This window comes from Sorex fumeus, unplaced genomic scaffold (assembly GCF_029834395.1).
Source record: "Sorex fumeus unplaced genomic scaffold, SorFum_2.1 ptg000072l, whole genome shotgun sequence".
Lineage (NCBI taxonomy): Eukaryota > Metazoa > Chordata > Mammalia > Eulipotyphla > Soricidae > Sorex > Sorex fumeus.
In genome coordinates this window covers 47,833,747-47,904,549 of record NW_026606129.1, presented here as the reverse complement: position 1 = coordinate 47,904,549, position 70,803 = coordinate 47,833,747, and the positions used below count along the sequence as shown (strand labels likewise).

The window sequence follows — 70,803 nt, the reverse complement described above, 5'->3', positions numbered from 1 at the left end:
GACAAGGACCTGACTCAGAATAAAGGCTCTCTGAGGATAATTTGACCCAAGGAACCCCTCTGTGAAGGAATCAGGAAGCCTGATCTTACACAGATCTACCAGGCAGGTCTGAGGAGGCCACATGCCTCCCCCTCCCCCCAACACTGGGCTCAGTGATCCCATTTGTAAAATGTGTCAATGGAAAAAGTCACTTCTAGGGATGTCTGATTTTTCAGGTCAACTTGTTTCATCAGAGCAACCTTGGACCAAAATGATTCCAAATACCTTGGAAATAGCTCACTCTTCTCACTCTTCCCTCAGTTTACTAATAGCCATCAGCTCCTGTTTCTTCTATTGCATCCCCAGCCTTTGCCTACCAGTTCTTCATTCTTTGAGTTATCTTTGTACTCAGCGGTTACTCCTGGTAGTGTTCAGGACTGAAAGTGATGCTGGAGAGCAAACTCAGGTGGGCCACATGCAAAGCAAGCACCTTAACTCCTGTCCTCTCTTCCCTGTCCCACACGTACAGGACGTCTGTGTTCAACACCAAAGTTCTAGTGTTATCTTATCGTCAAAATGACCCATTCTTCCCACTCTACCTTTCCTGTTACCTCTGGTTACCACTGTTGGGAAATTACTGGAAATCACCAGTTGTTACCAACTCTAAGAGTTTTGTTGTTTTTGTCAGTTCATTTGCTTTAGTAATTCATGATGAGGAGCTACAACTCAAATTTTGGGGCTAAGGGGTGACACAGTAATATGCTTTGTTTTCAGGCATAAGCAGAATACTGGAAGCCAGCACGAGACCCACGAGAAGGTGAAAGCCATAAATCTCTCAGACAACCACAACAGAGAAATAAGCCCCCACCCCCGCCTTTGCTCCTCCAGAGCATTTCAGCAGATTTTTGTTCCTATGAATAAAGGGCCCAGATCAAAATTATGAATTCATTGCCACTCAGCAAAATGCTTATCAGTAGGATACAGCTTGCATCTGAGGACTAAGAGACTGTCCTGGGAGTGGAGAGTTAGGAGTACTGCACTGTAGCATTGTCCTCCCGTTGTTGATAGATTTGCTTGAGCGGGCACCAATAACGTCTCCATTGTGAGACTTGTTACTGTTTTTGGCATATCGAATACACCACAGGGAGCTTGCCAGGATCTGCTGTGCAGGCAGAATACTCTCGGTAGCTTGCCGGACTCTCTGAGAGGGGCAGAGGAATCAAACCTGTGTTGGCCGTGCGCAAGGCAAACACCCTACCCGCTGTGCTATCGCTCCAGCCCCAAGACCCCTTTTCTTTTTTTTTTTTTTTTTTTATGGATTAAATCATTTATTTTGCATATAGGAGACCTGGGTTCAATTCCTGATACAATGTGGCCACAAGTACCACTGGGAGTAATCCCTGAACAGTGATCTGGAAGTAATACCTGAACACTGTTGAGTGTGACCCCAGAACAACAACAAAAGCATTGAATAAAAATCTCAAGTTTCCCCTAACTTAATCTCACTTCCCTTTAATTATAGTTTAACAGAGCCAAAGCTCCCTCAAAATCTAGCTTGGTTACAACATCATATGGGGAAGTGTAACTGAATGAGTCCCCACAAAAATCTTAAAAAGTTAAGACCCCTTTTCTTAATGAATCAACATTCCCTTTTCTTCCTTCCTCCCTTCCTTCCTTCCTTCCTTCCTTCCTTCCTTCCTTCCTTCCTTCCTTCCTTCTTTCCTTCTTTCCTTCCTTCTTTTTTTCCTTTCTTTCTGGCTTACTCCGGGCTCTGTGCTCAGAGATCACTCTTAGCAGTGCTCAGGGGACTATATGTATAAGGTGACAGAGATCAAACTCGGGTAGGCCATGTGCAAAGCAGATGCTTTAACTCCTGTAGTATTTATTTCTCTGACCCCTAGAATTTTCTTATGTCTGCAATTCTCTCAGTTAATTCTTTCACAAACCCATGTACCTACCAAGTATGACCAACAATTTATATTCAGATATGACTGAAACAAATGGTGTTTCACTCCCTTATTTTACTTAGCCTACTCACTTCAAATGCCATTCATTTTGTCCCTAAAGTCATTGTCCATTGCACTTAAAAAAATTTAAAAAAAAGTTTTTTTGGCTTTTGGATTACAGTTGATGGTGCTCAGGGCTCCCTCCTGGCTCTCCACTCAGGTATCACATCTAGTGGACTCAGAGGACCATATGAAATGCTGGAGTTTGAAACCTGGGTGGCAATGTGCAAGGCAAGCAGCCTGCCCACTGAACCATTGCTCCAGTCTTTCTATTGTTTTTATTCATTTTAGTTTTGTTGGTTTTTTTCCCCATTCCCAGTGATGTTCAGGGGCTACTGATGTCTCTGTGCTCAAGAATTACTCCTGGACATGCTCAGGGGACCATGTAGGTTTTTGGGGATCAAACCTGGGTGGCCTGCATGCAAGGCAAATATCCTACTCATACTATAGCTCCAATCCCTCCTCCCAGTAATTGTTTTTAATAGCAGAGTAGTGTTCATGGCATCTAGAACAAGACATCTTCTGGTGTGTTGGTGGCACTTCAGTTGGGTCTATGGTTGGACTACTGTGAATAGTCCTATTCTGAGCCTTCAGATAAATGCCCAAGAATAGTATTGTTGGATGGTATCATATTCCCATTTTCACTTTTAAAAGGCATCATTCCACCTTGTTTGATAGGGGTTGCAACAATTTACATTCCCACAAACAGTGTTACAGATTCCATTAAAAAAAAAGTCTCTTCATTTGTTATCTCTAGCATTTTAGACTTGCTTAGCTGGGATAAGAAGAGTTGTATTGAATTCATTTTGACTCAGAACTGAGAGCTGGAAAGCTATTTTGAGAGGCTCATAGACTTCTTGGCTGAGTTCCGTTGTTTATGATGAAGAATACATCTTATAGAATAGATGTGAGACCTGGAGTGGACAATACCATTCTGGGAATTTTTAGCATAGAGAAGGAACTGCACATCAAAGAAGGAGAAAGATAAAGTTCCTCAGCGGTAGGGTATAGGAAAAAGAGAGGCGGGTCAAGAAAAGAGAGTCTCAGAAACTTTTTCAGTTCTGGGGTTTTGGAGATGGGTTGCAGTGGGGGAAGGTGGGAGGGTGGGAGAGTGGTAGGAACTGAAGTGGAAGCCCAAAGGTATCTCAGGATGCTGAGATGGAAAGGATCCCCTGGGTACCTGAGAATATTGGAAGGCTTTCGTGCGCTTGGGCACAGACCACACACAGTGAGGGAAAGAGGAGCAGATGAAACACATAAGCACTGACCACGAGAGACTTAGTGTGTTAGTCTAGATTGGCCAGACAGGCTTAAGGAGACAGAAGGAAGGCAGGTGCTAGACAAAGTGCAGGGCATGGAGAAAGGCAGGAAGGGCTGCTCCAAGCAGAAAGAAACTCTTTGATTGCTGAGTTTCCTTTTCATTGGGCAACCTTGGGCAACTTCATTATTAGTTCAGAGCCATTGCTTTCCTGTACCTCAACCTCCACTCTTCAGCTGCTTCCTAATACCCTCAAATAACACAGAATACAGAGACTCAACATTTGTTCGAGAAGGTCAACCCAGTGGCTAAATTCTTTAAATATTCTCCCAACGGATTGATCTGAAAATTAATATGCTCTGTAGGAAGATTCTGCTGAGGATCAAGAAAAGGGTGGAGCTGTGCTCCTCTTCTCTTTCTCTCCTCCCACTCTGCAAAGAACACAGGGGAGGTTAAGGGTATGGTCACAGGAGGACTTTCAGGCCAGTGCTCCCATGCTGGGAGTATCTGCCATAATGCAAACTGGAGGGTCAGCGCCATCGCTCACCTGCAAGCATTTCCTGAGGAACCCAGGAATCATGACTTGTGCTCCTTTAACTACTATTTTCAGCTGATTGAGAGCATTGGGAGTAAATGGAGGAAGGAATCTCTAGCTGGAATGGAGTGGGGGCAATGGCCCTGGAAAAGACCTAGAGTTTGAGTTTTTAAACTTGCCAAGAACTTGTCTGGAAATTCCAACAAATTTTGACTTACTCTAATCAGCTAAGATGAAAAGGGGATGCCGGAAAGTTTGGGGGGTCTTTTGGCTCCAGCATCCATGGTTCTTCCAGTGCAATACTGCTATTCCTTAGATTATTAATTTTATTTTGAGGGCAGTGACATGGATTGAATCCAGGGATTACACACATGCAAGGCAGGTACTCTATCACTAAGCCATGCTTTTGTCCCTGCTTGGAGAATTCTGTTTTTTTTTTTTTAAACTTTAAACACCATGGCTTACAAAGTTTTTCATAATACAGTTGTTTCAGGCATTCAGTGTTCCAGTACCAATCCCAACCCCAGTGTGGTCTTCCACCATTGTCCTCAGTTTCCCATCCAACTTCAAGCCTGGCCACTTAGCAGACACAAGATAATTTATGTGATTAATTACTATAACAAAATGGCTAATGGAATTACTGAAAAACATTTAAGTAAAAGAAAATTTGTGTAAATTGTTTTATCTCACAATGGGGTTATTTAAGTCCTTGTCTGAGAATTTACTGAACTGTTTGTTGCTATGCTTTCTGTGTTTTTGTTTTTGTTTACTGAGTTTAGCTGACTTTTATGCTACTTTTCTGTCTTTTTTTGCTGTGCTAGTACTGGGCTGTTGGTGTTGCGGGATTTCGAGGTGCCGTGCAGTCACATACGAAGCCACCCAATCCAGGAGCTCCAGGATTTGTAGACCTGGGACAATTCTTGGATGGACCTCTCCCAAGGGAGCCCCAGAGTTTTCAGGCCTGTGTATCTGTGAGTCTCAGGAGCTTGGCTTGCATCTCTTCTGAGATTAGTTGTGAAGCTGGGCAGTTGTGTACATGGCTGAGGCTGTGGGATTTGGTTGCAGATGCCAGGGTTTTAGCAGGGTGGAGACTCAGTTTGGCCCTTTCCTTAGAGTATTCCTGACGGCCTCTCGCCATATCCTGAGAAGCTGAAGGACTTGTAGAGGGAGGAAAAGTTAAAAAGTTAAAAGTTTAGTTGAAGGATTTTTTTTTTTGGGTCACACCTGGCGATGCACAGGGGTTACTCCTGGCTCTGCCTGCACTCAGGAGTTACTCCTGGCGGTGCTCAAGAGACCATATGGGATGCTGGGAATTGAACCCAGGTTGGCCACGTGCAAGGCAAACACCCTACCTGCTGTATTTTCTCTCCAGCCCCTAGTTGAAGGAATTTTGACTTCCACAGATTCTGGGGGTGATGATGGCTTCTCCTTTCCACCACCTCCCATTTCTCCACAGCTTTGTCTTTGTACCAACTGTCCTCAGGAGCCCAGATAGGTGGGCCTGCCCAGGGCAGGGATCTTCTAAACCTTCCCTGTGCTTCCATATGAGCTGTTCCATTCAAGGTGGACTTCAGTTCTGCTCAGCATAGATGTTTCTGCCCAGGGTCAAGGGTGGGGACAGACACATCTATTGGGAGTTCTCTGCAGAGAGCAGACTGGGGAAAGGAAAGATGGGCTGGGCCACCACCTAGCCTATGCTCTCTGCTGCATCTAGCACGGTGTGGGGGTGGGAGATAGGTCAGTCATTGCAAGTCTGTGATAGAAAGATACTAGACTTGCTTAGAGCAAGCCCAGTGGAGGGAAATCCAGAAAAAATGTGGTGGGGATGGAGGGAAGGGGAGAGAAATCTCTACAAGGAGAAGGAAGCCAAGGAGAGAGACATAAAGAGAAAAGGAGAGTGGAGAAGGCAGAGACATGGAGAAAGCACTGGGGAGCAGACAGGATAGCTGAGTCCTCCTGCAAATGGGGACTGGGAGAACAGCTGTGTGCCAAGGAAAAAGAGTAGTAGGACTAACCCTGGGGACTGACATGACCCCTGGGATGAACTGATCCCTTCAGTAATGCTGCCGTGAGCCAGCCCCCCACCCCACATGATACTCAGCATACAACCCCTCCATGGAACAGGTACCCCCCAGAGATCCCAGTTGCTTCCTGCTCCTCATGATTTGGGCACTGGTGGGGGCTCTGGTGGGGGCTCTGATTGTCTGTCAGTATTCCCAAAGTTTGTCTATAGCGGTTGTCAGATATCAGCTCCCACTCCACTGCCTGCAAGGTGGGCTTTCTTTGTGATCAGTTTGTTCCCGGGGAAACTGAGGCTTCATCTGCTTTAGAATGAGCCCCGTTCCATCCATCAAGGTGACTGTTTCAGGTGGCACAGGTTGAAACTCCTGTGCTCTTCCATTTCTCACACTTTTTACCACCCTGTCCAGCCATCCCAGTTTCCAAGGCCACCCGGGCGAGAAAATAAATGGACAGATGAATGTCTGGTCAGGGGCTGGGTCCTGACCTGAAACTGCTGGAGTAGAGGGACAGTGGACAGATCCGGGAAGATGAGGGAAAATGGCAGCCTCCCCCTTCCCTAGTCCTCACTTTCCCAAAGCGGGCAGGGGGCAGGCAGACAGCAGACATGGAGGCCACCAGCCCACTGAATGCTGAAAGCCCAGAGAATAAAAAGGGACGCCAGTTGGGGGCATGGTACCGCCAGCAGGTCTATCTGTACCTGTGAGGTGAGTGTACTAGCAACCTGATGATGCCTTCAGACTTCTAGATACCCCCAAATTGCTGCTGTGCCTTTGGCCAGACCCCAACAACTTGGGGCCAAGCTTACCAAGAAAGTAAACAGCCAAAAGTTAGGTACGTGGGAGACAGGTTGTTCCCCTGACTGGAGACCTGACACCTGACACCTAGGGACACCTGGAATGCCTTGGACCCTGGGGTGGGGGGGTGTCTCACCTCCGGCTCAGCTATATAATTGGAGGCAAGGCCTTCTGTTCCTGATCAAACTGCTTAACAGCCATGATCCCAGAAACAAATCTCGGAACCCAGCAGCTTTTGGAAGAATGTGTCCGGTCCCCGTAATAGGTTACTGGCACCAGGTCACCTCAGAGGGGAAAGGGTGCTGTCCCTCTGCCTGCTCCCTCTTGGCGGCTTGGTGCCACCATCCTCCAAAGGCCATTGGACAGTCAGGTTTGGGCCCGCAGTGAAGAGTCAGTGACTCTTCACTGCGGGCCCTCATGGGATGGTGGTGGAGCTGGCCCTTTCCTCCAGGCCCCAACGAGACCCCGAGTCACTGCTATGAAGAGCCTCTCTGGCTCCTGATCAAGCTGCTTAACGGCCATGATCCCAGAGACTCAGGAACAAATCTCAAAACCCAGCAGATTTTGGCAGAAATCCCTCCAGATTTAATTGTTAAAATTTCAGAAATCCCTCCAGATTTAATTGTTAAAATTTCAAAATTCCAAAATTGTGCGGCTACTACTGCAGCTGCGCAACATCAGATGTTATTCATAACCAGCAATAGAAAACAAATTGTCTACGGTTGCCTTTTCAGCAGATCTGGGTGTTGGGGTAAAATCCTAAATAATAATGGTGGGTCTGGGGTCGAAATATTGAATTTAATCAAAGTAATGAGAGAGTAATGTGGAAATCATCTGCCCCACAGGTAAAGGGAGGGTGTGGGATGGGGCGTATACTGGAGTTTTTGGTGGTGGAAAATGGGCACTGGTGAAGGGACTGGTGAAGGTGTTTCATCATTGTATGACTGAGACTTAAACCTGAAAGCTTTGCAACTGTTCTCACGGTGATTCAATAAATAAATTTATAAAAAAGAAAAAGAAAAGTAAGGTGGAGTTCATGCCCAATTCAATCAGCTTAATCAGTGGCTAAATAAAGAGCAATACTCCTACATTAAAAAAAATAGGGGGACGCCAGGATCAGGAACTTCCTGCTCAAGTTTCTGTGGCCTTCATCCTTCTGGGAAGAAATTTGCATGGGTCACCACTGACCCCCCTCCAGTGGCCCTTGGCTGGCACCTGCCCAAACTCTTTTCTGGGAACTGCCTGTGTCATATTCTCAGTGAGTGATTTCTGACAGGGGCAAGGGGGTTTTCCCCTGGCTGGAGAGCTGACACCTGACACCTAGGGACACCTGGAATGCCTTGGACCCTGCGGAGGGGTGTGGGGTCTCAAAACTGGTCTGGAGATGCTTGTCTCACTCTGGGAAGGTCTGGCTCTGTGAGGGGAGGATCTAGAGGTCCTGAGAAGGAGGAAGGGGAGGAGGAGGAAATGGAGGTGGAGGAAGAGGACTTATCCAAGGAGATAGAGGCTCTTTGTCTCTGTGGTTCTTTGTAAACTGGGCACATTTGGCAACAAGACCTATGGGTTAATAAAGCCGCAGTTTCCTTGCCGCTGTCCCTGGGGGCCGAGCCCCCCTCCTGGTGGGAGCTCCATCACCCACAGATGCCAGTCAGGTGTCTTCTGACTGTGGGCTCTATAAAGCAAGTTGAATTGGGCCCATGTGAACCCCTTTATCAGAAAGTCATTGTCGCTATGATGGGTTCTGGTGAGGACTGGGTCGGGGGTGGTGAAACAGGGAGCACTTTGTCTATCTCGTCTTCATTCTTGCCCACTCTGCTCATTACTTAGGGGTTCATTATTTAGAATTTAGCACAAGAACATCCGTCCACACCAAGAGGGGTCCCTGGATGGGGCAGCAGGCAAGTTGCCCTCTGGGTGACTGGGGATACTGGTTTGCCAGTGTTCTTCTCCCGGAGGTGCTTCCAGGGGATACAAACATGGTGTGGGGGAGGGCTGGGCAGAGGATCTGCAGAAGGGGTGTTTAGTACCTGCTGTTCTCCCTCCTGATGAGATCTATGAGAGCCGGGACTGCCCTGGCCCCTGGTTCCTGCCTCCTGAGCTCTCTGAGTGTTCTGGGCCCCAGCTGTGAACCTAATGGAACCCTCAGGGCCATGACAGGCAAGTTTCAGCTCACCCGTTTAGAGACTGGGGGTAGTGGCTTTCTTAACTCACAGAACTGAGGCTAGATAGCTCTGCTGGAGTTGCAAATCCATCCAAGCATTAAGGCTTCTGATCTCTTTCCTGAGACGGCTCATCTCCCACATCAATACTGCCGGACCCCGAATGAGTCTAAACAATGACAAACAGGCAGGGCATACATTAGCATTTCCAAATTTCCATGGTGTTCCTGCTTCCACCATAACTGATTTCAAGTCAGTTGTGGTCTTATAACTCATCAGTTATGGTCTTATAACTGGTCACAAATCCCCTATTTAACCAATGGCTCTACTAGTCCAGTCACTAGGTACCACTGGCAGAAGGCAATAAGGCCTGGGGTTTCCTGCTGGCCTGGCTGGAGTCCATATGTGAATCCCTTTTCCTTTTATGTATGTGTTATGTATGTATATATGATTTCCTTTTATTCCTTTTCCTTTTCCATATGCAGTGTTCCTTTTCCTTTTAGTCCACCTGGATCTGGTGCCCAGATCTTACTTCCTTACCAACACTCCCCTTAGGATTTGAAGCTAGAGGACACTGCAAGGGGGCAGGGTGTGAGGTTTATTGCCTTATTAGGTAAAGGCCAGTGTGAAAGGTCTGTTAATTCCTGAGGTGGAAAGGGCATAAGGCTGGGGAACAGTTAACATCCTTCACCTGTCTGACATGCTAACACCAGTGGTTTCTACCTCAGCCACCTTCTTTATGCCACTAACATTCAAACCATTGTCTCAGCGTTTGAAAAGCTGCATCCTACTTCCTACAAGTGCCTGGAGTTCTGGCCCAGTGACTGCACATTGGAGGCATGCCATTGGTCATGCTGAATTAATGGGTAAATGAATGGTTTGCATATGCAGGCTTGGGTGGTGAAGTCTCTTTCAGTCTCTTTCAGACCGGACACATTTCTGGCAGGATGCTTCACCTACTCCCAGCCTGTTCTTCCTCTTCTTCCTCCTTCTCATGCCTTCATTTCTTCAACAAATATTGATGAGGTGACTATCACATGCACAGGGCTCGCTGGCCAGAGGGCTGGAGGCTGCTCTGAGCCTCTTTGCTTAATGAACTTGGTGATAAATAGGAGGGAATGATTGGAGGGAGCAGACAAGTTGCTCAGACGTACTGAATTTAGGAGGGTTCAGATGTGCTGTCCTGAGGCAGTTGGAAAACTGATGTGGAGGTGGAGAGAGGAGATGGTTTTGCTAACTTTTATCATTAGCTCCAGGCCAGAAAGCCTCCAGTGACCTCTATCTTCCTTCCGACTCAGGTAATTGTTCTCTGACTAGGAAGAACAACAAAGACTCTTTATTTGGCATCCCTCTAATTGGAACACTTCACTTACTGAAATCCTACCCTTCAGTTAGTTACCCACGTCAAATGCTCTTCCTCACACTCCTAGAGATCCCTCCTGGTGGGAACTGAGCATCCTCCCTCCTCTGTCTCCCATGAGCACCTTCTCTTGATCTCAGATGACCTGAGATCCCTCCTGCTCACTGTGCCATGAATTTCTGAAGGAAAGATTCCCTCGACCCTCTGCCCCACTTGCACCCTGTCCCATGCATAGCATCCCTCATGGTGCCTCATGCACCAGCACTGGCATAAATAAGTGAATGAATGAATTGAACAAATATTGATTGAACTTTGACTTTCTAAATAGACCTACTCCCTGATCAAAGTCTTTCTTAGTGGCCCCAGAGGATTGTTCTTTCTGTCTCAGAGCAGCTGAGCACATTTCTGTCTGGGACCAGGTTGTTCTTAGCAGAGACAGAGAGAAAGCATCTACTCTTATGCCTCCTGGGCACCCCTTAAGCTCAGTCTTCAGTTTGTGGCCTCAGATACTTTGTGTTCCTGCAAATACCATAATAAACATAATAAACAGGAGGCATGTGATCTTCTAACTTTATTTCTCCTTATCAGCATGCTGAGATAGAGATATGGTTGTAAAGCATCTCCATTCTTTTATAATCAAGGAAAAGCAACATCAGATTGCTAATTTGGGTACAAAGATGATTCAGGGCTCCTGGGAGTTGGTCAATTTCATATTTCCTCACCTTTTTTTTGAAATAGCCTTTTGCAATTATTGATGAAAGCAGCTTTTAACATTGCGAGATTGTGTTTCCAAGCAACAAGAGACCCTGATTCCTCTCACTTCAGAGCCCACCTGGTTATTCTGGTGCTGGACCCTGAAGCTCACCCTGGTGCCCAGCAAGCAGAAGCCTTGCTCAAACCCCACTCTTGTGACACAGCAGCATCCAGCCTGGAATAGAGGGGTCCCAAAGCCCCTCGTAGGGTATCAGACTTGAGCTGGGCCTTCTGTGTGATCAAGGACCTGATGTATCCTCTCTTGGGTGTTAGACAGTACCCCAGTACCCAGTGATGCCTATTTGGGAATTGCTTTAGGAAACAATTTTTGTTTCAAATAGTTAAAGCAGAGTTGACCAACTTTCCAGGACAAGTAGACTTTTGAATAATGACTTGCCAGATTCTTCTACTAGGAGGTAATGTTCAGTGATCTGCAATTTTCCTCTCTTTGGTTCCTGCTTTCCCACTGAGTATCTCTTGGAACTCAGACCACCAGGATAGCCTGTCCTTTCTGAGGCCACCGTAGTAGCACTGCTATGTGTGCCTAACCTCAGCTCCAGTTGGAGGTTTCCTCTATGTGCATCTGGCTTGTGGAACACACACCACTGCCCTGCAGACCCTTGCATATCACCCATAAGCATTGACAAGATGTATTCCTAGAAGCAGAAGACTAGTTTTTAAATTTTAAAACAGCTTCCGTGCATGCAGAAGGCCTTAGTTCAATCCCTAGCATTGCAAAGTCCCCAGAGCACCACCAGGAGTGACCCAGGCGCAGAGCGGCCCCTAGTACAATCAGGTGTGGCTCACTCTTAATAAAATACAAAGAGCTTTCAGACCAGGGATGGTCAACGCTGGTTAGATCCCCAGTACCACAGTCCCCTTCCTCCAGTCCCCCAGTATCTCTAGGTGTAGCCCTGGAGGACAAGAGCTCAGTGAGTTTGGGTCCCTCACTTCACAGGGCAGAGCATGCTCTAGTCAGCACTGAATTGAAGCACCCCTCGTGGACTGAGTACTGCAGGGAGGTGACCCTGAGCATTGCTTGGGAGGACACCTCCCAAATCCCAGCTTTTGGAAACAGGTCTGTGTATTGATTATTTATATCAAAATGAGGCCCCCATCTCCCAGTCCATACTGCTACAAAACAGCAACAAAACTAGCGGCAGAACCTTCTCACCCACAGCGGACATCCTGGGTGAGACATGGCAGCCTCTGTTCCCCCTACCAGAGGCAGAGAAGAGGTGGTGGTGGCTGTGGGGAGTCCTCTCTTGCACTCGGGTCTGGGTGCTGGGCCCGAGCCGCAGAGGACGCCATCTGTTCCAATTGTCCTTAGACACACCATCCGCTCAAGGAAAGGGCAGTCAGGAGTTTAAGGTAGGGGTTCACCTCTGGACCCCAGGGAGACGAATGCGAGGACAATTCTGGGGGCCGCGACTCCTCGGGATCTAAGCAGACTTGTGTGCGTGTGTGTGTGTGTGTGTGTGTGTGTGCGCGCGTGTGCGTGTGTGTGGCGGGGGGTGGGGAGTGAGGTGTAGTGGGGAACAGGAAGAATATCTCGAGCCCTGGGCGGAACCTGGCAGATTTGAGGACTTGCAGGTAGATAGGGGTTGGTTTGCCTCGGGCTAGGAGCTCTGCCCAGGCTCAGTTCCTCCCCACACCACCTCCGATGCTTCCCCGCCTGCTGAGCCTGGTTCGTAGGTTTTTAGGAACAAGGCGGGAGGAAGCGGGGAGGGGGCGGAGCAAAGCCCGTGAGGTCACCGACCTGGATAAAGGGGTGCAGAGGGACGCAGGTGACAGAGTCTTCATTCGCAGGAGTCGGCTCAGAACCCCAGAAATGAGGCTCCTCTTCCCCACCCTGCTATTCCTCAGCGCCCTCGGTGAGTGCAGGTACCTGGGACGCCCCCATCCCCCAAGTGGGGATCCTGTCCCTACGCCAGCCGCATACGGGGGTGGTCGCGTACTTCCCGTCGGGTGGGCTCTCTTTTCTTGCACCCCGTCAGGTTCCAGCGCTCAGCCGGGTGGTCGTCCCTGCCCCCGTGCCCGGTGTGGTGGGCACTCAGTACTCCAAGCGTGGAACACTGGGCGTGGGGTTTCCTTCGGCCCCGCCCCAGCCCACCCGGGCTGCGACCCACCCAGGCTGCAACCCACTCATCTGGGATTGGCCCCGCCCACCCGAGCTATGTCCCTCCCACCCGGGTTGGGTACCGCCCACAAGCCGGGGCCCCGCCCATCAGGGCAGGGTCCCTCCCACCCGAACTCGGCCCCGCCTACATGGCCTCGGCCCCGCCCACCAAAACTAGGTCCCTCCCACCTGGGTTCTGCCCCGCCCACTAGGCCTCAGCCCCGCCCGCCAGGGTAAAGTCTTGCCCACCCGGACTGGTTCTGCGCGCTCTCCTACACCGCGGTTGTGGGAGCTGCAGCTACTCTAAAACTTCCCTGCACAGCGGCGCAGTTTCTTAAAGGTCTTCAGGAATCCTCCTCCTCCCCACTTTTATCCTGTTAGGAAGATGGGTGCCCAAAGTACCGTTACCGAGTTTTGTACGGGAGAATAAAGAAGCTCCAAGAGAGTGAGTAGCTTGCCGCAAGACGTGGTATAGGAGGCAGAATTGCAATTCCCGCTCTCAAGGCAGTGGAACTTGGGAGAGAGCCTTTCTGGGTCTTCATCAAAGAATGGTCAGAGCTGCGAGGTGAGGGTTGTGTTGACAGGGCCTCACTGTTAGAGAGCACGGAGCTGCTTTCTTTCTTGAAAGGACTAGGGGGAGCCCTAGAAGAAAATGCAAGGCTGTTGAGTTCCCTACTCCTCGGACTTCCGGACTTCCAGGGGGTCGTTCTTTGATGGGCACGTGGGAGGGGGTCTTCTTGCAGTGGGGGAGGAGTCCAGCCCCTAGGCAGTGGAATGTCAGAGTAAATCCCAGGGTGTGGATCACCCTGGCTCAGTTGCACCTCCACATTCAATTCTACTTAAATTTGTTGTTGTTGTTTGTTTTGGGGTCACACCCAGCTATGCTCAGGGGTCACTCTTGGCTCTGGGCTCAGGAATTACTCCTGGTAGTGTTTGGGTGTGAGGTGGCATTTAGGATGCTAGGGATCAACTGCATGCAAGGCAAGTGCCCTATTGCTGTACTATCTCTCTGGATCCATAAATCTTGGTTGATTTTTAAATTTAAATTTTACAATTTGTGGGAGAGCAACAAGCACCCCAAAGTGTGACTGAATCCCTTGTCCTGCCTTAGGGGGTTCTGGGGCAGGGGTTGAGAGTGGTGGGAAGGGTAGGTCTTGTTTCAGACCATCCTTGCCTCCGCAGAGTTGCACAGAAGGAAGCTGAGGGTATGTGCTCTCAGGAAGATTCCATTCAGGCTGGCATAGAGTTAGGGGTGCAGTGCAGGTTTGGGTGACGATGCAGGAGGAGCCAAACTTGGACCTGTTCAGGGTTGGGAGATTTCTTTCCATTCTGGATAACTTCTATTTCTTTTGCCTTATTTTTGTGCCAAGATCTGCTGTACTATACTGAGTAGAAGTCAGAATGACCACCCTTGCTTTGTTCCTGATCTTAGGGAGAAAATACTTCATTTTTCTCCATTTCAATATGAGATTTGGTGACTTTTTTTTATAGACCCTTTTTGTCAGGCAGTCAAGTGGTTTTTAGGGTGAGCAAAGCTGGTAGAGCTTCCTCTCTTACTACATAGATTATATCAACGAAAGTAAAGACAACAGAAGAACCAGAACCTAGGTGAAGATAATAACGCAGAGACACAATCCATGTGTGTACCACTTACAGCAGTTACCGACTAACATGGAACCAATTCCTTGATTTCTTAGTTACCCTCTTTGGAGACTCCTTCATACACTGCAATTTACAGTCCCCTGTAGTCTAGACTGGGATTTGCTACTTCTGAGCGACCAATCATAAATCTTCCTTTAGATTCAAGTGCCAGGAGCTATAACTCGTCCTTGTTTACCACCTAGGATCCAGTGGGCGAAAGCAGGGAAAAAGCCCTTCCATCTGATACAAGGAATCCTTCACTATTTGTGGGGGGAAGGCAGGCAGGAAATGTGTCGGTATAAAAGGGAAGACAGCCCAAGGCTTGATGGGCTTTTCAAATTATTGAGAATCTCCCACTCTAGTTAGCACCAAGTGCCTATCAGGCCAAGCAGACACCTCCAGTAAGGAAAATGAGCTGATGCAGTCATAGAAATGCATGGAGAGACATGGAGGAAGCACCGTCAGAGGATGAGGTACTCTCTTCTAGGGACTGTGCAGATAGAGCCAATTCCTTGGCCTTTATCTTCCAGGACTGTGTCTGGCCATTCCTAAGAAAAATGTTCGATGGTGTACCACTTCATCTTTAGAGGGTGTCAAATGTGACAAATTCCAATCACAAATGAAAACAGTGAATAGTCTCTTGCTCACCTGCGTAAAGAAAAACTCCCACCGTCGATGCATGAAGGCTATTGCGGTAAGTAAATGCCACACATAGGGAGGGCCCAAGTGGGATAGCAGGGAAAGGAAGGGAAGGGAGTGGAATAAAATAGGAAGCATGCTCTCCCCTGTGGCCTTACTGGTTGGGTGTTTGTGAGTAAGGAGCTGAAATAAACTTTCTAAATTAGATAGCTCATGTCTGGGGAATCTGGCATCTCCCCTTAAATTATTAGTAGGTATGACACAGCAGCAGCAGCTATATTTGGTTCAATAGATAATTCTGACAAAAAGTCAAGGTTACCCTAGGGGAAAAATCTGGAGAAAGATCTTAGCCTCTAAACCCTGAGAATTGTTATCACCTCATACTGCAGGGAGAGGGTCCACCAAGGCACTGGGCATTGCAAAGATAGAGGACCTTTCAGGTTCCTTTGGGGGCAGGGTGGTTCCATGTGGTGCCAAGGATTGAACCAAGGGATTGTGCATTCAATGCATATGCTTTAGCCCTTTGTTTTGTTTGTTTGTTTGTATGTATGTTTTTTTTGCTTTTTGGGTCACACCTGATGATGCACAAGGGTTACTCCTGGCTCATGCACTCAGGAATTACTCCTGGCGGTGCTTGGGGGACCATATGGAATGCTGGGAATTGAACCTGGGTTGGCTGCGTGCAAGGCAAATGCTCTACCCGCTGTGCTATTGCTCTAGCCTTGCTCTGGCCCTTTGAGCCCTTCTCCTTTCTTTTGTTATTTGAAGTGCAAATCTGAAATAAATTATTATACAACCAATACATTAAACCAAGGCTCGACAAAGTTAAGAGAATGTTTGGTGGGTTAGGTGAATAAAGCAATCTATAAACTATGAATTGTGAATGGAGTATGTGAGCCTGTAAAGAATAAGCTCAAGAGGACAAATATGGTTGACCATGATAATTTTAATAAATCTTAATATTTGTATTTTCTGTTCCATAAAAAAATACTTAAACAGGACATAGAGAAAACCAGGGGTGAGAATTGTCAAAACAACTTTAAACAGGAATGTTGGGGAAGAGCACCTGGGTAAGGGAGGTGGGTGGGCAGGCATATAATGGTGGGCAGCAGCCCACCTCGGGAAGGAAGTTGATCGGTGACCTTTGCACCTGGGTAAGGGAGGTGGGTGGGCAGGCATATAACGGTGGGCAGCAGCCCACCTCAGGAGTGAAGGAAGTTGATCGGTGACCTTTGTTCCCTTGGACCTCGGTGTAGGTCACTTGTCATGAGAGGATATGATGATCCTTCATAAGATCTTCCAGAGCTTTCTGACTTCCTGAAATCCCAGTTGCCTGGGTTTGGGACAGATTTTCTCCTACAGCTTGTCTGGCCTCTGGTTTCAGGAAAACAAGGCAGATGCTATGACCCTCGACAGCAGTTTGATTTATGAGGCAGGCCAGGATCCCTACAATCTTCGACCTGTCGTGGCTGAGGTCTATGGAACTGAAGCAGGTGCGTCCAACTTGGGGATCAGGAAGTTGGGGTGACTTGGCCTTGACTAGAAGCTCTGAGGTATCAGAGTGGATGAGTTTTAGAGATGGGATCTCAGGCAGCCAGTTGAAGAGCTCTAGCTGGACTTTTAGGTCTAGATACTGGCCCATAGGGTGGGGAGGAGGCCATGTGGGTGTCCCCTGGGGACAGAGCAGGCTCCCTGAGCACAGGGCAGCAAGTGTTTCCCTGTCTCACAGGGCTTAAAAGGGATGACTCCTTTCTCTCCTGGATCTGGGCTAAAGGCTTTCCGTCCTTGCTACCCCTTTGCAGAGCCGCAAACCCACTACTACGCCGTGGCTGTGGTGAAGAAAGGCAGCGGCTTCCAGCTGAACAACCTGCAAGGCGTGAAGTCCTGCCACCCGGGCCTCGACTGGACGGCAGGGTGGACTGTCCCTGCGGGCATGCTGCGCCCCTTCTTGAACTGGAGCGGGTCACCAGAGTCCCTTCAGGATGGTCAGATGGGGTCGGGCAGCTGGGGATGATCTTAGGGCAAGCATTTCCTGTCTGGGTACATACCCAAGCCACTTGGTGATCCCCAGGCGAGGGGACGGGGGGATGAACCCTAGGCTGGGTTGCACGGGGAGGGGGTGGGGTGCTTAGCCAGCAAGAAAGCAGAGCCAGCAGCCTTTCCAGATGTCACTGGGGGCTGCTCAGGGGCTTCTCTCTGAGTTCTTGACTTCTCACAGGCTAGGCGGCGGGGTTGGAAGAAGGGGCTCTCTGCCCGACAGCTGGGGTACCCACCTTGGGCCAAGCTGCCTCACACAGTTTTCTTTCTTTGTGTTTACAGCTATTGGTGGGTTCTTCTCTGCCAGCTGTGTTCCCTGTGTCAATGGGAAGAAGTACCCCAATTTGTGTCAACTGTGTGCAGGGACCGGGGCCAATAAGTGTGCTTGCTCCTTCAAGGAACCATACTTTGGCTACTCCGGGGCCTTCCGGTGAGTGGAGCTGCCCTCTTCTTTCCAGTGGCCCTGGTGCCTTGTATACTCAGGCCAGGAGAACTTTCCTTGGCCCTAGATAGATCAGAGCCTACTCTTGGGGCCCATGGAGGAGGCAGACGTCTGCTGCTGCAGTGGAGAAACTGAGGCAGCGAGGGTGCTCACTTGGACCCATCCTGCTCCCCTCTAGCCTTCTGGCCCCCTTCCCTCTACATCAGCCTGAGGAACCGTGACTTTGGCTGTGGTCCTCCTGCTGGGTCTCACTTGGCTGGTGCTGGGTGGGTACAGATGGGCCTTTCCCAGGGGTAGAATTTTCTCCTACCTGGGCCTCTGCCCTACCTGGGCCTGGCCTCTCCCATATACGACCTTTTTTTTTTCTTTTCCTTTTGGGTCACACCCAGCAATGCTCAGGGGTCACTCCTGGCTCTGCACTCAGGAATTACTCCTGCTGGTGCTTGGGGGACCATATAGGATGGCGGGGATGGAACCCGGGTCGGCCTCATGCAAAGCAAACACCCTACCTGCTGTGCTATCGCTCCGGCCCCATACACGACCTTCTTCCTGAGCCTCAGAGCCAGTTGCCTTCCCTGACTGACCTCAACTCTCTGCCCTCAATCCCGAGGTATCTGCTGCTCCTCTCACTCCTCACTCCTGGGCACAGGCGGTTTTGTAGTGAGACCTTCAGCTTCTTGTCCAGGCAGTCCTGTGAGAAAGAAACACATGGACAGGAAACCAGAGGAAGCCTTTACCCTTGTGACATTCTCACTTTAATATAGAAAGACCAAAAAAAAAATTGCCCTCTCAGCCCTTAAAGTGCGGGTGTGTAGGTGCTTCTGGTCTGTCTCTGAGTCTGGCTTCCTCAGTATCTACCTGGAGGGAGCCCCTGCCAACTGCCTTGTGTGATGCCCCGAAACCTCTGGCCCCAGGAGAGCAGCTCCAGAGAAGGTAGCAGGAGGAAGTCTCATGGGATTGTGGTGCTGACCTTCTGGGATGTCTGTTTCACAGGTGTCTGAAGGACGGGGCTGGACAGGTGGCGTTCCTCAAGGATACCACAGTGCTACGTAAGAACGGGGAGAAGACTAGAACTGTTGCGCCTTTTACTGGAGCCTAACTCTGGGAGCTGAGCTCGTTGGATTCCTCAGTTGTCGGCACCCCCTTGTATCAAGGTTCCCTACAGGACGCAGCTCTTCTCTGATCATATTTCCTATTTCAGATTATCAGTTGTCTTGAATTCTCCCCCTATCTTTCTCATCCTCTCCAGGACACCTGTTCCAAGGTACCTGACATGTGTTCTCTGAGATGTATGTGTTCTTCCACAATTGACTGTGGTGATATGTATTTCACACTTTCGTTGTTAGAGATTAGCCTCTGTTGTTCAGTGGTTCTGACAGTTGAGGAATGCTTCAGGGAACATGTCTGTGAGATTTTACTTATATACCACTCCAATAATGGATTATTGTCACCCTATCCTTACCTCTATCACCAGTCCTGTGATTCATGTACAACCCTTATGTACAACCACAGAGTATCTTATGGGAGAATGCTCCTGAAGGACCACACATCGAAACATCTATAGACTGAACATAATTTACTCAGGCCCACAGGAGACAGGCCACCACACCCACCAAGCCCATGAGACAAGGCCTCTATACCCACCCTGGACTATTAGGTCACTCTGAGGAATCAGCATACCCACCAGCACCCTGTATTTCTCATTTTTCCATTACTTCAATTTAGGGTATTTTACATTTACTTTTTATGCAAATGATATAATCAATTTGCACATCCTTAATTAGGATGATGTACATCTGAGACCTATAAAGCTGAGTTTATAGATACTCTCAGTGTAATTACTATAAATCAGAGTTTCTCTCATTTTGTAGTCTTCTATTATTTTTTGTTGTTTTTCTGTCCACATCTGGTGGTGCTCAGGGTTTTCTTTTGGCTCCGAGCTTAGGGAAGGTGTTTGTCACTTTACACACTCTGAAACAATTTGTAGATGATACAGATGAATAATTCCAAGTTGGGTTGAATTCAGTTATAACACAGTCATTTCTATTTTTTTTAAATATATCAGTGTTGAGAAATCACTCAACTATATTTTCAACCTTAAAACTTTTTTTCTTTCCAGAGACCTGGGTCAGGTAGGTAGGCCTCTTACCCAGGCCTTTTCTCCATGAGTGACCCTTTTCTAGGTGAACTTGTTGTAGAAACAGATGTGGTGGGCCCAGTCACCCTGACTTGTCAGGTGCAGCTGCCAGAATCCCAGGACCTTTTGACCCTGGCACCGAACACTGCATTGACCTCCAGGGCTTTCCCTACCCTGTCTTTACTTTTTGGAGAGTCTGGAGCGGCTGTCTGTCTTCCTGCTGCTCAGTCTTACCTCCTCTAAGCGAAGTCTTCTTCAACTCTCATTCTGTGGTGCAGGTGAAGGTCAGGGTCACTGCCTGCAGTCGGCTCACCTGATCTCCCCCTTCCCTTAGAGAACCTACCAGATAAGGCTGAGCGGGACCAGTATGAGCTGCTATGTCCAGACAACACCCGAAAGCCGGTGGATGCATTCAGAGAGTGTCACCTGGCCCGCATCCCTTCGAATGCAGTGGTGGCCCGAAGTGTGAATGGCAAAGAGGACTTGATCTGGAATCTTCTTCAGAAGGCACAGGTACTCTCACTTCTGGTTCTCCTCACCTGCTCTCATTTGAGCGAGTGTGGTTCCTTCCCTCCTGAACTTCCTGTCTCTCCTAAAGTCCTTCTGGAGCCTCTCTGGGCTTCTGGGTATTTTTAGATACAGTAGCCTGCAGCCTAGGACACATCCAGGACATTCTCGAGACATTGAAGCCTTCTGACATGGCCCACTGGAAGTGTCTAGCTGGCTGGGGCAGAAGCAGGGGAGGGGGCATATAGAATATACTCATGGCGCCAAGGTTCTGGGGCCCTAGCAACTTGGCAGCTTTTGCTCCAGGGCCCAGGAATGGCATGAACTTCCCTGTGGAAGGACGTTGTCTCTGACTCATCACAAGGCTCCAGGTTCCCTTGTTCAACACTGATTTTCCTTGGTTGCCTCCCTACTTACTTTTGCCTGCTTTACCTTAATTAGGAAAAATTTGGAAAAAACAAGTCACCGGCATTCCAGCTCTTTGGCCCCTTCCGTGGGAGGAAGAACCTGCTGTTTAAAGATGTCACTGTTGGCTTTTCAAGGGTCCCCTTGAAGGTAGATGCTCAGTTGTACCTCGGTTTCAGCCTCCTCAGATTCATCCAGAACCTGAACGGAAGTGAGTGAGGACCTGCCTGTGTCCAGAGGGCAGGCTGGTGTGATGTGGGGGAGGAATGGGCAGGTGGAGTTGGGGGTGAGTGAGGGGAGGGGCCTCCCAGAGAGCACCTCATTCCCCCTTAGTAGGCAGCAAGATTCTGCTCTGTCACGGTCACTTTATCTCCAGGCCACAGGAGGTCTGACACAGGTGTGAGTGTCTTCTGTGGACCGAGTCAGGTCTTGCAGACCCTGTAACATGGGGCTAGGAGGGTTGTCTCCAAGATGACCGCCACCTGGTCAATGCTGCCATATGTTCCTGTCCTCAGGTTCCCCTGCCCCATGAGAAAAACCAGTATCAATCTAGAGACAGGAGGGGTGGAAGTGGAACTGGGGTGGGGGACATTGCTCCGTGCTTGACCCGGGAGACCCAGAGGTTCAGTTTAGCCACTGCTCTGTCTCTGTCTGGGGGCTTACAGGGTGCTGCAGTTAATGGTGTTCATTACTGGGCTGGGGAGGTCAGGGCAGTCATCAAGGTCCCTTAGGCCATTGAGGGAGGCTGCCACTTTCCTGGAAGTTTTTCCCTGTGGCCCAGCCACGTTAGGGGAGTCATTCCACTAAGGATGGGAGGGTGGACTCAAAGCCAAGAGGAAGCTAAGTGAGAAACTAAGGGGGCTGTGGATATGCTGAGAGGGGAGGGGGAAGGCCAGGCCCCCCTGCCCCAAGCAGGAGGAAGTTCCCTCTGGAGCAGGAAGGGCTGTCTGAGGGATTTTGGTCCCAGGAGGCCTGGGATGGTGCCCCCACCAGCTGTGTACCTCTGGCAGAGTTCGATCGGCTGAGGGAGCAGAGTAAGCTCCTGGTGTGGTGCGCCGTGGGCAGTGACGAGGAGCGCAAGTGCAAGCAGTGGAGCACCCAGAGCCAGAACACAGTGACCTGCACCGTGGCTGCTACCTCTGAGGACTGCATCGCTGCCGTGATGGTGGGTGCCGCCTGCGTGCCTGCCTGCCATGTGGGGAGTGAGCAGGAGTGAAGAGGCGTGGCTGGCAGGGCCAGTGAGGGTGACCTGAGCATGCTTACACGGCCTGTGCTCAGAAGCTGTTCTTGAGTCTAAGAAAACCCTGTCTACCTACCACTGCAGGAAATGGGGGGAAACAAAGCTAGGAAATTAAAATTAAACAAAAGGCAAACCACTGCAATATTTCACAAAAATACACAGTGTGGACAATCTCCCACTCAGGGATTTCACAGCCCAGCTAGGGAGCTGTGTTGTACAATCTTGGACTGACCAATGTGGTTTTTGAGTTCTTTACTAGGGTATCATAGCCAACTTCCTCTGTGAATATTCTTTTTTCACTCTCTTTTTTAAAAAATTGGCTTACTGGGGCTGGAGCAATAATACAGTGGATAAGGCACTTGCCTTGCTTCAACCCCTGGCTTCCTATATAGTCCCTGAGGACAGCCAAGACTAATTAATTCCTGAGTGCATAGCCAGGAGTAACTCCTGACCATCGCTGGGTATGTCCCTCAAAACAAAAACAAATAAAAGATAAATTTGATTTATTTAGAAAATTTGAATATAATTTTTGTTTTGGGCCATACCTGGTAATGCTCAGGGGTTACTCCTGAATCACTCTGCACTCAAGAATCCCCCTGGTGCTCGGGGGACAAAATAGGATGAGTTGGGATCGAACCTGCGCCCTACCTATGCTGTACTAGCTCACTGACTCATTGCCCTGTGACTACTCTTTAAAAACATGATTTTAGGTTGTTTGTACATGGTCGGAACTCTGTTTAGCTCTTCCACCATTCTGCACAGCTCCTATTTATGAGCCTGACCTGGTATATCCTTGATCCATAGCTCCAGTTATGGAGTATAGGGATTGGGGTGTAAACAAATTATTACTTGACTGAGGAGGGGAGCTTTGCAGCCTGGTTGAATTCATGCTCTGGTGTTGGAGTCAGGCTGTGTGTCCTAGTGGTGAGCCAGTGAATCGTTTCTGCTTATTTGTTGACCACCCTATATGGCACTTGGAATGTCATGTCAGTGAACTGAGATCTGAGGAGAACCTGGGCGCCATCTTCCTTCTCATTGAGCCAGATTGACCAAGGAGGAGCCCTGAGAATGCAGGGAGCACAGTCAGGGGTTTGCTCAAAGCACAGAGCGAGCACCACATGTGGTTGGTCCTCTCAGTGGAGGTTACAGGCTATGACAGGTGAGGTGTGTGGGCTGGGCATGGAATTACTAGAGTGAAGGTATTTCCTTAGAGGGCTGAGTTCAAACACTGCTCCTATCTGGGCCCCTGACAGGCTCTTCTCTTCCAGAGGTGTAGAAGCGGAGTGACTGGACAGCTTTTCTAGTGCTCTGCTATGTCTTTGCAGAAAGGAAATGCGGATGCCCTGAGCTTGGATGGGGGTTATATCTACATGGCGGGCAAGTGTGGGCTGGTGCCTGTCCTGGTGGAGAAACGAAGTAAGTGGGCCAATGTCCCCCCTTGGCTTATTCCCTTTGTGTCATGGGGTGGAGACTGGGGATGGAGAGAAAGCAATAACCCTACTCGTGAGTGGGTCCAGGTTAGGGTGGATACATTCAGATGAGAGAGAGGAGAAGGCAAATCTCAAAGGGCAGAGTTGCCTCAGAACCTCTGGTATTGAGAACTGATGAGGCATAGAGTAGCCATCCATTCCATTTTATTTTTATTTTTTATTTTTATTTTTATTTTTTTTGCTTTTTGGGTCACACCTGGCGATGCTCAGGGCTCTGCACTCAGGAATTACTCCTGGTGGTGCTCGGGGGACCATATGGGATGCCGGGGATCGAACCCAGGTCGGCCCCATGCAAGGCAAACGCCCTACCTGATGTACTATCACTCCGGCCCTTATTTTTAATTTTTTTAATTTTGTGGTCACGTGGAGATTTGGACCATGCTTGGTTGTTTGCCAGGCAAGCACCTTACCTGCTGTACTCTTACGAGCCCTGGTCTTAATCTAATTCTTAATTAAGATTTTGTTTTTCCACTAAAGTATGATATGCACACAGAAAGGGGCATATCATGTACACTTCCATGACAATTCGCCTGCTGGTCCATTCCGAAGCACAGTACCCAGGTTAAGACACAGTGAGCCTCACAAATGCCCTCATGCCCTTGGTCATCAGCCTCTTACTGGAGACTCCTGGTTTTAAGCCACACAGATCAATTCTGCTAGTTCTGGAGCTTGTGTGAGAGGCATCATCATAGTTTTTTAAAAATTTTATCTCTCATTCAGTGTTATATTTGTGCTGTTTATCCCTGTGAGTGTATAGCTCTGTTCAGCTCTGTATACCTCAGTCGAATATGAGACTATTCTACTGAGGACTCTGCCATCGTAATTGATTTGTCCAATGGTGGCTGGGCATTGCTTTAGTTCCAGTTGGTGACTGTTGTGAACAGAGTGGTATGAACAGCTGTGCCCATGACTCTAGGTGAGCCTGTGCCTGCATTTCTGCTGGGGCAGCCCCTTTGGATCTAATTCTGCATCATTGTGGGGCCTTGACAGTCTGTGACATCTCAATAAAACCTAGTGCTTGGGCTGGAGTGATTGCATAGTAGATAGGACATTTGCCATGCATGTGGCTGACCAGGGTTCGATCCCCAGCATCCCATATGGTCCCTGAGCCCGCCAGGAATGATATCTGAGTGAAAAGCCAAGGGTGTGACCCAAACAAACCCAAAAAACAAAGTTAAAGACTTTTTTTTATAATTCTTTTAGAATCCTCCCAGACGGACTCAGATTGTGTCAATACCCCTGCGGAAGGTGAGTCAGTCTTGTTGGTGAGTCACACTTTGGGGGGCTCACACTTGCTCTTCATCGAGTTTGTAGCCTACAGTCATTGCTTTAGTAGCTCACACATAATGGGAAATTGCTGGTTTGTAACTCAGGGGGTGGCAACACTGTGTGGTTGATTCAAAGACAGTCTCTGGCAGTCATTTAAAGGCTCGACTCTACTTAACCATCTTATTTAACAGCCCTGTGCAATCTCACATTAACATAGAGCAGTTTTTGTTCCACACATTTGTTGGTGCTCTGTGACCTATTTTGGCCCTGGAGTCCACACGCCAGAGCCTCTGGAGGAGTAAGACTTGCTCTTTGTCATCCAGGCTATTTCGGTGTGGCGGTGGTCAGGAAGGCAAACACTGACCTCACCTGGAATTCTCTGAGAGGCAGGAAGTCCTGCCACACTGCGGTGGGCAGAACCGCAGGCTGGAACATTCCCATGGGTCTGCTCTTCAACCGCACCGGCTCCTGCAAATTTGGTGAGGAACCTCGAGGAAGGTTGGGCTGGTGTTCTGGGGACACGTCCTGCTGTGGAGCTACAGGGGAGGGGACCAGAAGGCTGATGGGGGCCATGTTTGTCTTGGGGTAAGCACCGTCTCCTCGAGTCATGGAGGGGTTCTTGGCATCCTACTTCCCAGGTGCCTCCCCATCCCAATCCCCAGGTAATAAGCCCTCCTACATCTTGTCTATTCCTCTGCATCCTAAGAATGGAAGCAGGTGTGGTGAAATCAATGATATTTCAATTTTTTAATTTAATTATGTTTGGCTCCCGGGAAGTTCAGATCTGGATTCCTTCTGTCACTGGCTTCCTAGTTTGGGGGAAGGGACCAACCTGTGCCACGATAGGAGACTTATGTGACTAGACAGATTGGTTTCCCACTCCACACAGTGACAGGACTGAGTCTGACCTCAAGAATCCTCGTCCATTCTGCTTCTGGGGCCTGTCACTGCCCTCCCCCTCCCCTGCCCCATGTACACTCCCTCAACCCATCTCACCTGGGTCAGATTAGCCTTGTCTACCTGCTGGCCACTCCCACTCCCCTTTTACTGCCCAGTCCTGTCCCATAGCTCTACTAGCCACTGGGCACTGAGACTTGATGCACAAAGAGCAGGCATCCAGGTCAGAGGCTGGAACCTCTGACGGGGCGAAAGGGGCACACATGTCCCGGGGAGCAGCAGGTGTCCGGGAGATGTTCTGACATCACCTCTAGTCTGGTGCTGACTGGGGGGAGGAGTGGGGCTGGGTGGGGCTCATGGATGGGGGATGTGTCTGTAGTGGTGATGGATCTGTGTTTCTGCGTATCCTGGCCAGTGGTAAACTGAAGCAAGTGCCTCGGCCTGGCAGTTAGCCACGAAGGGGACTTGGGAAGTAGAACACTTCCCACATTCCTTCTTTGCAGCTGAATACTTTAGTCAAAGCTGTGCCCCTGGGGCGGACCCCAGTTCCAGCCTCTGTGCGCTGTGCATTGGTGACGAGCAAGGCCAGAACAAGTGCGCAGCCAACAGCAATGAGAGATACCATGGCTACACGGGCGCGTTCAGGTGAGTGTCCATCCAGATGCCTGTCCTTCAGCAGCTTGTTGCTGCACCCAAGGGACCGGTCAGGGCAGGAGCAGGGCTTACCAGCTGTCCAGCCAGCAGTCTCAGGGCTGTGCCACCTCCTTTCTGGCCACTCCACCCCAGGCCTGGAGCCGCAGTAACATCTGTTGGCCTCCAATTCTACTAGTTAGAGGATGTGGTGTCTTTCTGTACTTCCCATAACCCCTACCCACTCCCCCAGTCTAGGTTTTAGATCAGGTTTTGCTTTTCTCTTTATACTTGGCATTTGAAATGGCAGCAAAGGGTGTATTGCTGCATTATTCTCTGAAGTGAAAAAGAAACCAAAACATATACTTTCAGAAACCAAAACATACGCTTTCAGAATCCACTGATAACCCGGAAGTGCTTCGTGGGCACTCTGCATTTCCTGTTTTATACAGTCCTGTTTCTTAGGGTGTTGCTTCTCAGAGACACTGTTAGGGTTTGCCTGGCACAGTCTTTATCTACTTACTGCTGGCCCACATCCCTAGTCTCCAACCGCCAACGCTAAATCTCCCCAGAAGATGGCGCTGTGAATCTGCACTGGACTGTGGCCAAAATAGCCCTGGAACTTCCTGCCATCAGCTGAGGAGACTGGGACCCTCCCATGGGTCACTGGTCACTGTCCCCTGAGTGTCTAGTAGAATGTGCAAAAGTAATTGTTAAGGGACTAAGAACTTGCAAACAGAAAGGTTGTGATGTGATTCCTCTCAGAAATATCATAGTCTCATGTCTGATGAGGAATTAAAAATCAGTAGTTTCTTTATTTTGCAGACCAACAGCAAGGTCTTATTTTGCTGGAAACATCAACACTTTAGTATTGAGATTTATACTTGAGAAAGCACCTCCAAATTTTGTTCAAAGAGAAAGCTGGCACCAGAAGTCTTACCTCTATATTTATTTTGCATGTTTTTAATTAAAAATTAATTAAAGAACTGTGACAGAGTTGTTGATAATGGCATTCAAGCACCGATCCCACCACCAGTGTCAACTTTCCTCCACCAGTTAGTTATCTCTATCTGTCCAGCGTATTGCTGATTCTGAATTTTGAACAGTTAGCTATTTTCTGCTACCTTTCTATTGCAGAAGAGTTAGCCCCACAACTCTCCCTATGTCCCTCCCACCCACAGTCACAAACTGCATCTCCATTTTCTGTCTAGCAAGAGGACATCTTAATCCATGCTTGCATGGTTGCGAATACGAAAATATCACTCTCTGTTAAATGTAGTATAATAACATGATATTTCCCTAGAAATCATGGTCTTTGTCTTTTTCATGTGTCTATGTTTTAGGGCCAGGAATGTATATCACAAATATTTATGCAAGCTTGAGTGACTTCTCTCCTCTGGTGATGTTTGTTTTTTGGACCATTTCAGGTGCCTGGCTGAGGGGGCAGGAGAAGTCGCCTTTGTGAAAGACACCACTGTTGAGCAGAACACGGATGGTAGGTGAAGATGTTTCTATTCTCCCTCACCAGCAGAGCCACGGGCCTCAGCCAGCCTGGTTATCGGATTGGCATTTCTGAAGCATAGAAACTTCTCTAGACTTTGGCTCAATTTCATTCAGAGATTATTTACTTCAGCGTACAACATAGTGTCAGCTATCAGTATCACACTGATTTTGAACTTAAATATTCTTTCCTTCTCCTCCTGCACTTCCTCCTTCTCCTCCTCCTCCTTCTTCTTCTTCTTTTTCCTATCCCTCCCTCCCTCCTCTCCTCCCTCCTTTCCCCCTTCTCTCTCTCTTTGCTTCTCTCTCTCTCTCTCTCTCTCTCTCTCTCACACACACACACACACACACACACACACACTTCCTCTTGTCCATCCTCCAAGCTTTCAGAAGGAGAATTAAAGCCATTTATGTGAATTTGGAATTATTTCAACGTCAAGCCCACAAAGCCAAGATCTGAATTAAGTGGTGAGGTCAGAGGGGCAGACAGACTTGGCCTGACAATGAATATTTACCCGCACACACACAAAGACATGCACATAATCACATTTCAAAGTATGAACCCTTAATCTAAGTGCTCTCCAGGGAGCAGACTGCTATCAAATTTAATTTTAAGCTTCACTGGTATTTTATTGGAACTGACTATCAACATAATAGGCTTGACTAAACACAGAAGTTCCAATCTTTCCTCTGGTTGCTCAAAGGGCATTTGAATATGGAAGGACACAATTTCTCTTTGAATATCAACCAGTTATTTTCCCTTTTGAACTTGCTGGAAAATAACACACAGTGGGATGATTTTTTTCTTAAGAAAAATGAGCTTCTTTGTTCAACGTGGGTTAGATTCACAGCCTGTCAAACCCACCGTCCCAGAGTGTGCATCTCAGTGGCATCAGCACCTCTATGGATTGTGCGACCACGCACACAATCGCTTCTTGAGCTGGACAGCCCCGTAAACCCCTGCATGGATTAGCATTCGTGTCCACAGCTGAGCAGGATTCCCATCTCCGTCCACACTCATTTCCGTTTTCTGGAACATTGCATATGTGGAGCCCACATTACAATCTTTGGTGACTGTTTTCTACCTGAGCACCACGTGGTCAAAGTTTATCCGTGTGGTAGAGGTACTACATGGTAACTCACTGGTGTGTGTGTGTGTGTGTGTGTGTGTGTGTGTGTGTGTGTGTGGTTGGGGGAGGTGTCCACTCCTGGCAATACTCAGCCTGTCTGTGTGGGTCTGATGGTCAGATTTTTGACTTGTGACACAGAGTAGTTTGGACTCAGAGGTGCTGGGGGCCCCCAGATCTACCCTCGGTGGTGCTGGGGGAGAGAATGCCATGCTTTACCAGGGATTTTGCATGGGGCCCCATATTGGGCTCTGCTCCATTTCATGCCTCCCTTCATGCCTTTTCATGGCTGGTGTACTATACACTCGTCCAGTGTAAGTGTCGTGTCACAGTGGATAGACTTGCAGTTATTATTGTTTGTACAGGATAAATCTCCCTTCTCTTGCTTTTCTTTTTCTTTTTTCTATTTTTTTGGGAGGGGCACACCCAGCAGTCCTCAGAGACTGACACTGTGCTCCACTGACAGTGCTCCTGAGGCTATATGTGCAGCTGGAGATCAAACCGGGGTTGACCAATTCAAGGCAAATGCCTTAACTTGCTGTATCATCTCTCCTGCCTTCCTTGCTTTCTCGATGTGTGGTCACTGACCCGTGGCTGGCCACCGTCAGCTGGCAGGGACCATTTCATATAGCCTGGCTTCTTTCTCGTCCCAGGAAAGAACCCTGAAGCATGGGCCAAAGATCTGAAGCAGACGGACTTTGAACTGTTGTGTGTCGATGGCAGCCGGAAGCCTGTGAGTGAGGTGCAGAGTTGCTACCTGGCCAAGGCCCCTGGTCATGCGGTGATGTCTCGTAAAGACAGAGTAGAATTTGTACGGAAGGTGCTGCTCCAGCAGCAGGTAAGAAGCGCCAATCCCACCTGGCCTTTCTGAACTCAAGGTGCCTATTTGGTGGCTGTGGCATGAGGCAGGGGCTTGGTTCCCTGCCAAGACTTTTTCTCTGCCTCCCTCTTCTGGCAGTGAATGGATGACAACATTTACTTCCTGCTGGGGGACTCCCCAGGCCTCCTGGAGGAAAGGGAGGTTTCCTGAGCAATGCTAGGCTTGGCAGAATATACCTATCACCTGCCCTGGGTATTGTGTCCCATGACTTGGGCTCACTGCACTGTCTGGATACAGTTACACTTCCTGTCCCTCCTATTGCTCTTCAAATGAGGGACGACAATGAGCCTTCTACCATAATGCTGAGTGTGGTTTGCTCAGAGGATATGAGGCCCGAGCGTGAGTAATGTTCTAGACAAGGCCTCTGCATCTGAAATCTCTACCCAAGGATCTATAGGGCGAAGAAAGTTATCTCGGGCAAGTGATTTGGAGGAAATACTACAATTTCCTTGAAGTGTGATTTTCATTGGTGCTTTGTTGGACCTGCAAGCACCATCCCTCTAGGTCACCTGGGATGGGGAAGAATTGGTGCAAACGCTGCCATCCTGCAGAGCCCTTTCCTGGGTACCAGCCTGGGCTTGTTGGAGTTCTGCCATTCATATGGTGTTTGGTTCTCACTCAGCCCTCCTGGGCATGGAGCGGGGACCCTGGCCATGGAAGACCCAGGGAGCTGCCCAGGGCCACGATCAGGGAGCGACAGGCTTTCCACTGCGGACCTCTCCCTGGGCAATCTGGTTAATCCCAATGCTGGAGGTTATCAGCTTTGGGGGACAACCTTGAAAGTCTTCACCTTGCACTGAGCTGCCATAAGGCCTGTGGGATGAGGTCGCAGATGCAAAAGAAAGGACCCAAGAGCAAAATGGAGACTAAAGCTAACGCTGCTATAATAGAACAGAGAGTAAATTTAAGAGGGCAAATCCTAATAGTTTTCACCACAGGAGAAATAACTTTTTCCTTTTGCTGTTTTGGGGCCCCTGTATCTGGCCGGGGGCCACCCATGGTTTGGTGCTTGGGGGTGACTCTCAGTGGCTCTCAGGTGACCATATGGTGCTGGGATTAAACCCAGGGTTCTGGCATGCAAAGCAAGTGCTCTAGCCTTTTGAGCTAAGACCTTCCCAGCCCCACAGGAGAAAAATCTTTTCCTTTCCTGTTCTTTTTATTGTATCTATGTGAGAAGGCTAGAACTGTAGCACTGTCCTCCCGTTGTTCATCGATTTGCTCGAGTGGGCACCTATAAGGTCTCCATTGTGAGACTTCCTGTTACTGTTTTTGGCATATTGAATATGCTACGGGGAGCTTGCCAGGCTCTGCCGTTCAGGTGGGATACTCTCGCTAGCTTGCCGGGCTCTCTGAGAGGGACAGAAGAATCGAACCTGGGTCGGCCTCATGCAAGGCAAATGCCCTACCCGCTGTGCTATCACTTCTTGGCGTGAGAAGCAGGCTAGTGAAAAATGGCTAGCATTTCACAATATATGCAAATCCAACCATCATGCCCTATACCTTAGATGTATATGCAGTGTTGGATGGTGGTAATGGTCTCTCAGTAAAACTGGGGAGAAAGAAAGGGGGAAGCGGGGGAGGTGAACTCAGCAGTGGGGTAGTGCTTGAGTGCTCACTGCACAGGGTGGGTCCTCCAGCAGGGTGTGGGCACAGAAGGGCTCGGGTCAGGGAGGACTCAGCTAAGGTGACTGAGGTACTCTAGAACTCAGCTGCTGTGGCTCCAGTTTTCCCAAGCTAGTCCTGAATGGGAGCAGTGTCAGTGTGTGGTCCCTCCTCATCCTTCTCCTCACCTGTTTCCTTCTGCCCCTGTGCAACAGGCTCTGTATGGGAAAAACGGACAAGCCTGCCCAGGCACATTTTGCTTATTTTCATCTGAAACCAAAAATCTTCTGTTCAATGATAACACTGACTGTCTGGCCAAGCTCAAGGACAATACGACATATGAGACACATTTGGGAGCTGAGTACATCACAGTTGCTGCTAACCTGTGGCAGTGTTCCAACTCTGGTAAGTGGAGGACGGCACCCCTGGGAAAGCTCTAGGGATGAAGGTCGAGGTGAGAGGGGCAGCAGCATTTTCTAGGCCATGAAAATGGGTGTAATGATGAGGCCAAGCGATGCCTTGTTGTGTCAGGCAGCTGCAATCTTACTGGTGAAGGGAAAGAATTAGAGAATAAAAATAAGCAGTCCGTAATGACTAGGCTCAGTTTTTATAATGCGGAGAACAACTATTATGAGGGCATACAAACTAATTTTATACAGTAAAACGAAGTGTCTTTCTTGATGTGTATGTACATATACATATAAAGACATGTATAAACAAATTATAAGTAATAGTTTAATTTTCATAAATACCAATCATAGAAAAAGTCTCAAAACAGTTTAGCCAGAAAAAATATTTTGGTAATCATTGCTACTTTAAAAACACATAGGAAGACTTGCTGAATGTTCTAAGACTCAAGGGAAACTGTTCCTGTTTTTAGGATGCGCCACCCCCCACCCCTTACCATGTACTGGGACATCCAGATTTCTCTTCTTGGCTGGCCACCCAGAAGATGTGAGGCTTTGGTGTGGCTTGGGAAAGGGGCAAAAGTCTCTCTATCAGTGCTTCTCAACCAGGCACAATTTTGCCCCCAGAGGAATATTTGGCAATGCCTGGGTGGGGCTGGGATCTAGTGGTAGAAGCTGAAAAGAAGCCCCTAGCCAAAGCACAGCAGAGCGCTCACAAACTAGAATCACCCGGCCCAACATGTCAGTAGCACCGAGACTGAGAAACTCACTCTGCTTTATGTCAACTGGCATCTTAGGGAGTTGGGGCACAAGTGGTCCGAGGACTCTACTGTAAGAAACTTGGCTGTTGGGCTACTCCTATGAGAAACACAGTCCACTGTGTCCCGGGCAGGGTCTCTGTTCATCTGAGCCCCCAGTCCTTACCACAGCAACGCATGCAAAGCAGAGCTCAGCGAGTGTTTGCAGATGAGTAGCAGTGAGTGGGTGAGTTCTGGTCTGAAGCACAGTTGCGCAGAGAACTGTATGAAGGTGATGTTGTGAATTACTCACCTACTCTCCTTCAGAAAGTTAGAGGACTGTCTGTGCCTTGTGAATTGAGTGTGTGATTCTCTTGGTGACCAGTGGGGTGTGGTGCATCTGTGTTCTGGGCTACTCTGTGTGTCTGTGGTTCTAGTCCTGGGGCAGTGTAAGCGAGGGTGCTTTGGGATAATCTGTGTAAGTATGTTCCTGGGTTGGCTCATTGTTCTGAATCTCTGCTTTGCTGTGTTCCCCAGAGCTTCTGGATACCTGTGCCTTCCTGGGCAGCTAAGACCCCAGAAGACAGCTCCCTACAGGAGCCTCGATCCTTCGTCTTCGGTGTCCCCCCAAGCGTGCTGGGACTCCTTCTTCTGGAGGGTAGAAGCGTGCCACTTTCAGCTGTTTCCATAATTCTCTGCTATCTCCTTACAAAAAATGAAATGTTTACTTAAACATCATTGGTTTTCATTCATAATAATGCATCACTCATCACTCACTTTTTTAAAAAAATTGAATCACCATGAGATACAGTTACGTGCTTTCATGTTTGAGTTTCAGTCGTACAATGATCAAACACCCATCCCTCCACCAGTGCACATTCTCCAACACCGATGTTCCCAGTATACCCCCCTTTCCAACTCTCCCCCTGCCTCCATGGCAGACAGTTTACCCCATACTCTTTCTCTCTACTTTTGGGCATTATGGTTTGCAATACAGATACTGAGAGGTTTTCATGTTTGGTCCTTTACCTACTTTCAGTATACATCGCCCATCCTGGATTGATTCCTCTAATCATCATTGTCTTAATGGTCCCTTCTCCATTCCAGCTGCCTTCTCCCCCAGCTCATGATCATCAGTCACTTTTTAAGAATTTATTCTGAAATCCTCTATTAGACCAAATACCCGCCCAAGTTTTCCAGGTCTCAACTTCTCTTTCCTGCAGCTGCAGTGATGAGGCCCTGTGGTCTGGAGTATAAGGACACGCTGACCACTATGTTCCTTAGAACACTGGCTGCTTGTTGACAACCTTTTCTCAGTGTGTGTTTGTGGGTGGGTCTGTGCATGTATGTATGTGCATGCGAGAGTGTTGGATCCCCTCTTGGTACTGCCCATTGTCATATCTGGAGCAATGCCTCTGAAGCTTTCTTGCCTCAAGGAGAATCTCCCCCAGATGTTTAATCAAGAGGGTGGCATCGTTCAGATGGCTCAGAAGCAGTGCCAGCAGAGGATCCAACATGAGAGGGTGCAGGGTGTGCCTGCAGCATGTGAATGTGTGCATGTTGGTGTATGTGCACATGGAGTGTGTGTGTGTGTGTGTTTGCAAGAGAGAGAGAGAGAGAGAGAGAGAGACTCTGTGAGTGTTTCTAGGGTTGGGGAGACGGTCACAGTCACGGTCACGGTGACCCTGTTGTTCATCGATTTGCTCGAGCGGGCCCAGTAACATTGTGAGACTTGTTACTGTATTTGGCATATCGAATACATCACAGGGAGCTTGCCAGGCTTTGCCGTGCGGGTGAGATACTCTCGGTAGCTTGCTGGGCTCTCTGAGAGGGGCAGAAGAATCGAACTTGGGTCGGCCATGTTGGCTGCATGCAAGGCAAACACCCTACCCGCTGTGCTATCGCTCCAGCGAATAAAAAGTGAGGGATTGCCAGAAATGATATCAATGATATCAAGAAGAGGTATATTTGATAATGGAATGAAGCAGCCTCCCGAGTAGTAAATCTTCACATAGAGACATTTAGGAAAATGTGAGCTGCTGCTTGCCCTTGACCTGTAACCTTGAATCACTATTTTTGGGCGCTTTTTTCTTAGCCAGTCTCTTCAAAGCATACTTCCAGAGAACTGTCTTCCCTTCCTTCAGCCCGTGGGAGGTGGTGGGAGCGCTCTCTTCCTCTCTCCCTCCTGTAATTCAGTTCTCTAGTAACTCTAGCACAGGACACTCTGCTCTTCCAAGTTTCCCTAAGGTTTTGTAAAGCGGCTGCAACCTTGCTCCCCGCCCCCTGACCCCCGCCCCACGTTTCTCTTTTCGATGCTGTGAACCACACGCTCCTTGAACTTTCCGCTTCATATAGCTTCTCCTGCTTCCCTCTCTCCCTTTTAATGCATTTTGAGGGTCAAATGTGATCCTGTGAGTGCATCCCTCAAGACTTTCTTCTCTGGAACTTTGTTTTGGACCCACTGACTCAGTGCTAAGAAGGGACACGAGCGGAAACTCTGCTTTCTGCACAAAGGGTGAACATCAGCCTCCCGAATCAGTGACTTTTCTCAGGAAGAATTATTTATCTGATATTTATACTTTCCATAGACTCCTTCATCCACAACTGTCAAAATTTGAGATGGCAGTTCTTTTTAGCTCAACAGGGATGTAGCACAGCTAAAACTCAAATGCAGTGCTGGTGGGAATGGAGGAACAGTGTGGACCTGACACCCACAACAGGGAGGTGGGATAAATGACAGCAAAGAAGCCTAGTGAATAAGGAAACAGTTGCCACTTCACTTCCACTCTCCAAATCTCTCTCAAGAATCTCTTCTGAAATCCATCTTAACAAGAAACATGCAGAATTCTAGGATTCAGCCTAGCCAAGTTTTACTCATTACAAAGCCACCACACTCTCTACAAGGAGATGATCCTGGGAAAACAATTCATCATTAGCGAAAAGTTCTTAAGAATGATGTTTCTTATACATTAAAGTTTAAAGTAATAAAATGCTGTATTAGGGCACAAAGCTTAAAAAGCTTAGGTATATCAAATTAATTGATTTTTATAATCTTGAGAATATAGGCACTTGGGACATTGTGTAGAGGAGAGGTATTTATAGAATCTAATGAGTTAAGCAGACAGTAAAACCCTTTGCAGCATTGAGGTGCAGCTATGAAACATATGCTTGCAAAAATGAAAACATCTGCAGTAGGACAGTAAAATGTCAGGTGACACATGAACTTCTATTTTAAAACTCCAGTATTGGTATGTGGTAGCTAATTATTGCTTTAGTCTTTTCCATGCTCTCTACACCCTTCATCTCTACAAGTCTATACTCACTATTCAAGCAGCGACCACAAGACACAGATGTAGTTATTTATTTCTGAATAGGCTAAATCTAATTAATGCTTCCAATTTGTGATTGCAAAAGCAGTTAGAACTCTTATTCTAATAATAAAATGGGCCATTTAATTTTTCTATGATATCCCAATGAAGATATAAACCATGTACAGGAAGTATTCCCTGTTCCCCACAGTCACCTCCTCTCTCTTGGTTTCCTTCAGAACCATGAATGAATGCCACCTCTTTCTGGGGGACTGATGGTGCACCTGTGTTTACCGAAGTCTCTCTTGACCACTCCTTATCCATCCTGCATCCAGACTTGTCTAGTTTATTCATAGGTTCATTAGCAAGCCTGTGCCCTCCAGTCCTTCAGAGATAAGTCTGGGCACAGAATGGGCATATGCATGATTTTCTTCAGATGGACTTAGCATAAGTTTACATTCACAAATTATGAATGGAGGGTCTGCTCATTTGAGGATCCTGGGACAATTCCTGAGGCCTGGGATGCTAGCTATATCTGCACCCCCAGGAAATTTGAGGCAAATTTCTTTAAAGGGGTTGTGGGAAGGGCCTTTGCTGAGGAAGCCACTCATAGACTCACAGAGCAAAACTGCTGACTAGATCAGTAGTCACAAACAGAGAAAAGCAGGTTCTGTCTTAGGTGAGCTAATCTATGCTCCCTTGCTCCCTTGTAAACAAGCAAGAATGGACAGGACTCAAAGCCTTCAAACAATGGTATTAGTCTTGGACCTGGAGAGAGTGGGGAGTATCCTGACTGGAGGAGGAGATCTGTTAGAACTCTATGACAGGCATCATCAGGCTGGCTGCCCTGCGGGGACGTTCTCTCTGGGTCCCCAGATGTGGGAAGCAGAGGAGCCAGATGGCTTATGCTAGGTCCCACGGGAAGTGACAGACACCCCTTTTCCACCCATTCGCTGAGCAGGAATGATAGAATCGTCTCAAGCAACTAACCCCCCACTCAAAGCTAACGGTCACACACAGAGAAAGATCAAGAGATTTAGAGTCTTGAACCTCAGATCAAAGCTTTTCTTGTTAGATGTACCAGAGATGCTCTTGGGAGAAGAACTATGCTTCTCTCTGTGGCTATAAATGGGTTGCTAAGGGGAGCAGTGAATACAGGACCCCCTCCATCCCCAAGCCTTTGGACTGTTATCAAAAATCTAGTGCACGAATAGAAGGGGACTTGTGTAGACAGAGCCCCGTGGTTGCACAGAGCAGTGGTTGGTGGAGATAACATGGGAGAGAAAGAAGAAGAGCACAAGACTCTGGCAGAGTCTGGGTGCTGGCACCCAGACATGAACACCATGTGACTACAGCCTGTTTTCACACTTCTGAAACAAAGCCCATTGGTTCCATTTCCTTTGAAGAACTTGCTGCACTGCTCATGTGGATGTCTGGGAAAGCATTCTGTAGAGGAAAAAGTCCATTGGAATCGGACAGGGATCAGGAGCAGGTTTTTGGTGGAGAATAACATGGACTCGCACGGTCACAGCACATTTAAGAAAAGGAACCAAAGAAGTTTTTTGCTTAATGGAAATGTCAGTTTATCTCGTTTCCTGGGTTCGATTTTTTCCCCCAACTTCAAATGTTGTAGCTTTCTCATTCACTGCATCAACTGTGCTTCCCATTTCCAAAGTTGTTCCCCTAAATATGTAAAATTGACATCAAAAGAAGATTGTTCATAAGATTTCAGTCTTTTTCTCCGATGATCCAAATCAGGATGATCTTGACCTGATAGTACTTTTTCTCATGTTAGAAAACAATTTACAGAGACAGAATGATCATTCAACCGGCTGGAGCACATGCTTTGCATGCAGGATACATGGGTTTGATTCCAGCATCTCATGCCTTGAGCACCATCAAAAGTGACCTCCTAAGCATCCAGTCAGGAGTAGACTCTTAGCAGCATCAGGTGTGGCCCCAAAAGCAATACTAAATAAATAAATAAAACGAAAACCAATCTACAGTTTAAGCCAGAAATTCTGTCCGATTTCCTTGAATACACTTTGGCCACTCTCTTTTTAGATTTTAGTTAGTTTGTTTTCTGGTGCAATAGTGGTAAAGGATGTTCTACTTTTCTCTTTAGAATAATTACCCTGTTATGACAGAGGAGGAAGATCCTGTTGGACTATCAATTATTAATGTTTCCAATACACCTTTTATGTGTGTGGGCAATTATAGCTGACTTTTTCATCACAAATCTTTTATTTTTCATAACTGTTTAACTTTCAGTCACAGTAGAAGTTTTCAGATCTTTAGCTTCTATACATTCTATGATTTCAACCTGAAAATGCTGATAAAATCATTCTTTGTCATCATGGTGTTTATAAACATCTGCGAGAACCATTTTCTCAGAGATTTTCTCAGTGATTTCTCCTCCACATGTGGTGGAAGTGGGGGGCAGAGGGGAATCCAGAACTTTTGGCATAATTTTTTTTTCTTTTTGGGTCACACCCAACTATGCTCAGGGATTACTCCTGGCTCTGCATTCAGGAATTACTCTTGGCAGTCCTCGGGGAGCCATATGGGATGCTGCGGATTGAACCTGGGTTGGCTGCCTGCAAGGCAAACACTCTATCTGTTGTACTATTGCTCCAGCCCCTGTGGTATGATGAGAATTTCTGTCTCTTTTCCTTCACTTCTGAAAACTCTTTACCCTCTTTCCATATATTCTGGGGTACTTTCTTTCAAGATTTTGCTTCTGATTTCTCATGCTGTTTTCATCTGCTACTCAATGTCAACCTAGATGAGCCTCATCTGCATTGGCTCAGGTTTCCATAATAAAAATACCACAGACTCAGAGGCTTGAACAACAGACTTTTCTTTCTCAGCGTCTGGGTGCTGACAAGTCCAAGATCAGGCTCCCGTGCGGTTTGCTTTAGCTCTGGCTCAGAGATGCTTCTCATCTTAAGATGCGTAGGTAGATGATCTTGCTGCGTGCTCAGGTTGCCCAAAGGAGCCAGCTCTCTGGAGTCTCTTCTTGTCAGCACACTAATCCCATCACAAAGGCTATATTCTCATGACCCCAGGGGAACCCTCATTAGCTCCCCAAAGTGCTCTCTTCCAATACACATGGGGTTAAAACTTCAACATATGAGAGTCTTGGAGGCTGGGAGACATAGTTTATCTTTAGTACCCACCAAAATGGGCGATCCAGAGCTGGCCATATAGACAGTACTCCCCACTGGGCCTCCCCCAGTGGTTTCCTCTTTGTGCTCCCATCTTGGTTGCGGTCATGAGAGAATACATAGCACTCTTATTTTGTTGTCGATTCTACTTGGGACGTGTAGCAGAAGTACAGTGCTGGGTATCTCCAGGCAAACACTTATTGTGCGTCCACGACAAGTCAAGCTATATAATATAATGGTGGATCTTAGGTTTTACATAGTCTTACTGAGGCTTAGTAGGCCTGTGATGAGCCATATATCTAAGCCACACAGTTTTGTCAGCTTTGGAACACATATATGCCAGTGAAGCCATCTCCATGACCAAAACTGCAGACATATTTACATTCTTAAAATTTCCTTGTGCGCCTTGACAACACTCCTTTCTCTTTTCCACTCAGCACAGCCTCAACAACCATTGATTTGCATTGTTCCTGTGTAGTTTTTCCCAGAAATTTCTAGAAACAGGATCAACTAGTAAACATCTCTTAAAAAAAAGTACTCGTCATTTTATCAAAATTACTGGCATATAGCACTGCACTGCACTGTCCTCCTGTTGTTCATCGATTTGCTCGAGCGGACACCAGTAACGTCTCCATTGTGAGACTTATTACTGTTTTTGGCATATTGAATATGCCACGGGGAGTTTGCCAGGCTCTGCCATGCGGGCAGGATACTCTCGGTAGCTTGCCGGGACAGAGGAATCGAACCCAGGTCGGCCCCATGCAAGGCAAACACCCTACCCACTGTGCTATTGCTTTAGCCTACTGGCATATAATTTTCCATAATAGTTTTTTTTATAACTCTGTAGTATTTCTATACAATCCATTGTAATTTATGACAAGTATTTCTGTGGTTTTGGGGTTCTGCCTGGTGGTACTTGAAGGCTACTCTTGCTCCATATTGCGGTAGGGGCATGGGGACTGAGCCTGGTGCTCCCACATGCAAAGCAGTTGTTTCAGTCCCTTGAGCCATCTTCTTTGTCCGTTTTTCCTCATGTTTGATTTCTTTCATTCAGAATTGTCATAGTCACGCATGTTGTTTTGCATAACAGTAGTTTCTTCTTAATAATGAGTCAATTGCCATTTTGTAGATATGCTACTCCTTACTAATGCATTCATCTTTCAGTAGACATTTGGATGGTTCCAATTTGGAGCCCATTGAACACAAAGATGCTATGAACATAGAAGTCTTACAATGGACTCTGTGTGTGTGTGTGTGTGTGTGTGTGTGTGTGTGTGTGTGTGTGTTTGGGCTATATTTGGCAGTGCTCAGAGTTTCCTCCTGGATCCACACTTAGGAATCACTCCTGGCAGGTCTCGGGGAATGATATGTGGTGCTGGGGATCAAACTCAGGTTGCTTGTATGTAAGACAAGTGCTCAAATTGCTGTATTATTTCTCTGGTCCCTGACCCATGTTTTTATTGCTCTGGCTAAATACTAAAGAATGCAATGGCTAATAGGTACACAATCAGTAGTTTTCTAAATCTGGAAGAACCAGATTTTCCCCAATTGTCTGTCACAATTTACACTCCCACCAGCCGTGTGTTTCAGCAATTCTGTATCCTTTTGGGCAAAAAAAAAAAAGCCATTTCAAACTTTACCATTAGTTGCCTCCCCTGCACCCCTCTCCCCCTTTTTTCATGGTAATTCCAAGCAGTCTCCTCTAGATCCTCTGTTTAGGAAAAAGTCCTGAGTGATTCATTTGAGTCATCTCACCACCATTGTGACCCCTGCAGCCTCCCTGGAGTCAGGCCCACAGCTTTCCCACACCCAAAGAAGCCCCCAAAGAAGGGGCAACACAGTGAGCAGCTCAGCAAAGCTGAAGTCATTGTACAAATCCTTTCAGTCATTTCTTCCAAACTCACGGCTGCCTCATTGTCCTCTGCCACAAGGGCACCCTCACTTTTCTGAACAAATCCGCCCTGATGCTAAACTCCATTTCTCTTCAGCACAAAACAATCCCTCCACAACCACCCACCCTCCCGTTAGCCAGCCGCCTTCTCCTTGGAAAATTGCTGCCCGGGCCGACCGTATGAGTAGCTTCTGAGGAATTTGTTAAGGACGAGATTCTTGGCTCCCTCCCCAGACTTACCAATTAGAACTTCTGAAAGGGGCCCTGGCAATCTGCACATTGTAGTGTGTGCAATGTCCCAGACTCACTGCCCTGGGACATGGGCCAGGGCTATCTGCCATGACCGCCACATGTCTCAGAAGTCCCCTTTCCTATCCTACTAGGCTTTCTGTGTGATTCATCCAGCACAAATGAAGGCCTTCAGGTCAGGGTGGCATGCAGAGGCTTCTAATGTTCAGAAAACATTTTCCTCAGTTCAATAAAAAACCAATCCCCAACCACTTTTCTTGAAGGAAGGAAGAAAAGGCCCAAACTCAAGCTCTGGGTGGGTTCCGTGTCACTGAGTATCTGCTTATAGGCATCCACTTGAGGTGGGAGGGAAGGAACCTCCTTTGGGCAAGGGGGAAGCCCACGGCATCCCTGCAAGGTGCTGCAGGAGGGAACAGCGTAGGCTTGTGTGCGTGGATGCAGCGGGGTGGTGACTAGGTATGCTTGGCAGTCATCACACTAGGCCTCCAAGTCTCTTCTGTGCAGGGAGGTCGCAGCAGCCTGGTGTGGATCTGAGGACTCAGCCGTGAGCAGTGACTGTGGCCCATGGCAACAAAGAGGAGGTGCTCTCCAGGCCTTTGGGACAGGGTCGAGATCATCAAGGGTCCAGTGAATACACTGTTCAGCACTGAACCAGTGACAAGGCTGAGCAGGCTTCACACAGCTGGGGCCCAATGGAAGTCACCATGCATGAGAAGTTGGTCTCCTGCTGAGGTGGGAGCTGCCACCAATGCAACCACAGAAGGAAATGAGCATCGTCTCATAACCACAGCCTGGTGAGTCCCAAGACACATGCCACACCCCAAAGGACAAAACGAGCATCATGGTCAACACTTCTAAACATGGTTTATCTCTACCGTGAAAAAATGTGAGAAAGAACCAGCTTGGGGTAGTTAGAGGCCTCAAGACTGTGGTGATTATTTCCTCTGAGCAAGGGACGGAGCAAGTCACTTTACCTCTTTATCCCAAGCCTCCAATTTTTTCAATGACTATAGGAAAACGCGTCTGGAAAAAACCTTTTATTTATTTTTTGGTTTGCTTTTGGTTTGGGGACCAACATCACTCAGGGTTATTTCTGGTGGGCTTGGGGGACCACATCGGATGCTGTAGATCGAAGCTGGGTTGGCTGTGTGCAAGGCAAGTGCTTTACCCACTTTACTATCTCTCTGGCCTTGGGAAACGGCTATGTGAATGGTTGCCTCTAACCAGAATGTGGCTCAGTTTTGCTCTTCCGCACCTTTTGTTGAACATGTTTTCTTGCCCCTTTGTTGAGAGTGTGGTATGAGGGATAAAGCAGAGACTCAGGAGCAAATGGCTCCTGTGTCTGTGTCCTTACCCTGTAACTTCTAGCCAAATGTCTGAGCCTGTTCCCCCCTGAGAGAAATAGGAAAATAGTTCTAATTCTAACCTACATCTCTGTGGTCAAGTAATGAGAGAAGGAGAAGCCTGTGTTTGAGAATAGCGTGGTGTCTCCAAGTCAATTCTCCGTAAATGTTTGCCCCACTGTTCCCATTTGCCTTTCGACTTCTTATTTTACACGCAAATATCTAAAAAAAAAAAAGATACAAAAAATAATGAAATGAGACAAAAATTAATTTATTGCTTTTTAATAGGAGCCATACTCAGCAGTGCTCTGAGGTCCTGCAGGTACTCAGAAGACCCTGGGCTCCGCATATGCTCCACTGCTTGCATCCCCTCCCTGGTCCGTAGAGAGCTAATTTAGACATGAGAGGAACAGTTGGATTCTTCCTGGGAGGTGTCTTGTGCAGGTTCCGGGCAGGCCTGTTGTGGAGAAGCTTTACACAGGTGGCAGAAGTGTGTCCTAAAGGCCTTGTCCAGAAATACATAGAGGAATGGGTTGATGCAGCAGTGAGTGGCGGCCACAAGTTTTGTTACCTGAACCCCCTTGTCCAGTTTGAAGGTGGTCTGGCAGTCACCCAGAGAGAAGTATTCTCGGAACGTAGACAGAAAAAGTGCAATATTGTAGGGCCCCCACATCAGAAGGAAACCCACCATGATGGCAAAGACAAGCTTGAAGAGGTCAGACCTTCTCTCATTGTCCCATAATGTTTTCCTCATGCGTGCGTAGCAAAACACAAAAGTAAATAGTGGGAAGAGAAACCCTAAGATGTTCATCTTCAAGGTCAGAAAATGCTTCCAGAATGGCTCCTCAGCAGGCAGGAAGGGAGGCCTGCGAAATGAGCACACATTTCCCTGACCTTCCCTGGGAGGCCTGTAAAATAGAAATTCAGGCAAAGTGACCAGAATGACAGTGACCCAGGCCACAGCACTCGTGACAAGACCGCAGGGCACCGTCCTGGCAGCCGGGGAGCATCTCATGTTGAAAGCCACCAGGTACCTCTGCACAGTCAGAAGGATGTTGCCAAGAGCCTGGCTGTACAACCCCAAGGAGTAGAAGCCCACGACGGCGGCACACATGGAGTTGCCAAGAAGCCCCCCGTGGCCGGCTGTGTGAGCCCAGAATGGCAGAGCCAGCAAGAAACACACATTGGAAATGGCCACGTTGAGGAAGTAGATGTTTTCCACATGTCGGAGTCCTTTATATCTCATCAGGACGAGCACCACCAACATGTTGTCCAGGAGACCCACCATGAACACCGACAAGTAGAGCTGGGGGACCAGCTGGGCTGAGAGGATGCTGGCGTTGTACTGCTGGCAGGGAGGAGGCACTGGGTTGTCATTCAGACCATCCTCGATGAGCACGTCATAGTCGTCCTCAGGTGCCTCCGTGGAGTTAGCCATAGGCCAGCTGCCCTGTGGGGGACACGCAAAATTATTCTCTCTATCCAACCGTTTGTCCCTGGAGGAAGCAAACAGGGCATGTGCCCCGGCTGTCCCACTTTCTTTGCTCCGAATTTAAACTTTGGCCAGAGCAGGGCGACAGTAAACATCTCTCACATGCCCCTCCCGGCCCCAGAGCAGCTGCTTTCATCCATCTGTGGTGCTGACACCTCAAAGAAGAGAGAGCAACTGTCCACAGTTTTTCAGAGAACTCGAATTTGACCTACCTGAAGACAACGTGTCAGGAGAAGACACAGGCGCTGAGATCAGAAGCCAGGGCCGTGGTGTAGGTTCAAGAAATTGGAGTCAGTCACAGGGGCGGCGGCCGTGTTTAGAAAGCTAGCTCACCCCAATGCAGCTTCTGTGACAGGCTGAGCGGTCCAACTTCCCACGAAGGACGTAAACAAATTATTTGCAAAAGTGAAACTGTCCCAGCAGCCACTTGGACCTAAGGGGTTAAATACATCGAAGAGTTACCACTGGCCTTCGGGCAGGGGGGAGGGTGCAGCCTCCTGACCTACCATCCAAGTGGCTGTGGGAATGTCCCGGGAGGGCGGCGGTACCACAGCTCCCTTCTGAGTGGCCTGCTCTGACCCCGCGGGACAGCAGAAGCCACTGTTTTTTTCAACTCGAAGCTCTACCCACCCATCAAGGCCTCAGGGACTCCCCAGATTCAGGCAACTTGAAAGCTGCCCCAGGCCCTCTGGGTTTCCGACAGCCTCTGAGGGAAACAGGGAAGTTGTTTTCTCCTCCAGCTTCCCCTGGACCCCGCCTTTGATTTCCCCACTGGCCTTTTCACAGTCCTCCTCCTGGCGGGGCAGATAAGGGAACTAAGTCAGTGCTGTGCCCCTGTGATATCAGTGAGGCGGGAGTGGGGTGGGGGTGGGGGTGGGGGGATGCGATGTGCTTCTATCACAGGCTCTGTCCAGGTGACAGCTAGAACCCGGAGACAAGTCTGACGCCGGGCTTCCCCACCACCACCCGGCTCTCCCGTCCAGACCCCGAGAGATGGCAACATCTCAATCTGCATGAGCTGGACCCCACTCCCCTTGTGGCCAGAACATACCACAGAGACTCCAGGGAGCGAGCAGTGTATGTCTGGTAGTTTATGGTCTGGTGAAGAGATGCTGTGTGCTTTGGATGAGGGGTGGGGCCCCAGGGAGGATGGGGGAGAGGGGTGTCCAATGGGAGTCACAGAGCCATGTCAGCTGGGCTGGGGTGGGGTGGGGGGGGCGGGCGATGGTGCAAGTGAGTATGAGGCTGTGAGGGTTATGGGGAAGTAGACAATCAGAAACTGAGGAACCAGGCAGGCTGCGAGGCCTGCACCCTACTTCCAGAGGAGGTCCCAGGCAGGAAAACTTCATGGCGAGATCACCGAGGTGTCCTCACATCTTGACTGAAAGAACGTGAGGGGAACAAGGTCAACCTCAGAGGGTGGTGGAGGCAGGGGCGAGGACAGTGAGAGGAAGTAGAAAAGCTGTATTTGGAGGTAGCGGCGGAGGAGGGAGAAGGTAGCTTTGGGAAGGAGGAAATGAAAACTGAGAAATATGTCTGAGCATCTCCTGATGCACCATGTCTGTGACGGACCTGGGAGACAGCTCAGTATTCAGAGTGCTGGATGAAGGGTGCTGGTTTAACCCCACAGAGGAGTCTAAGGCAGCGTTCAATCTCTTCAATCCAGAATGTGGCCCTGTTGGAATAGAAATAGAAATGAGGATACTATTCAGAGAAAGGAAGAATAAATAAATAACCAGGGCCCAGCCAAATATGCGATAAAGTATTAAATTTAACTCAAAGGAAACGCCAGGGTGCCCCCTCCATGGAAGGGCTGGTGCTGATGGGAACCGGGGCTGAGACTGTTTCCCAGCAGCTCCACAGCCCCTTCCCCATGTGTAGTTCTGTGACATGGGAGGGTCACCGTGCCCTGGGAAGTTCCGCTCGTGGTTGTGGTCCCCACCCTGGGTTCAGCAGTGGTCCTTCCTCCTGAGGATCCATCTTGGATGACTGAGTTATCTGAGGTTCTACCAGGGCCCTCCTATAACCTTGAGTGAGGAATTGAGTGTGGCCGGTGAGGTCTGGTGGCCTGAGGTTCAGATGGGATTTCCAGGCCGGGGAGGAAAGGTCAAGTCAGACTTTGAATCTTAGAAAACTGCATGAATACACATATTACATCTCAAGGGGTATGTGGGAACCCAGAAAAAGCAGGCGACAGGCACCTCATCTGTCACAAGAATCATATGAGATGCAGTTTCCCAGGGGAAATGTGAACTTCCTGATATTAGTTTGGCCTTCACTTTCAGTATGATTTTATGTTGGCTTCATTCCCAGCATCTTATTCTTCACATGCAGGCCAAAATCCTAGGCTAGAGTAAGGTTTTATAGGGTTAGGGTTTAGGTTTGGCTCTGTTTTAAGCTGGATATTAGAGTTAGGTGTAGGTTGATCGTAAAATTAGGCAAAATATTTGGTTTAGTCTTAAGGTAGGGTAAGGTTACTATTAGGGTTAAGGTTAGGATTAGAGTTGGGGTCTGTTTGGGTCAGAGTTTAGGTTTGGCTATGCTCAAAGTTGAAAAAGAAAGTTCAGTATTGGGTGTTTGTTAGTTTTAGGCTATTCAGGAGTTTTAGGGCTAGAGTAAGGTTCAATAGGGTTAGGGATAGGATTAGGTTAGGAATATTGTGGGGTTTCGGGTTAGGAATAGGGTTTAGGTACAGTTATGCTCAACGTTGACAATGAAAGTTAGATAGAGGGTAAATGTTAAAGTGAATATAATTGGTAAGTTTTTGCATAGGCGGGGTTAAGGTTTAGTATGAGTTTGAGTTAGGATTTGGGTCAATGTTAGGATTAGAGTTTAGTTTTGTCTATGTTCAAAGTTATAAATGAATATTGGTTATAGGGCGACTGTTCAGTTTAGGCTAATAGTAGAATGAGATCTATGCTGGGGTATGTAGGATAGGATTAGGGTTAGGTTTTGGGTTTAGGTTAGGGTTAGGCAGCATGTTAGGGTTAAGGTTTCAGTTAGGCTCTGTTCAAAGTAGAAAATGAAAGTTAATTTTAGGTTGATTGTTACATTTAGGATAATTGTTAGATTTAATTCTAGACTGGGCTGGAGTGATAGCACAGCGGGTAGGGCATTTGCTTTGCATGCAGCCAACATGGCCCACCCGAGTTCGATTCCTCCACCCCTCTTGGAGAGCCTGGCATGCTACCGAGAGTATCTTGCCCGCACGGCAAAGCCTGGCAAGCTACCCATGATGTATTCAATATGCCAAACACAGTAACAACAAAGTCTCACAATGGAGACGTTACTGGGCCTGCTCGAGAAAAATCGATGAACAATGGGAGGACAGTGACAGTGACAGTTCTAGACTAGGGTAAGGTCATTATAGAATTAAGGTTTTGGGTAGGGTTCCTATTAGGATTAGGGTTTAGGCTTGGCTCTGCAGAGAATTGAAAATTTTATATAATATTATTCAATTTAGACAAAATGTTAGTTTAGTCTTAGGCAAGGGTAAGGTTATTGCAGCATTAGTGTTATTATTGGGTTGGTGTTTTGGAAAGGGTTTGGGTTCCTGATAGGGTTAAAGTTTAGGTTTGGCTCTGTAGAAAGTTAAAAATGAAAGTTAGATATAGGGCAATTGTTAAATTTAGGCCAATTTTTTGGTTTAGTTCTAGGCTAGAGTAAGGTTATCTATCACAAGGTTAGGGTTAGGGTTAGAATTAGAGCTAGAGTTTAGGTTTGATTATGATCAACTTTAAAATAAAAGCTTGGTATAGGGCTATTGGAAGGTTATCCATTGGATTAGAATATCTAATTCACAATGTTAGAATAAATGGAAGATTTAGACCTTGGCAAAGGTTAGTATAGGATTGGCGATAGGATTCACAAAAATCACAAATCATCCTGTTAATCGTCGATTGCCTCGAGCAGGCCCCAGTAACGTCTCCTTCATCCTAGCCCTGAGATTATATTCAAGGCTCTTTAGGAGAATGAGACCCATCATTGTTACTGGTATTTAGCATATTGGGTACGACACAGGGAGTTTGCCAGACTCTGCCGATAGGATTAGGAAATCCTAATTGGTTAGTGTAAGGATGAGGTTTTGGGTTAGGCCAAATATTTATTTTAGCCATAGGCTAGGAAACGCAATTAATAGGATAGGGTTGTAGTTAGGGCTATTGAAAGGGTTAATGTTTTGGCTTGTCTATATTCAAAGATACAAATCAATATTAAGAATAGGGTAATTGTTAAATTTAGGTTAATGCTTGATTAAGGCCTATGCCAGGATACATTTAGTGTCAGGTTAGGGTTAGATTTCTGGTATGGGTGAGAGTTAAGAAGATTAGACTTTATGTCAGGTTAGAATCAGATGTGATCGTTAATCTGAACTTCTGTACCTGGCTGGGAATCAACCATCTTCTCTGGACAAAGTTAGACCCTCCAGTCAAGAGTGGGATGTTTCAGACTCATTGATGTGGATAAAAGGAAAAACTAGGAGCCAGAGATATAGTACAAGGGGTAAAGCAGACTCCATTCAATCCTCAGCACCACATATGGTCCACAAAGCATCACCAGGAGTTATTCCTTAGTGTAGATCCAGTAGTAATCCCTGCACACCATCAGATTATGGCCCCCACCACCCCCAAGAAAGGAAAAGTTGAGGCCAGAGAAATAGTGAAGAAGGTTAAGGCACTTGGTTTATATGTGCTACTTCTGCTGACCCTGGTCCACCCCCCTAGCACTGCTTATAGACCTCTCAGCATTTCTAGTAGTCACTCCTGAGCAAAGAGCTAGAAGTAGCCACTGAACACTTTCAGGGGAGACCCAGTCCCACCTAATTAATTTAAAAAAATAAGAGAAAGCTGCCCGTGACATCCAGGAGCACTGGACACTCACAGCTAGGTTTTCACCAAGTTGACCATTCTGTTGAACCATTCTAATTTCACAAAATATCCGCATCAGACAGTGACGCAGCAAGACAAAACCAGGCCACTCTAAGGATGCTGAACACCAAGCACACTCGGTGCTCTACGGCTCCCCTCCTCAGAGTCTGCGTCTGGGTCTCCTCCTGGGAACATCAGGCGCCGCTCCCAGTCCTTAGCCTTCAGCCTTCCTGCCAATCCTTCACTCTGCTTTGCTGGTCTCCATGCTGCAGGCACCAACCCGGGCCCAGCCCCAGCCTCACTCCACAGGCCGGTGTAGCTCCCCTCAGCGTCCCTCGCCTTGCAGTCTCTAAGCTGATCAGTCCTTTCCTCCCACCTCTGCCATCCGTGACCAGAGAGATATTATAACGCAGTTTTAAAAGTGAGGGGGGGGAGCAATAGCACAGCAGGTAGGGCGTTTGCCTTGCACGCACGGACCCAGGTTTGATTCCCAGCATCCCATATGGTCCCCCGAGCACCACCAGGAGTGATTCCTGAGTGCAAAGCCAGGAGTAACCCTGAACATCGCTGGGTGTGACCCAAAAAAGAAAAAAAATTAAATAAATAACAAAAATAAAAAAATAAAAGTGAGCCCGCAGAACGCACAACACTGGCAAAAGAACTGAAGAAAAGCTGGAGCCCACTTTGGGGTGATCCCCTATAGACCCAGCAGAGGGCAGCCAAGATTAACCAGCGCCGCGCGTGCCCAAATTCTCTGCCTCTGCCTGTGACTTCTGCGAGTTCTCAGCTTCTGCAGCGCCTCTACGCAGCCTCCCCTCCCCACCACGGCAGCCCCGGGCCCCCTTAGCTCCCTTTTCTGGACGCCCAGCAGTGGACTCCTCAGGAACCCGCAGGAGTGACCGCATCCCTGGTTCAGGGCTGGAATCGGAAGGGCAATTCCCCAGATTCGCCTCCAGCTCTCAGTTCCGCCAGGGGCCATTGCGGAGGCGGAGAGGCTCCTGGGGCCCGGCTCTTCCAGGAAACCCACGTCCGGGAACCGCCTGAAGCCTGGTGGTCCCGGACCTTGCCCCCTCCAGCAGGCGGCCACACTGCGCCAGGACTTCCCAGCAAGGCGGGTGCGGGCTGAGTGAGAATCCTCCGCTTCAGCCTGCATTCCCCCCCTGCCCTCCCCAATTCCTGAGCTCAAACTCCCCCTCTGCAAGTGTCTCTGCAGAAACTCACCAGGGGACCGTCCCCTGGAATCTCCCTGCCCCCCCCCCCCCCCCCCCGCCGGGGGTTTTGTGCTGTTTGTGTGTTTCTCTCCATAGAACTTCTCACCATTCACCGCCTCCTCACCAGAATGTTCCCTGGGCAGAAGCCAGGATTTTGTCTTTTTTCTTTTTTTAACATAGACCTCTGAGATTCTTTCTTTTTTTCTTTCTTTCTTTCTTTCTTTCTTTCTTTCTTTCTTTCTTTCTTTCTTTCTTTCTTTCTTCCTTCCTTCCTTCCTTCCTTCCTTTCTTTCTCTTTCTTTTTCTTTCTCTCTTTCTTTCTCATTCTTTTTCTTTCTTTCTTTCTTTCTTTCTTTCTCTCTCTCTTTTCCTTCCTTCCTCCCTCCCTCCCTCCCTCCCCTCATTCCTCAGTCCCTCTCTCCCTCCCTCTCTTCCTTCCTTCCTTCCTTCCTTCCTTCCTTCCTTCCTTCCTTTCTTCCTTTGCTTTTTAGGCCACATTCAATGATGTTCACAGTTTACTACTGCCTCTGCACTCAGAGATTATTCCTGATTTTGCTCAGGATACCATATGGGATGCTGGGGATAGAACCTGGGTTGACTGTGTGCAAGGCAAACACTCTACCTGTGTACCCAAAATCCTTCTGGCCCCAGGATTTTGTCTTTAATGCTCATTACTATGCCCTGGGTATCCCCAGGGTGGCCTTAATATACAATACGTGCTTGGGACATGTAAGGACCGAGTGATGGGGATGAGAATTTGTCATGACTTTGAGAGACCCTGGCCCGCCTCCTCACAGAGTCCCAGCCTTCCCCAGCACCACCAGCTGAGGAACACCCTGAGCAGGCCCGGGGTCATCCCAGTGGTCCCTCAGCAGACCACTGAGCCCCGACCAAGCCTTTTGCACCTGCTCGTGCACGTCCCTGCAGAAGCCAGTGAGTGGCCAGGCCTTCGGCTCGCAGGACCAGGTGGCTCTGGTGACAGAGACCATTCAGTAGGAGGTTGTTCTCCTCATTCTCAGTGTAACCACGGTCATGCACAAGGGCCACAACATTTCCCTGTGACAGCAGGGAGAGAAGGACAGAGGCTCTGACTGGGAGGAGCATGGGGTGCAAGGAGCACGGGTCTCCGTGCCTCCCCCAGGCACAGGGTGCAGATGAGGTGACAGAACTCAGTCGGTTTGGTTTGTTTCCTGAGATTCGAGATGCAGCACATCCCTTCTCTAGCATTTTATTTTTATGGCATCTGGGGACGCTACGCAAACAGTGTTTGCTCTGTTAGGCTTTCCTCAGAACACAGCTGTCATTGAAAAGAAAATGGGGCTGGGAATGATATATAAGACAGTAGTAGAACTGTACAAGAAAAAACCTCCAACCCCATCAAAAAATGGGGAGGAGAAATGAACAGAACTTCCTCAAAAGAGAAATACAAATGGCCAAAAGGCACTTGAAAAATGCTCTATATCACTAATCATCAGGGAGATGCAAATTGAAACAATGAGATATCATCTTACACCACAGAGACTGGCACACATCAAAAAGAACAACCACAACCAGTGTTGGCTCAGATGTGGGGAGATAGGGATTCTCTTTCCTTGTTTGTGCAAATGCCCACTGGTCCAGACCATCTGGAAATCAATATGGGTATTTTTCAAAAACCAGAAATTGAGCTTCCAAATGACCCTGCCATACCACTTCTGAGAATATATCCCGAGGGTGCAAAAAGGCACAGTAGAAATGATACCTGCACCTGTATGTTCATTGCAGCACGGTTCACAATAGAAATCTGGAAAAAACCCGAGTGCCCGAGAAAAGAGGACTAGTTAAAGAGACTTAGGTACATCTACACAGTGGAATACTATGCAGCTGTTAGGAAAGATGAAGTCATGAAATTTACATACAAGTGGTACTACATGGAAAGTATCATGCTAAGTGAAATGAGTCAGAAAGAGAGGGACAGATATAGAATGACTGCACTCATTTGTGGAATAGAAAGTAACATGAGACTAATACCTAATGACAATAGAGACAAGGACCAGGAAGATTGCTCCATGGTTGGAAGTCAGCCTCATGAGCTGGGGAAGAAGGCAGCTGGGATGGAGAAGGGATCAGTAAGTCAATGATGGTTGGAGGGATTGCTCGGAATGGGAGATGTGTACTGAAAGTAGATGAAGGAAACATGATGGCCTCTCAGGGTTTGTACTGCAAGCCAAATGCCCCAAAGTAAAGAGAGAGTAAGAAGAAAATTGTCTTCTATAGAGGCAGGGAGTGAAGTGGGGTGGGGTGGGGGTGGTGGGAGGGATACTGGGGATATTGGCGGTGAAAAATTTACTCTGGTGGAGGGATGGGTGTTTGATCGTTATATGACTGAAACTCAATCATGAAAGCATTGTAACTATATCTCCCGGTGATTCATTAAAAATATGAAAAAAATTGGGCTGGATGATAGTAAGAGGGGTAAGTTTCATGGCATCTATGTGCCCCCGCGCCCAGCCCCCATCAATGCACTGTTCAAAGTTAGTCTTGAGCACAGAGCCAGGATTAACCTTAAATACTGCTAGGTGTGGCCTAGATACCAACAAATGATTCACTCATTAACCTTTTAAAATGAGAGACAGTGGGCCAGAGCAATACTGTTGCAGGTAGGATGCTTGCTTTGCTCATAGCCAACCCGGTTTGATTCCTATACTCCATATTGTCTCCTGTGGCTGCCAGGAGTGTGATCCATGAGTGCAAAGCCAGCAGTAAGCCCTGAGCACCACTGGTTTGGACCCCAAACACAAAATATATATATTTATATATATGAATGTATAGTATAATATATGGGCTGGAGCGATAGCACAGCGGGTAGACCGTTTGCCTTGCACACAGCAAACATGGCCAACCCAAGTTCAATTCCTCCGCCCCTCTCGGAGAACCCGGCAAGCTACCGAGAGTATCTCGGCCGCACGGCAAAGCCTGGCAAGCTACCTGTGACGTATTCGATACCTAAACACAGTAACAACAAAGTCTCACGATGGAGATGTTACTGGGCCCGCTTGAGCAAATCAATGAACAACGGGAGGACAGTGACAGTGACAGTATAATATATAATCATTTCTTCCTTTGATATTTGAAGAGTTAAGTCTTTCCCAAGGACAATCTTCCACTTGTAGGCTTTGTATATGTGACAGTGACTGTGTGTTGAATGGAGAACAATCTTGGACCATGATTTCCTCTGTAAGATGATTTCTTGTGTGGGGCTGAGACAGGTGCAGTCCTGGTGACCCCTCAAGATCGGCCAAAATGAAGGAGCAGGAGTAACCCCCGAGCAATTTCAGGTGGGGCCCACAAACAAACAAGCAAACAGAAACCCAATGAAATTGTGGAAGTGATAGAGGGCTGAATTGAACTGTGTTTTGATTTTGCTTTGATTGATTGTTTTTGGGCCACACCAGGTACGCTCAAGACTTACTCCTGGATCTGCACTCAGGGTTCACTCCTGGAAGTGTCCAGAGACCAAACTGTCACTGTTCTACCACTTGCTGAGCAAGCAAGCAAAGTGCCTGACACTGTACTGTCTCTCGAGCCCCCATTTTCTTCTTTATCAGAAAGTTATTCAGAAATGGGGATAGTGATAGTATAGCGGCCACGCCATTTGCCATGCGCACAGACCACCTGGTTCTATCCCCAACATCCCATATGGTCCCTTGAGCCCTGCCACGAGTGATCCCTGAGTGCAGAGCCAGGAGTAACTCCTGATCATTGCCAGGAATGACCAAAAAAATAAAAGCAAAATTATTTCGAAAGTATCAAAGGTATCAAAAGAAGTAACAGATTGTGTATCAAAGGGTATTCCAAAGGTTTTGGGGAAAAACTAGTCAAGCATCATCAGAAAAGTCCCCCATTTTGGAGTCTCTCTTAGTCGCCTTCCTTCGTGCTCCTCTGAGATTGAGCATTTGTCAGATGGTGTCTCTGGGACAGGGGAGAGGTATGCCCAGCCTATTTTTTTCCCATTCGGTAAAAATATCATCATGTAGTGAAAGCGGGTATATGTGCCACCTTGTCCTAAAACATAGCGTCCATGTTTGGTCCAGGGGCTGAAGGTGTTCTGGTCTCTGAGGCCCAGCAGACCACCACCACTGTGATTCTTGGAGGAAGCACCTCCTCGCTGACAGAAGAACAGGACACACTTTGGGCAGGATGTGATAGATTAGGAAGGAAGGGGCCAGGATAACTTTGCCTAGTGAGGTAAAGTCCAAGCTGACACGGCCCCGCAGATCTAGTCTGGAGCTTGCACCAACACAAAGGACAGCGGGATGCAGTGCAGAGCTCCCAGAGCATCAGTGTAGTGGTTCCCAAGGAACTGTGGGCATGAAGGGGTGGGGACAGGGTGGGGGCTGGGGCATAAACCTTGGTCCACCCACAAGGTCCATCTTTCCTCCTCCCTGGTTTTCTCACTGTCCTCATAGCCCCGGGAATCTTGCCCTTTCCTCTGCGTGAGTTCACCCTGGAGCCAGGCGACTATCTGCTCACCTCTCCTCCTGCTCAGCTCATCAGCTAAGCACTTCTGTCCTGAGTTAGGTCACACTGCCACCCATCACGGGCAGCCTGAGAACCGACATGGGAAAGAAAATCACTTGATAAGGAGCCCTTGCCATGAGCCCTGAGCCCATCAGTGTCCAGTTGAAAGGATGTTTTCCAGCACAGAAGGCAGCTTCTCTGCTGATGCTGGGCCCTGCTTCTACTGGGTGAGGGTCCCGACTCCAAGGCAATTGGGGTCCCTTCCGTACCCAATTCAGATTTCACTAAGACCCCTGGTCAGGGTCCTTTCCCTCACCCAGGTCAGGGTCCCAAATTCCCCTAATGTCAAGTTCCCCTCCCTACCCAATTCAGGGTCCCACCCAACCAGGTCAGGGTCCATGGCCTGAGGCAGCTGTTCTGCTTTCATATGGCCCCCGCCGTTTAGGCTTCACCCCCAGTGTCATCCTGCGATCACTAGCCTCTTGGTAGAGAGAGAGGAGGCCACTCTTTCTTCACAACTATTCTGCTAAGAAGTATCCGGGCCCTTAATTCTCTTCATGGACCCTGAATGTACCTCGAGTGGTGAGAAAGGGTCGGGGGGGGGGGGGTGTGGGCTGCTTGGATTTTTTGAGAACATGAAGTTGTCCCAAGGCTCCTCGCAGGGGAGCAGCAGGGACAGGCAGCACATAATTCCTCCTGATGCCCCTGAGCTCTGAGAACAGTTTATTTTAAAAAAAAAATTTTTTTTTTTCTGTTAGTGAAACACCATGAGGTACAGTTGTAGATTTTCAAATTTTTGTGCTTGGGTTTCAATTGTACAATGATCAAACACCCATCCCTCCACCAGTGCCCATTTTCCACCACCATGGGTCCCAGTATCCTTCCCACCCCCCTTCCCCCCGTCCCACCCTGCCTCTGTGGCAGGGTCATTTACTTTCTATTGATCACTTTGCTTATAAGGAAATGTTGGCTTTTTAAGAACTGAACAAACTCGAGAAAGAACACATGGAGCGTGCGGGATCCCGGAGGAAAAAAAAAAAGAAAAAACAGGTTCCAAAAAGAGCCAAGTTCACCCGCAAGTTCCAGATGGAGTAGGCGCCGCATCTCGCCTTCCCCAGATGGAACCCCGGTGACCAGAAGCCTCTACAAACACAGCTCGAGTATGCGGGAACGAGGACTTTTTCTCAAATCTGCCGAACTACACCTCCCAGGTAACCTCTGATTCCGGAAGTCATGCCCACAGCCCGCCCCCCAGCGCCATCTTTGAAGCCGTAAGCATAAGAGAAAGAACACATGGAGCGTGCCGGATCCCGGAGGAAAAAAAAAAAGAAAAAACAGGTTCCAAAAAGAGCCAAGTTCACCCGCAAGTTCCAGATGGAGTAGGCGCCGCATCTCGCCTTCCCCAGATGGAACCCCGGTGACCAGAAGCCTCTACAAACACAGCTCGAGTATGCGGGAACGAGGACTTTTTCTCAAATCTGCCGAACTACACCTCCCAGGTAACCTCTGATTCCGGAAGTCATGCCCACAGCCCGCCCCCCAGCGCCATCTTTGAAGCCGTAAGCATAAGAGAAAGAACACATGGAGCGTGCCGGATCCCGGAGGAAAAAAAAAAAGAAAAAACAGGTTCCAAAAAGAGCCAAGTTCACCCGCAAGTTCCAGATGGAGTAGGCGCCGCATCTCGCCTTCCCCAGATGGAACCCCGGTGACCAGAAGCCTCTACAAACACAGCTCGAGTATGCGGGAACGAGGACTTTTTCTCAAAACCGCGCGGCCGCTTATGCGGCCGCGCGACATCTCTCTATATACAAAGTGATCAATGAGAAGTAAACCACCCAATCTTTCTCCCTGAAAGTCAGAGTTAAGTTTGGAGCACGGCCACAGCCCCAGAAACACAAGGACTTAATGCAGAACCCAGCAGCTTAGAGCAGAAAAGTGAAAGGACTATGCGTTAATCCAGGCCATCAAGTCTGCCGGAGGGGAAAGGGTGTTGCCCCATTCGCCCTCTCTTCTCTGGAAAGAAGGATGGCGGCCGCATGGGAGCCGTGTGGACAGCAGGTATGAGCCGGGGGTGTGGGGGCGACTAAAACCTCATGGGAAGGGGGGCGTTCCGGTCCGTCCTTCACGCCCTACCGAGGTCACCAGTTGCCCCCCACGAGCGGCTCTCCAGCACGGCCACAGCCCCAGAAGCACAAGGGCTTAATGCAGAACCCAGCAGCTTGGAGCAGAAAAGTGAAAGGACTATGCGTTAATCCAGGCAATCATTTCTGCCCAGAGGGGAAAGGGTGTTGCTCCCTTCCGCCCTCCTCCCTCTGGAAAGAAAGATGGCGGCCACATGGGAGCCTTGTGGACAGCAGGTATGAGCCGGGGGTGTGGGGGCGACAAAAACCTCATGGGAAGGGGGGCGTTCCGGTCCGTCCTTCACGCCCTACCGAGGTCACCAGTCACCCCCCACGAGCGGCTCTCCAGCACAGCCACGGCCCCAGAAGCACAAGGACTTAATGCAGAACCCAGCAGCTTGGAGCAGAAAAGTGAACGGACTATGCATTGACCCAGGCCATCAAGTCTGCCGGAGGGGAAAGGGTGTTGCCCCATTCGCCCTCTCCTCTCTGGAAAGAAAGATGGCGGCCACATGGGAGCCTTGTGGACAGCAGGTATGAGCCGGGGGTGTGGGGGCGACTAAAACCTCATGGGTCGGGGGGCGTTCCGGTCCGTCCTTCACGCCCTACCGAGGTCACCAGTTGCCCCCCACGAGCGGCTCTCCAGCACGGCCACAGCCCCAGAAGCACAAGGGCTTAATGCAGAACCCAGCAGCTTGGAGCAGAAAAGTGAAAGGACTATGCGTTAATCCAGGCAATCATTTCTGCCCAGAGGGGAAAGGGTGTTGCTCCCTTCCGCCCTCCTCCCTCTGGAAAGAAAGATGGCGGCCACATGGGAGCCTTGTGGACAGCAGGTATGAGCCGGGGGTGTGGGGGCGACTAAAACTTCATGGGAAGGGGGGCGTTCCGGTCCGTCCTTCACGCCCTACCGAGGTCACCAGTTGCCCCCCACGAGCGGCTCTCCAGCACAGCCACGGCCCCAGAAGCACAAGGACTTAATGCAGAACCCAGCAGCTTGGAGCAGAAAAGTGAACGGACTATGCATTGATCCAGGCCATCAAGTCTGCCGGAGGGGAAAGGGTGTTGCCCCATTCGCCCTCTCCTCTCTGGAAAGAAAGATGGCGGCCACATGGGAGCCTTGTGGACAGCAGGTATGAGCCGGGGGAGTGGGGGCGACTAAAACCTCATGGGTCGGGGGGCGTTCCGGTCCGTCCTTCACGCCCTACCGAGGTCACCAGTTGCCCCCCACGAGCGGCTCTCCAGCACGGCCATGGCCCCAGAAGCACAAGGACTTAATGCAGAACCCAGCAGCTTGGAGCAGAAAAGTGAATGGACTATGCATTGATCCAGCCCATCAAGTCTGCCGGAGGGGAAAGGGTGTTGCCCCATTCGCCCTCTCCTCTCTGGAAAGAAAGATGGCGGCCACATGGGAGCCTTGTGGACAGCAGGTATGAGCCGGGAGTGTGGGGGCGACTAAAACCTCATGGGAAGGGGGGCGTTTCGCTCCGCCCTTCACGCCCTACCGAGGCCACCAGTTGCCCCCCACGAGCGGCTCTCCAGCACGGCCACGACTCCAGAACACAGAAACCAATTTCTTAACTATCTGACTTTCAGTAGAAATACTTCCAGGGTCAATAAGTAAAATAGCAGAAATCCAAAACCAACATTTAATTCTTGAACCCAGCTGGAGAAAGCAAATCACTTCACAATGCTTTTTCAGCATGTCTGATTTGGGGGGGGGGTAAACTCTAAATAATAGTGGTGAATCTTTTATTGAAACAATCTAATCAAAGCGGATAGAGTGTTAACTAGAATTCATCTGCCTCACAGGGACGGGGAGGGGTGGGGGGTGGGGTTTTATTGGGGTTCTTCATGGGAAAAAATAAGTATTGGTAAAGGGAAATGTGTTTGATATTTGCATGACTGAGACATAAACCTGAAAGCTTTGTAACCTTTCCCACAGTGATTCAATAAATAAATAAATAAATAAATAAAAAAAAAAAAAAAAAAAAAGAACTGAACAAACTCTTTCCTTTCCCTTAGATCTGCCTCCCAGTAACACTGATCCCAACTGCCAAAACAGCAGACAGAACACTTCTTGAGAATTTAACATTATTTAATGGGGGAAAGTCAAGGATTAGGGTGGGTGTTTTTGTGCCTCTGTGGAGGAGTGGTGCCCAATAGTTCTTTAGATTGGGCATGGCACGTGTGAGGGGCAGGGGTAGGAAGAGGGAGTTTTGTCCCTGGGGGGGATTCACGGTACGTACCCCTAAGGGCTGGGCCTGTCATAAATGCAGGGCAGGCAAAACCTCAGGGCTCTATTGAGAGGGCCTGCACGGGGCGTCTGTCCCCTTGTGCCTGAGTGCTGGGACCTCCTAATCCTGTGCCAGCAGCGTGCAATGATACTTGTCTGATTGGTACGGTTTGCCCGGCAAGCAGTTAGTGGCTCACAGCTGTTACTCGGGGTCCTGTGCTCTGAGAGCTGCTCCCCGCTTACATCCCTCATTTCTGTAGAGTGGGGAACAGAGGGAGGTGGAGCGGTGTACGTATTGGTGGCCAGGAATGTGGTCAGTGACACCCTATCACATTCGGAGCTAGAGGCCAGGGGTGTGGGTCCGTCTCGGTCTTTCCTTATTTCCTCCTCCCCAGAATGCTGCTCGTTTAGGGTGTTGTTGTTGTTCTGGGTCCCCCTCCTCCTGCGGGGTTCCCGGGGGGGGGGGGGCACTACTTCAACTTCATTGGTGGTGGAGGACCGGAGTTGTGTATGCCTGGAGGACAGGGATCTGGGGAGGGGTTGGGAGGCTCAGATGGAGGGAGGGACAGTGGTCTGGCTGGCACTGGAGGGGCTGGCTCCAGGAAGTTGGTCCTTGCGTGCGCTGTTAGATTCCTGGATGCGAGAGGGCAGAGCAAAGTGCCACAGCCAGAGAGCATCGTGTGCAAGGCTGAGGACCCAAAAGATGTTACAAGAGCCATTGGCGAGAAGGAGCCACCCAGGGGGGATCTACAGACCGTACCCCACACAGGGGTGAGAGTACAGAGGAAGGAGCGGGCTGGCGGGGGAGGCTGGGCCAGAGGAAAGGGAAAGGGATCTACGGGGGGGGGGGGGGGGGGGGCTGAAAACCGAATAGGAATAAGGAGGAAAAAAATAGTCAAAAGTTAAGGCCAGAAATGATCTACTAGAAAGTCCGTGGTCTAGCGTTGCAGGGTCCCGCTGAACTGGGGCTTGATGTTGGTCTTGTAACGCAACGCAACAGTTCTCATGAAATGTGAGGCTACCCTCCTCTTGGGTGCGGGTTCTGCAAAAAACAGGAAGGAGAGATGGAGAGGAGCCAACAGGGACTGGCTGCTAGCCTGGGGGTGGGGAGGGTTGGGGAGGGAGGGCCCTTCTGGGTTCTGCCTGTCCCCCTTCCCACTGTCTCCAGCTCTGACTTCCCAACCTGCCCCCAGCCTTGTCCCCAGGCCTGCCCTCCCATCCCTGTCCCTGTGCCTCCTCCTCAGACAGAGTAGGAAAGAGACGCAGACACAGTCACCTGTCCAGATTCAGGCTCGTCCGTAGTTTCCTCAGTTTTGCAGCGGTGAGATCGCACCTCACACCTAGGAATCCAAGAGAGTGGCATCAGTTTATGAAGGTTGAGCCTGTTCCCTGGGAGAGCTGAGGGAGATCCAGGGAAATCTGATCCCTGCCAACTCCCCGTATTCTGACCAACTCAGAACAGGCGTCTGTCTTCTCTCATCTCCCACGGCTGCCTAGAGGGGAGCACCCATCGCCTCGTGCCTCCCTGCCTCAGTGCCCAGGGTTGGACAGAGCAGGATCTGACTAGGGTCTGGGCTTGTGCCTGCCATCCCCTCAGCAGTTCCTCTGAGGGTCTTGCTTTCAAGAAGGGTCTGTGGAAGCAATGGCCACCCTCTGAGACCAGGGCCCTGGGACTGCAGGAATGTGGTGAAGGTGGGAGTGGAGGGGGTTCACCCCGGGAGGGTGCAGGTGGGAAAGGCAGTAACTCACCCCTGAGGGACACATTCCTTTTCCTTTTTCTGGCTCTTTTCTGGCGCTGAGAAGACAAATATCAATGGGCGTTTTGGACCAGTTTTTCCTGCTCTCAAATTCAGACATCATGGCCCCAAACCAACAGAAATTCTGCCACAAACAGCTGGGTGTGTGCCTCCTATTCATCGTTAGATGTGACCAAATGCATTGCTTTGGTTCTGCATTTTCGGTTTCCATCTAGGAACAACTATGGCCCCTGCCCAGGGGTGGCCTGGCAGGGAAGGACCTGTGTTTCCCATGCTCAGTGTCTCAGGACGCGAATTCCAGTCCAGGGCTCCAATCCCTACTCTGCTTTCCTTACAGCTGACACAGAGGAAGGCTTGATGCTGCCCTCCCAACCCCAGAGGTCCCTCTGGGAGATTTCTTTTCTCTGGAGAACTTAAAGTCTCCAGAGAGGGAAGCCGGCTCTGGGTCATTGTAGGAGTTGGGGGTTCTGAGTTGGGAACCTGCCACCCCTCCCAATAGTCTGTGAGATTCAGGGGATCCCTGTCTTGCCCGAATACCCGCCCCGCAGTCTGCCTTCCTAGGAGAGTGAGGTGCTACCTTCTCCTCAGACGACCCAACTAAGGTGTTCCTCTGAAGCAAACAAACTCATTCTGTGATGTGTGAGCAGAACCAGCCCTCAGCGCCACCACCCAAACTCGCTCAGGCGCTGGTGTTTTCTCCTACCTTTTTGTCCTCTTTCTCTTTGCAGAAGGTATAAAAGGATTTTATTGCCAGGTAGAAAAATAGATAGAAGCCCAGTGAAAGCACTTCATAGAAAAAGGGAACAGTGTCAATACAGATCAACTCTGAGCCTAAGCTCAACATTTTCTCAGTCAAATAAGCAAACCAAACGATCAGAGTCCATATGAGGAATCCCATCATGTTGGCAAGTTGCCCGAGGCAACTGAGGTATGAGCGAGCGGCTCTGACTTATATAGTGTCGCCTGTGTCACAAAGGATGGGAGAACCCCACAGGGTTCCACAGTGCCTGGTGCCCACTGCCCCTCTCCCTTCGAGCCCCTTAACTATTTTTCCCCTCTCTGGGACCCTTGCATTAGGTTCCTCTGCTCTATCGGCCATCTTGTTTTCCAACTTCTCCTTCCTCCTGTCATGGGCTCTATCCCCAGGTAGGGTTCTGCTGGCTCTGTCCAGAACCCGGCTCTTTTCTGAGTTCTCTTGACTCTCTAAAGCCTTGATTTGGTTTTCACCAACTCATTTTTTATTGATTCACTGCTGGAATTTGGGCAGACTTGACACTCAGGGATGTGCCTGTCTTCACACCCTTCTTTCCTAGAATATGCTTCCTGGCCAGCATGAACCCACTTCTGATTTAATGTTCCTCTGTAAGACTTGATTGTGTGAGTGGGAGAATCCATTTTAGTTTTTGTTCTGTCTGTCTTAACCATTGGTGCTAAGTCCTTTGAAACAGCCAGGTTTTTTTCAGCATTCACAAATTCAAAAGAGAAAGACTGATATGATGGAGTGATAAGACAGAGTGTACCTGACCAGGGTTCAATCTCTAGCACTCTATATGAGGCCCCAGCCCCGAGAGAGGTAGGTTATATTTTTAACAATAATGTATTTGCAATATCCTTGATCATTATAAAAACTGGACCAAATGCCAAGAGAAGAATAAAACAACTTTAAATTTGACACTGTAAAAGACTGGTCATTCAAGATACAAAACTCCTTAGGAACATTTTCAACCACAGTCAAGAAACATAACCAAATTCATGAAGTAAACTCTGGCAGCATCTCAGTTATTCCAATCTGCATCTTTGGTTCAGAGAGATCATACAGTGCTTGCCTTGTACGACCAGACCAGCCTGAGTTAGATCTCAGGCATCCCATAGGATCCCCCAAGTACTGTCAGTAGTGATTCCTGAGAGCCGAGCCAAGAGGGAAGCTCTGAGCACAGCCAGGTGTGGCCCCCAAACAAAGAAATAAACTGCAGCTCATATAAACACTGGAGAATAAAGAAAGATGCACTAGTCAAGAGCGATAGCTCTGGGCTAATCCTCTGCTTTCCACACATGAGCTTCTGCTTCCACCTCCAGCACCACATGAAGTTCTGGAGTTTAATCCAGAGACCCGGGCTCATTCCCTGGCACTTCAAGGTCCCCAAAGCGTTGCTAGATAAGCCCATGAAAGCACAAAAGGACACACTGGATTATTTCTTAAAACTTTTCTCTTATTCTACACTCACAATTTTCAAATTCTTGTAGAGATCTGCAACATTTCAAGAACAAGACCAGCTTCTCTTGGTTACTCCACTCTTCCTGGACAGTAATAAACACAACAGTATGCTTGAGGAAAACGAAAAATTAACTGTTCCCTTTAACCAATATTTCAAGTTGTAAACACTTAAATATGAACTTTCCATAGTCACTGCAAATGAGTTCCTTTTTCATTTCATTTCTCAAATCAGATTCACTGAGCTTTAAATGACACTCTGGCCTTAGATCCGTAAGGCCTAGGGTCCATTCTCAGTGCCACACATACCAACTCACCTTCAAGAATAGAGTCACTCCCTCTTACCTTGGCCCCACCTGCCTGGCAGAAAGCACAGTCCCTCCAGTCACTTCCTGGGGCCTCATGGGACCTCCGTCGGGAGCTGGCCTGATGGCTTAGTCATCAAGAGCATATAGGGGGCCAACCCTTTAGAGACTGTGTCCAGGGCACCACATCAGCGCCCTTGGCTTCTGGATGTGCTTGACCAGCCTCTCGACTCTGAAGAGCTTTGGGCTAGGCACTCATACACCTTGATGGGTCAGGAGTGTGGATTAGGAAGGTTAGGGAGCCACGGGGAGCCCTTGGAGAGGATTTCAGGAGAAGGCAGAGCACAAGGCAGGCCTGGGAAGGGGAGAACCTGACCTCACTCCCAGGCAGGATCTCAGCTTCTGCTTCGGGCCTCAAGCCTTCTCAGCAGAGGCACTAGCAGCCCTCATTCCGGGTACAGCTTCCTGAACTTTACTCAGGGGCGTGAATGGGCCACACCGCAGGTGCTCAAAGCTCCCTCCTGGACACTTCTCAGAATTCCCACTTCTGTTGACCTTTCCTGTGGAATAGGCCAATTCATAGACTCCAATGTATGGCAATGCAGCAGAGTCTGGAGAATTCCAGGCCCCTCTGGTGTGATGAACATGCATGCTGAGTGAGGGAGGGAGTGGAGGGGAGACTTCATCCATCTGCCTCCTTCATGACTCTGCACGCAGTTGAGGTGGGCACTGCATGTGATTGAACACACTCTGATCATGGCTCACCCTAGGTCTCTAACAGTGAAATATCTAGACAGAGTGCGTGTCCTTTTTCCTAAAGCAAGGGGTCCGACTGACGATCCTTGGCAGCCTTTCCCGTTTCACGATCCATGATGCCCTGAGTGATTAAATGGCATTGCAGGGGCTGGAGTGATAGCACAGCGGGTAGGGCATTTGCCTTGCACGCGGCTGACCTGGGTTCGATTCCCAGCATCCCATATGGTCCCCTGAGCACTGCCAGGAGTAATTCCTGAGTGCAGAGCCAGGAGTAACCCCTGAGCATTGCTGGGTGTGTTCCACCCCACCCCCACCCCAGACAATAATCCAACCCCCAAATAGCAGCAAACAAAACTAAAACAATAGTCAAGAAACCTCCAAAACCAAAACCAAAATAACTGCTGAAACAGGACCTCTGGGCAGCTGGAGGCTTCATTTCACCACAGATACCTACCACTGTACCTCCGTTGTCATGGAGCATCTCTAGCTCTTAGATGAAACAGAATGAACTGTTTATCCAATGCTTGGAGGGAACAGGGACATACTCCTTATCCCCAATGGGAATAGTGCTAGCAGGCAAGTCTTAAAAAGAAGAATCAAAAGGGGCCTCTTAGGACTTTGTTGTTATTTTTTTAAAATTAAATTTATTTTAAAAAAATCGAATCACCGTGATTCTTTGCAGCACTGTTTACAATAGCCAAAAAACTGGAAAAAACCCGAGTGCCCAAGAACAGATGACTGGTTAAAGAAACTTTGGTACATCCACATAATGGAATACTATACAACTTTTAGAAAAGACCACAATCACGATCACAATCCTCCTGTTGTTCGTCGATTGCCTCGAGCAGGCACCAGTAACGTCTCCTTCTTAGCCCTGAGATTTTTTTTTTTTATTAGTGAAACACCATGAGGTACAGTTGTAGATTTACAAATTTTTGTGCTTGGATTTCGGTCATACCATGATCAGCGATAGCACAGCGGGTAGGGCGTTCGCCTTACAAGTGGCCAACATGGCCGACCCGAGTTCGATTCCTCCGCCCCTCTCGGAGAGCCCGGCAAGCTACCGAGAGTATTCGATATGCCAGACACAGTAACAACAAAGTCTCCAATGGAGACGTTACTGGGCCCGCTCGAGCAAAATCGACGATCAACGGGAGGGCCTTTACCTTTACCTTTACCATGATCAAATACCCATCCCTCCACCAGTGCCCATTTTCCACCACCAGGATAATATCCCTCCCCCCCATCCCCCCATCCCCCCCTGCCACTGTGGCAGGGCATTCCCTTTTGTTCTCTCTCTCCTTTTGGGTGTTGTGTTCAGCAAAAGAGGCATTGAGTGGCAAACATGTTCAGTCCAGTCTACTTTCAACCTGCATCTCCCCTCCTGGGAGGATCCTCCAAATACCCTCCATTTGGTGCTCCCTTCTCTATCTGAACTGTCCTTTCCCCTAGAATACCCGGCTGGCCTCTAAGCTATGGAGTAATACTCCTGGTGTTGATCTCAGCTATTCTTGGGTATTAATCTCATATTTTGTTATTTTATATCCCCCAGATGAATGCAATCTTTCTATGTCTATCCCTCTCTTTCTGACTCATTTCGCTTAGCATGATACTTTCCATATTGTACCACTTGTATGTAAATTTCATGACTTCATCTTTTCTAAGAGCTACATAGCCTAGCCCTGAGATTTTAAAAGAGCCATACTCAATGCTCTTTCAGGGTTAGGAGAATGAGACCCATCATTGTTACCGGTATTTGGCATATTGAGTACAACACGGGAAGTTTGCCAGACTCTGCCGTGCTGGCAGGATACTTTCGGTAGCCTGCCAGGTTCTCCAAAGTAAGAAGAAAATAGTAAGATGCCCCTTCCGGGAGCTGGGTTTTATAGTCTCTGGGTCTTGGCCGTTGATGGAACCAACCTGGCGCCAGTGGCAGCTGGTGGGTGTGACGCCTACCTACCGGAAGAGGGGAGATCTGGGTGGAGAAGGCCCAGTCCCGATCCAAGTAGGCTTGGAGATCTCAGCCCCAGGGACCCACATGCCTGGGTTCCTCTGCCGGTTCCTTCATGCATGAGGCTTGTCCGGACGTGTGGAGAGTAGTCTCAGCATGGCTGTGGCTGGTTCTGGAGGTCTTCGGCTGCTAGGGCTCTGCTTGGAGGGGGCGGGGGAGGGAAATTCACCCCCCCCTCAAAAGGGGCCCTGGTGAGGACAGCCAGGTGCGGGAGCAGGAGACTCTGCCTTAGAAAAGATGGAGTCATGAAATTTTCATATAAGTGGATCAATATGGAAAGTATCATGTTAAGTGAAATGAGTCATAAAGAAAGGGACAGGCATAGAAAGATAGCACTCATTTGTGGAATATAAAGTAACAGAATGGAAGACAAACACCCAAGGATTGTAGAGATAACTACCAGGAGGTTTGCTCCATGATTTGGAAGCCGGCCTCAAATGCTGAAAGAAAAGGCAGCTCAGATAGAGAAGGGATCACCAAGTAAAGGGTGTTTAGAGGGCCCGCTCGGGATGGGAGATATGTGCCAAAAGTAGATTATAGACCGAACGTGATGGCCATTCAATACTTGCATTGCAGACCACAACACCCTAAAGGAGAGAGAGAGTAAAAGGGAATGCGCCTGCCACAGAAGTGGAGCTGGGAGGGTGGGGGGAATGAGGGAGGGATGAGAGGGATACTGGGAATATTGGTGGTGGGAAATGGGCACTGTTTGATGGATGGACACTCGATCATTGTATGAATGAAACATAAGCATGAAATTTTGTAAGTTTGTAACTGTATCTCATGGTAATTCATTAAAAAATTTAAAAAGTTGAATCACCATGAGATACACAGTTACAAAGATTTAAAAAAATTTTTTTTTTGCTTCTTGGATCACACCCAGCGATGCACAGGGACTACTTCTGGCTCTGCACTCAGGAATAACTCCTGGCGGTGCTCCGGGGGACCATAGGGGATGCTGGGAATTGAACCTGGGTTGGCTGTGTGTAAGGCTAATGCCCTACCCACTGTGCTATCACTCCAGCCCCAAAGCTTTTATGATTGGGTTTCAGTCATATAATGTTCCCACACCTGTCCCTTCACTACTATACATTTCCCCACTACCTATGTCCGAGTTTCCTTCCTGACATCCCTCTATGGCAGGCACTATTCTGTCTCTGTCTATGTCTCTCTCCTTTTGGGCATTATGGTTTGCAATTACAGGTATTGAAAGGTTATCATGTTTGTCCTTTTACCCACTTTCAGCACTCAGCTCTTGTCCAGAGTGATCATTTCCAACTATCAGTGTCATATTATAGTGGCCTATCCTAACCCACCACCTCCCACTTGAGGCAAGCTTCCAGCTATGGGTCAATCCTCCTGACTCTTGTCTCTACTGACCTTGAGTATTAGTTTTATACTATGTTTTTAAAATATCCCACCAATGAATGCAATCGTTCTATGTCTGTCCCTCTCCCTCGACTCACTTTACTCTCCATGTCCATCCATTTATAAGTGAATTGCATGACTTCCTTTTCCCTAACCACTGCGTAGTATTTCATTGTGTAGTTTCTTTATGCAGATATTTGTTTTCTGGCACTCAGGTTGTTTGCAGATTATGACTATTGTGAATAGTGCTTCAATGAATATAGAAGTGCAAATGGCATTTCTGCAGTGTATTTTTGGACTCCAGGGGTATTTGTATTGCTGGGTCCTATGGAAACTCTAGTTTTCATCAGGGAGATGCAAATCAAAACAACAATGAGATATCATCTCACTCCACAGACACTGGAACTAACACACACAAAACAAGGACAACAAGTGCTGGTGTGGATGCAGGGAGAAAGGAACTATTCTTCATTGTGGGTGGGAATATGACCGGTCTAGCCTTTTTGGAAAACATTATGGGCATTCCTCATAAGCCTTTGTATGAGATCAGATGCTTTGACTGGTTTTCTTAAAGGTGCCACAGGGTGGCAGTATAACCTAAGACTCTAAGGTCTACAGATTGTGTGGTGACTAGTTTGAATTCCTTTAAAACATTGGTTTTCTTGAGGGCCTGCTATGGGGGGCAGGCTTAAGGGGTGATTGGGAAAATTGGAGACAATGGTGGAGGGAAGGTGTAATGGTGGTGGGATTGGTGTTGGAATATTGAATGTCTGTAACAAATAATCGTGAACAACTTTGTAAGTCACAGTGTTTATATAAAGTATAAGGGGAAAATTAAAACAAAACAAAACACTTGTTTTCAGGGCTCAAAAGATAGTACAGAGGGAGACAGCCAATAAAATGGGAAGGATTATTCACCCAATACCCTTCTGATTAGGGTTAATATTAAAGATATACAAGGCACTGTTTGAACACTATAAAAAGAAAACATCCAACCCCATCAGAAAATGGGGAGAAGAAATGAACAGAAACTTTCTCAAAGAAGAAATTTGAATGACTAAATGACACATGAAAAAATGCTCTTCATCACTAATCATCAGGGAGATGCAAATCAAAACAGCAATGACATATCATCTCCCACCACAGAGATATCCAAAAGAACAAGAGCAGCCAGTGCTGGTGTAGATGCAGGGAGAAAGGCACTCTCCTGCACTGTTGGTGGGGATGCGACCGGTTCAGCCTTTTTAGAAAACAATATGGAAGCCTCTCAAAAAACTAGGAATTGAGCTCTCATTTGACCCAGCAATACCATTTCTGGGAATATACCCTGGGGGTCCAAAAACACACAGCAGAAACACCATCTACTCTCGTGTGTTCATTGCTGCACTATTTACAATAGCCAGAATCTGGAAAGAACCTGAGTGCCTGAGAACAAATAAATGGATAAAGACATGATGGCACATCTACACAATGGAATACTAAGCAGCTGTTAGGAAAAATGAAGTCATGAAATTTGCCTTTAAAGGATGGACCTGGGGAGTACCAAGCTGAGTGAAATAAGTCAGAAGGAGAGAGACAGTTACTGAATTGTCTGCATTCATTTTTGTTTGTGTGTGTGTGTGTGTGTATGTGTGTGTGTGTGTGTGTGTGTGTGAAGACTAATATCCATGGCCAGGGAAAACAGGGGCTAGGTCTGGTCAATGATTGGAATCAACCACAAGTACATGTTGGACAGAGGGTAAGTAAGATAGAGAAGGGACCGGTATGACAATAATAGCTGGAAATTAACATGCTGGACAAGAACTGAGTGTTAAAAGCAGGTAAAGGGATATACCTGATAACCTTTCAGTATTTTTATTGTAAATCACAATGTCCAAAAGGGGGCAAGAAGACGGAGGAGGGAGGAAATGCGTGTGGGAGGGAGGAAGGGAGGGAGAGAGAGAAAGAGAGAAAGAGAGAGAGAAAAAGAAGTGGTATTAAGGTAGGCGGGGGCGGACATGGGGGAAGGTAGGAGGAAATCTGGGGACACTGGTGTACACTGAAGTGAACACTGGTGGAAGGGTGGGTGTTGGAAACTTGTATGACTGAAACCTAATCATGAGCAGCTTTGTAAGGGTCGTCTCACAGTGATTCTATTACAAACAACAGATAGTACAGTGGGCAGTGTTAGGGTGCTGCTTTGCAACCGATTGAACCAGGTTTGATACCCGTAATCCCCTATAGTTCCCCAGGAATGACTTCAATGAAGAGCCAGGAGTACCCCTGAGTATCACTGGGTGTGACCCCCCCCCCCCTCAAGCCAGTAAAACCAAAAGCAACACCTCAGGAAAACAAACCAAAACCAAATAAAAAACATGTTCACAAGTTCCTGGACATGATGCAATCACAAAAATACAGAATTTATAGTCAGAAATTATAATCAGGTTAAAGTAACAGCAACATAGAATCAAAGATATGTAAGACTTGTAAAACATTTATGAAATAATGCAACAGTAAATGGGAAATTTGCTACAATTATGACATATGTAATAAAATGTAAAATATTAGTCTGACTGGGTTTTGGGGAAAATTACAAACAACACTTTTATTTTATTTGTATTTATTTATTTATTTATTTTTGGCTCTTTGGGTCACACTTGGCAATGCACAGGGGTTACTCCTGGCTCTGTACTCAGGATTTACTTCTGGCGGTGCTCAGGGGACCATATGAGATGCTGGGAATCAAACCCGGGTTGGCCATGTGCAAGGCAAATGCCCTACCCACTGTGCTATTGCTCCAGCCCAACACTTTTGCTTTATTAATTACTCTTTTTATTTTTGGCAGGGCTGAGTCTCAGTGCTTCGAAATAGTGCTCACACCCAGAAGACTCTCCCTGTGATATTTGGCCAGATAGCTTAATGATTGGACCTGGTCACCCCTGGGGGGACCCTGCAGTGCAGGAAACTAGTTACATGGCTTCATGCATGCAAGGCAAGCTCTAGTCCTTTGGTCTGTCTCCTTGGTCCCACAAGCAGTACTTTTACAGTGGATTTTGTTTAAAAGCAAAGGTGAGGGCCCAGAGAGATGGCACAGGGGGTAGGTGCATGTCTTACATGCGGGTGATCCAGGTTCAATCCCCAGCACCCCATGTGGTCCCCAAGGCCCTCCAGGAGTGATTCCAGAACGCAGATCCAGGACCCCTGAGCCTAGGTGGGTACCCCAAAACAATAACAAGAAGTGACGTCCCCCAATCAAGGCGGGGTCAGGATATAGCTCAGTTAACTCAGTGGTAGGGTGCAAGCTTTGCTTGCCTTAGGTCCTGGGTTCCATTCCCAGTTCCCTAGCACTGATGTCAGTCTGGATCACGATCATGAGCATGCTGTTGTTCGTCGATTGCCTCGAGCAGGTCCCAGTAATGTCTCCTTCGTCCTAGCCCTGAGATTTTTTTTAAAAAGTGCCATAT

General features: G+C 48.4%; 2 protein-coding genes across 2 annotated transcripts; one reads left to right on the top strand and one right to left on the bottom strand.

The window, feature by feature from the left end:
* Positions 1–12,646: 12,646 nt before the first annotated feature.
* LTF (lactotransferrin) lies at positions 12,647–33,144 on the top strand. The gene is made up of 17 exons (XM_056129520.1): positions 12,647–12,740; positions 15,157–15,320; positions 16,650–16,758; positions 17,068–17,250; positions 17,585–17,732; positions 18,738–18,793; positions 20,216–20,394; positions 20,830–21,004; positions 21,804–21,958; positions 23,359–23,449; positions 24,727–24,771; positions 25,116–25,271; positions 26,193–26,334; positions 27,747–27,814; positions 29,600–29,784; positions 31,644–31,833; positions 33,110–33,144. The coding sequence occupies exons 1-17, from the start codon at positions 12,698–12,700 to the stop codon at positions 33,142–33,144; spliced, it is 2,124 nt and encodes a 707-aa protein (XP_055985495.1). The 5' UTR covers positions 12,647–12,697.
* A 9,731-nt stretch (positions 33,145–42,875) lies between these two features.
* Positions 42,876–44,345, bottom strand: CCRL2 (C-C motif chemokine receptor like 2). Its single transcript, XM_056129657.1, has 2 exons — positions 44,235–44,345; positions 42,876–43,980 (listed from the first exon to the last, which is right to left on the bottom strand). Exon 2 carries the CDS (start codon positions 43,966–43,968, stop codon positions 42,925–42,927), a length of 1,044 nt encoding a protein of 347 aa, XP_055985632.1. The 5' UTR covers positions 43,969–43,980; positions 44,235–44,345; the 3' UTR covers positions 42,876–42,924.
* Between the last annotated feature and the right edge of the window lie 26,458 nt (positions 44,346–70,803).

Bases quoted from the DNA above. Each gene is read 5' to 3' on its own strand.
- LTF (XM_056129520.1), top strand. From the start codon at position 12,698: ATGAGGCTCCTCTTCCCCACCCTGCTATTCCTCAGCGCCCTCG. The intron at 20,395-20,829 runs GTACTCTCACTT...TACCTTAATTAG, and splicing joins ATCTTCTTCAGAAGGCACAG to GAAAAATTTGGAAAAAACAA. The intron at 26,335-27,746 runs GTGAGTGTCCAT...GGACCATTTCAG, and splicing joins GGCTACACGGGCGCGTTCAG to GTGCCTGGCTGAGGGGGCAG.
- CCRL2 (XM_056129657.1), bottom strand. From the start codon at position 43,968: ATGGCTAACTCCACGGAGGCACCTGAGGACGACTATGACGTGCTCATC.